Source organism: Pipra filicauda, unplaced genomic scaffold (genome assembly GCF_003945595.2).
Source record: "Pipra filicauda isolate LSUMZ 115617 unplaced genomic scaffold, ASM394559v2 scaffold143_size2779998_pilon, whole genome shotgun sequence".
In the NCBI taxonomy this organism is placed as follows: Eukaryota; Metazoa; Chordata; class Aves; order Passeriformes; family Pipridae; genus Pipra; species Pipra filicauda.
The window spans coordinates 1,135,940-1,207,430 of NW_024103918.1; the positions used below are offsets into that span (position 1 = coordinate 1,135,940).

General features: G+C 44.2%; 1 protein-coding gene across 1 annotated transcript; it reads left to right on the forward strand.

The window, feature by feature from the left end:
* The first annotated feature begins 3,383 nt into the window (after positions 1–3,383).
* Positions 3,384–56,491, forward strand: CAPN13 (calpain 13). Its single transcript, XM_027712948.2, has 22 exons — positions 3,384–3,555; positions 10,339–10,587; positions 21,027–21,096; positions 21,961–22,079; positions 26,547–26,680; positions 28,508–28,682; positions 29,568–29,639; positions 31,376–31,461; positions 32,823–32,897; positions 34,308–34,474; positions 35,985–36,130; positions 39,165–39,325; positions 40,926–40,962; positions 42,531–42,593; positions 43,629–43,686; positions 44,239–44,306; positions 45,889–45,957; positions 47,051–47,129; positions 49,920–50,036; positions 52,982–53,037; positions 54,058–54,103; positions 55,991–56,491. Exons 1-21 carry the CDS (start codon positions 3,472–3,474, stop codon positions 54,082–54,084), a joined length of 2,112 nt encoding a protein of 703 aa, XP_027568749.1. The 5' UTR covers positions 3,384–3,471; the 3' UTR covers positions 54,085–54,103; positions 55,991–56,491.
* The last annotated feature ends 15,000 nt before the right edge of the window (positions 56,492–71,491 follow it).

Sequence of the window (71,491 nt, forward strand, 5' to 3'; positions counted from 1 at the left end):
GGCCTGATTTGGATAGTAACTCCATTTTCAGGTTTTGAGTATATGCTGAAGAACATGGAGTACCAGAGCAGCTATCTGGCTTGCCTCAGGTTGCAGCCCTTCGTCTCTCTAGGTGTTGGATGTCTTGTGGGAGCAAGGACGAAAGGTGGACAGCAAGTTGCCTGTCTGACTGGAATACCAGCAGTGTACCCTTGTTGGCACCTTACAAATGGCAAGATGTCAAGGAAGAAGAAGCTGTACTGTGCAGTATGTGCCACTAGTCAGCAAAGGCTGAGGTGAGGACTGTGGACTGCAAATGTTTTTACTACTGAATGATCTGCAGGCCAAGGATTCTTCATCAGAGGATGGCGGGAATGTTTCTGGAAAACAAACAAATGTGAGACTGTTGCAATCTGTTCACACCAAGACAAAAACAAAACAAAAAAGCGTGAAATAAATTTTCTCATACCCACAGGGCATTGACAAGGCTGGACTCAGAAATGCCAAACAGGGACTAATGTGCTGGTGAAAACAAGAATTTCATTTCGATGTGCCCTCCACAAAGGTCTGTCTCTGGCATTTCATGGTGCCCAGTAACTGTTCATGAAGAGGTAGATAGGGGACACCGAGAGAGGGGTAAAAGTGCTCCTTCCTTACTTACCTTTCTGAGCAGTTGCTAGCAAAGTTTGGTAAAGCAAAACAGCAGTGCTATGACCAGATGAAACGGTGTCCGTGTCACTTGCCAGGACAATGTCATGACAACTCTGTTTAAAATATGCTTTGATGATACTCTTGATAATGGGATGGACTCATTCTCAAAGAGTTTCAGTGCTATCTGCTGTGGGGCCAAACTTTTGTAGAGGTTGAGTACATTCAAAATGCTTTCATATTCTGTCCCTCATTCAAATGAAAAACAAAGTCCAGAATTTCCTGGGAAACCACATTAGAAAAAATAATGTCAGACCAAATGCAGTGAGCTATTGCAATAACACTTGAAATCTTTTTTACATTGAAATGTTAAATCTTTTGGATAATACAGAGAGGATCCTGAAGTGACAGGTTTTTCATAAGCAAAAAATGCAACTGTTGCAAAATCGGAACGGAGCCCAATGGCATTATTGAAATGTATTGTGTCTTTCTCATGGTGAAAATTCATTGTTAGTGGCTTTCATGTTTGACAGAATTGCATTTTTCTGAAGGAAAAATATTCCACTGGGAAATGCTAGTGCTAATATGGGTGTCAGTAACAGGCTGCCTGTTTTTTTATTTTTATTTTTATTCTTGAAGAATTCCCACTATAGTTCTGAAGTCGGTGGATATTTCTTCTGAAAATAGGGCTCTGGAGAGATTTATTTTTCACACCAAATCCCCCCTCCCTCAAGTGGCAGTAGGACCTAGCTATGTGGATTCATTATGTACTGTTAAGCAGCTGCCACATTTCACTCAGGCAACAGTTGTACTTCACTTATGAGCAAAATGATTCATATGTGAATACAGCGAAAGTGCTGCAGCTCGTGGTGAATTTGCACTGAGGGGCAGCTCGTGGGTGAGGATTGGGTAAAAACAGATGCTGAAGAAGGACTTTGTTATTTGCCTGATAGTTTATACAATCATAAAAGTTGTGCTTTAGAAGAGCAGGTCCTGCCAGAAATAGGAGTGCATAAGCACAGAGAAAAGAAGATTGTTTATGAGTAATATATTTATAGCTTCCCTGCATCTTGTGTAAGAGAAGCAAATAAATGGTAATACTTGACCTATATACAAAATTCTGAATGAGGAAATGAAATGGATTGATAGTATTCTTCCATTAGTCAGATAGTAAGAAAACAGTGGGACACCCAATTATTGCAGCAAATGTGACAATGACTGACAGAAGATTCCTCTTTTACACAAAATGTAGTTGTGTTCACTACCCTGGACATTTTCCCAGCCTGTTACTTTTGTTTACCATGGTCTAAATTAGGAGTATTTCTACTAAAAAGACTGTGATCTTCACAGGGGTAAAGGCAGCGGAAGTAAGAAATGAAGGCATATGTCTGAAACATTGTAAAAAATAACAGTCTTAATACTTCAGCACAGAAGCTCTGTGGGTGTAGTGAGGAGAGTCCCCTTTCTTAAGGCCAAGGCTTCCACTGGTATTTGGGCATAATTATGCAGTTCCTCCCCACACACCCTTGAAAGGTGATACAAAATTCCCTGCTTCAGAGATGCTGCTGGCTACTGTGCTGGTTTTAGCTGGGGTAGAGTTCATTTTCTTTACAGTAGCTGGTATGGAGCTATGCTGGATTTGTGCTGAAGACAGGGTTGATAATATAGAGATGTTTTAGTCATTGCTGAGCAGTGCTTGCACAGAGTCAAGGCCTTTTCTGCTCCTCACCCCACCCCACCAGAGTGGGCTGGGGGTGCACAAGGAGTTGGGAGGGAACACGGCCAGGCCAGCTGGCCCCCACTGACCAAAGGGACATTCGATACCATACAGCATCATGCTCAACATGGAAGAAGGAGGAAGGAAAGGACATTTGGAGTTACTGTTTTTCCCAGTAATTATGTTGTGTGATAGAGCCCTATTTCCCTGAAAATGGTGGAACACCTACCTGGCCATGGGAAGCAGAGGATTAATTCCTTGTTTTGCCTGGCTTGTGTACGCAGCTTTTGCTTTACCTATTAAAGTGTCTTTATCTCAACCTAGGAGTTTTCTCACTTTTACTCTTCCTGATCCCAGTGGTGGGGGAGTGAGTGAGTGGCTGTGTGCTGCCAGTTGGGGTTAAACCATGACAGTTATGCAGACCTAGAGTCTACCCTCAGGAAAGCCAGGAAAAGAGAAGATATGTATGTTTAGCTTAAAATCTCTTTTAAAAGAACCCCTGTGTTGTGCATTTTTTGGTGTATTTTTATTCCAGGGCAGAGAGGAATAAAGGTTCTTTAAATTCCAAAAATATATGATGCCAATAATCTGTGGTGCCAGCTGAGACCCCACAAGCCATTCTAACTTCACAGAAAACCTGGAATTAACAGCACTTCATGATATTTGCCCTTTGGTGCCAGTACCCTCTAGACCAGAGGGAGGAACGCATTGCAGCTGTTGGTCCTAAGCATAGGAGCCCTCCTTTATTTGTGCTTTTAACAGCCCTGAGGTGGTAACTTACAGTGTAGAAGTAGTTTTGAGTTTCCAGTGATCCATCAGCATCTTTTGCTCACGAGTGGATCAAACTGCACAGTTGCTCTAAGGTGGATTAATGTCCCCACTCTGCAGAAGCAAACCTCAAGCCAGGGCAATGTTGCACCTGCCAAAATGTCACAGGGTACCACTGGCAGAAAACTCCCCTGCTCTCCCCATTCACAGCCCTGTGCTTCTTACTGAAATGACTCTTTTTTTTTTTTTTTTTCTTGCAGGATTCCACAGATACTTAGGATAGCAAATAATCCAAAGGCTCATTACTGCACATAAATCCCTCAGCCTTCTGGGTTTCCTTCTCTGGAGCCACTGTGAAAATGGACACATCAATACAGCCTTCTGCAGAAAAGCTGACAATCTCAAAATGGGTTCATGCTGCAATAACTGAAATCTCCTGCCAGGTTGGTGATGGTGCTTTCTAATCAACTTTGCAATGAATATTTCTTAAATCATGTTAATCCCCCATTTAAGCAGAGATATCAGTTCCAGACAATGAATCACCATACCTGGAGGGGAATATACCTGCCGTTTCCCCAGAGAGGAGGCGATTAACAGCACGCGTGCTGTCAGATGAGCCAGCAGCACTGGCATTTATCACCTCAGAGCTCCTTTCCTGCAATGAAGGAAATCTTTGCTCCCTGCTTCTGGTGCAATCAGCTTTTATTTATGTAGTGGTTATGGAAAACAGCTCTTAAAGAAAAACTGCACCTGTTTTGCTCTCTGGGGCAGGTTTTGCTCTAATTTACATGGATGTATTTCCTATTAGAGTTTGCTAAATGTTGGGATCTCATGAGGAAATGAAAGCCCTAAAATGTGAGCAGGCAGGGTGCAGTACACTGCTTTTAGACCCACAGAGCTATACTAAACATTGATGAAGAAGCTGAACTGTCTTTTTCATGAGCTCTTTTATGTTCTCATCTCCCATAGCTCCTAGGGAGCAGCTGCTATGCGAGCTGCTAGCATCTCAACTCAAAGAGACTGCAGCCCAAGTAGAAAGCCTTGTTCTGAGGAAATTCCTGAGCCTAGGTGATTGTATGATTACTTTGGGTAAGTAAAGAACTATGCTTTGGTAAGTTTTGTTGTGAATCCCCAAGATAAACTTCACAAACCTTCCCTGCAGAGTGACTTTTCTTTTGATGAACAAGCTGTGATAGCTTGAAAAAGAGAGGGTAGTTTCTTGGGTCTTTGAGTCACGCTCCAGCTCAAAGCAGGTTGACTTCTGAGTTAGGTGATGTTGCTTATATCCTTGTCCAAGTGAGTGTCTCCAAGGGCGGAGGTGCTCCAGGCTCTCTGGGCATTTGTGCCTGGCCACTCTAAAGAATTTTTTTCTCTCCAACTTTTCGTTGTTGCTCCTCATGCCTGTTGGCTCTGCCCATCTTGCTGTGCACCTTCAAGAAGAGTCTGGCCTCACCCTCTCTGTAACTGTCTTTTGGATAGTGGGAGACTGCAATTAGGTCTCCCTCCCGACTGAGTGGACAAACTCTCTTAGTCTCCTCTCTCACACTATATCCTCCAGCCCCCTGACCATCCTGGTGGGTTTCTACTGAACTTGCTGCACTTTCAGTGCCCCTCTTACACTGGGCAGCCCAAAACTGGATACAGGACTGCAGGTACCATCTCAGAAGTACTGTGCAAAGAAGATGGATTCCCTGCCTTGACCTGCTGCCAGTGCAGCCCAGGATGCTGTTGATTTGCTTTATTGCAAGGGTGCACGGTTGTCTCTTGTTCAGGTTGCTGCCCACCAGAACACCAAGGGTCTTTTCCTCAAACACACATTTACAGACTATAGGAATACACTTAGGATTGCTACCAGGAAATGTGTCCCTGAGAATGTGCTGCACACATTCCCTTGAATTTTGGCCTCTTTAGGCTATCTCAGTTCGGTTTCCCGAAAATGAATATTCCCATATTTTTGCTAGATACTTTTTTTATTCTTTGGCTTTGGGCTTTAGGATAATGGAGACCAGTCCCCTTCTAAATACGTGGATAACCCCTGCTTCCGCAGGCAGTCCTGGAGGAAATGAACTGCCCAAGTAAGTGAACTGATGTGGAATTTAAGTAAGAGCCCAGTGTAAATGCTAACAGGCATTGGCCTGAAAAGTACCTGCTGCTTTTACTGCTGCAGAAAGAATGACACGCACCACTGATAACTTACGTAGTGAGTCCTGCCATGCTGTGCCTGGATCCAGGATGATTGCTGCATTTCCTGGTGATAGGAGGAGGAAAAGATTATATGAAAGGGTGGGAGGTACAAAGAAACCTATTTCTTTTATAAGAATTACTGCAACTGAAGCCCCAATTAGCCACAGGAAACTGTCAACAAACATAGGTCGACAGACAATTCATTGTGCATGACTAATAGAAGTCTGTGTGTGTATATATCTATCTATATATATACTGTGTGATATCTGTATAAAACTGTTACGCCCAAGCCAGAGTGGTTGCTTTTGGCCTTGAACTTGACTTCAACTTGGCTATGTTTACTTAAGGCGTGGCAAAAGCTGCCCTATAAAGGAGAACAGGGATAGTACCAGCCTGCCTGTTTCTCTGTTGGTGTTGGCTGGAGAGTTACACCGGAGGCACTGCAGGTAAAACATCCCTTTGCTGTTTTATTTAGTACAAAATGAAGCAGGTAAAATATAAGTAATATAAGTAATAGGGCTGGAAAAGCACCACAGACACATTGAGAGGGGTTTGCCTTGGAGAGACAGAATAAATGAGAGTCCCTGTCCTTAATGTTACCTGGAGGGAAAGAAAAGACGAATTTGCCATCCTAGAAAGAGCCTCATAGTAAAATGGTAAGTTGTCAAAAGTAATTGGATCAAGTGGGAGTAGAGATTCTAAGATGAGGAGGACTCTATAGTTACTGTAGGCTGCTGTTAAATGAGGTAGAAAAAAGGTATCTGGAACTGTCCAATGCTATGTATGCAAAACGAGGAGAAAATTGACTTAATAAATAGCCAAGAGGGAGTACTTCACAGACTGTTTGGAGCAGAAGGTCGTGTAAGATGCCACTGGGAAAGTAATCTCCTGGAGGGTTGCCAGAGTGCCTGGCTTTGGTTTTGATTTTTTGTGGTACTCAAGGCTTTCACACATTGTATGTACAAGGAGCTGTTGTCCATCTGGGGTTTGGGATGCCCGTGTTCTGGTCCCTGCTCTGCCTCTTGTGCTTTCCAGCACTGCAGGAAGCTACTGAAAAGCAGCACTCTTGTTTGTTTTTAATTTGAATGCAAGGAGAGCTAATAAACTCACACTTTCCTTCATTATAAAATAATTCTGGAACTGAGTTTCTGAAGTTTTTACAATACTTCAAATATGTGAATGAGGGGATCTTAGAGGAAAGAATACTTGTGTAACTGTAGCGTATATTGAGTATTATAGGGAGATGAAACATAGCTTAGGAGTTGAGTGTTTGAGAGGAAACAGGGGTAGAAAGGCTGCTGGCTTATTGACTTTTCTGGTATTTTTTGTAGGGTTTGAGAAAATTCAGTTGCTCTTTCTGAAGTACAGACACTCAGCTAAGCCAACATATAATGGAAATGTTTTGATAAAATCAGTGGAGAGAAGGTTTGGCTATGAAGTAGACACATTTTCTAATTGCTTATTTCTACTTTCTCCACGGTGAAAAATATCAGAAGCTATTGAAGGAAATTATGTCTGTACCCTGACATAAATCTTTATGCAAAGTGTAATTAGCTGTCAGTAGCATTTGCCACCATTGAGTACCTGATTATAGTAGTGGCTTGACATCTTTTGTGAATGAGTGCTGGAGGGAGACACAACCCTTCACTGCTGCCTTTTAAGCTGTTCGATGCAGAAAATGGTCTGTTTGGTGTTCCCCCAATAATTGCTGCAGGAGTCACCAATCTTTTTTGCTCTGCTATCCTCAGAGACTCGTCTTTCTTTCTCATCCTTTGCAACTGTCACACCTGATCTCTTTTGATCCTTCTCTCTGTAGCTTTTCCACTGCTTACCTTCTCTCCCTCCTTCTTTGTCCTTTTCTCTGGGAAAGAATTTCTCCCTCTGCCCAGAAGGAAGAGGAACCAAAAAAGAGCAGCAGATACAAAGTTGGGTGTGATTCCCTTCTCTATTTCAGATAAGTAAATATGTTGAAGGAGATTCCAGGACTAAGTAAATGTTTGTTTAACCCCTTCTGAATAATAATTTCCTTGCTTAGTTGAGAGGCAGACTCTTTTTTTTCTTTAGAGTTTGACAGTATGTATGAACAAACTTTTGTGAGTGTTTGAAATCCCTCCCTCTCATTGCATCTTGTGGCAGGGAACAGTCCAAGGGCAATGCCTCCAATACCCATTCCATTATAACTCTGTCCCTTGAAAGTCTTTCTGACGTGGGTTCAGCAACAGTAAGAAGCTCCCCAACCAAGCAGGCAATATTCTGCTTTAACAGCTGTTGAGATCTTTTCTGTTGCTGATGGACCCATGACAGCTGAGCAGCAGAGCTGGGGCCAGGGTTCAGGATGCTGCTCCAAAAGAAGTGGCCCTCAGAGTTTGTTGGTGCTGGCAGAACAGTGCTAGCCAAGTATGCCTGACCCCATGGCCTACCTGCACAGGGGCATGAATGGTTATAGTACTTGTGTGCCCCCAGACACAATGCTGATGAAGTTATTCCTGCAAGGGAAGAGTAGTTAAGTGTATTATTTTCTTCAGTCTGGTTGCTAATTTAATCCTGATATGTTAAACAACGTAATTAAACACACACACACACATGCTAAAAACTCTTGTTCTCTGTCAGAAGAGAGGGAATGCGTGTCAGACCCAGCCTTCAAGCTCTGTTAATTTTAATTTGAGTTTTGGAATTAGTAATCAGTTTTGCTGGAACACCGTTGCAAGAAATAGATCTTAGCATGCATGGGGCCTGGGCACAGTTTCAAATGAGTATTTCTTAAGAAGAAGCCATTCCCTTGTCGTGTTATGGTACATTACATGAGATTTATTTCCATTGTATCAAAAACTGCAAGCCCAAGGGGAGTGTTCTCTCTTCTTGTTGGCCGAGGGTGGTTTGTGAATTCCACCCGATGTTTTTGTAGGGCTTTTAATTAAAACAATGAGATGCAAAACTACTTATTTGTTTAGGCTGTTGTTACAATGCCAGGAGATTAAGTGACTTGAAGCAGCAAGAAAGGTGATGAGACTAAGTAAAAAGCGTGTAGGGCTGGGAGTGGGGGGGCTGTATCACACCTTCATTGTGGCTGAGCTGTGTTTTTCACATGCATGAAGAATTAACAATACAAATCTGAGGCTCTGCTCTTACAGGAGCAGTCTGCTGTCTTTGTGCCGCAGCAGGAACATCTCAGATCTACAGGTAAGTTTGTTTGGTAGAAAAGAGCCCTTTCATCTACTGAAGATTTGGAGGAGAAAAAAAAAAATAAAAAGAGTTGTGGCATCCGGTGCTTGAAAGTGAAACTAAGTGACTTCAAGCTACAAGTTAGCACAGTGAAGTTAATTAACTGTGGGAGTGGCTTGCCCAGGGTTGTGGTGGATTTTCCAATGCTAATTTGTGAGAAGGTGCATCCTATGCGGATGCCAGGACCTAGGGGCAGGAGTCACTGGATTAAGTGCAGTGGCATCCATCATGCGAGATGCCAGAGGAAGTGATCATGGTGATCCTTCTTGCCTTGAAAGTCTATTGATAAAGGGCTTCACCAGAGCCTTCCCTTTTCATAAAGAAAGAGGCGAAAGGGAAATTATAGCTCAGGCCAGTTAATATTTTGGTTTTGTGAGGGCAAGTGTGAATGAAGGGTGAAAACTGGTGTGTATCCTAAGTCATATTTTGATCCAGCAACAGGTAATTTTGTGTGACAAAAGGAGATGAAGGAACCAGGAAGCAAGGCAGGCTGCACAACCTTTTTGCTACTTCTCTGTACCCTGAAACTCACAACAGAACTTTTCAGCTGAAGAAAGATCCCCAGGAGGTGGTGCACATGTGTACACCCCTCTTTACATCCACGTTGCTCTGGGGAGCACACCTGAAAGCCTGTACTCTGCTTGGACAGAACAAATTGCTCTTTTTAAGCTCCGGTATCACTGGCCCCTACAAATGTGCAAGTTTTCTGCTTTCTTGAGCCCTTCTCCTTCCCGTGTCCTAAAAGCCCTCCCATGCCGCAGTCCAGTGTCTCCATGGAAGATGCACTACCTCCCTTGGGAACGAAAGTAGATTTTTGATGACAGTTGTCCTGCTTTTTGATGACTGTAAAGGGGACAAAGTCCTCAACAGAAGATTTTGGCTCCCACATCCATATGTAGCTGTGCCAGGAGGTGTATTAGCAGCTCTGTTCAGCCTAGGGTTTCACTGCATGTGTTAAATGTTCTTTTTTCCTAAGTGAAGTGCCCCTTTTCTTTAGACACATTAACAAAGAGGGGATCTACCATGCTCCAGACTGGAATTCCTATAGATGCCATGCAATGACTGCCCAGTTTAAATACGAATTTGAAATTCAGGACTGTTTCAACACTGGCTTCTGAATGAACTACTGAGTCCAAGAACCTCGGACCCTGGTGCACACTCACATGAATGTGTAGTGTAGGTGGGATCCGGGTCTGGATCTCAGCACCGTAGTTGTAGAGAATCTGATAGAATACCTGTGTAGGCTGGTAGGACGTCACCCCCTAATATGCCCAAGCTTCTTTGGAGCAGATCCAGGTAAGGAAAGTCTCTGTCATCTTTACGTCTCACAGAGAGTGACCATCAAATGCTCACATGTGGAAATGAAAAAAAATAAATAACCGGAAAATTCCCTGGGCACTGGCACGATACATGATACATGACCAGAAGAGTCCTGGGTACCTCTGAGCAGTCTTTCTGCTCGCACTCACTGTCCCCTGCATCTGCAGCAACTGTTCCATCCCCTGTGCTGCAGATGTACCTCAGTGCTCACACAGCGGCTCACTAACAGCTTTGCTCTCTGTCCTCAGGGAAGACTCAAAATTGAATTTGTAGCAGTGACAGCACTGGTTTAAGATAAACTAGTTGGGATTTGATGACTACTCTTTCCCCATGCATTTCCAGCTAATAAGGATTTTTTCACTGCGGCTGCCCTCAGCTTTGAAAGCTGCTGCTCCACAATCCTCTTGGCAGGAGGAGGGGGGCTGTTTGATTTCCCACACACTTCTAATACACTGCTTTGGATCAGGAAACTAATGGCACCCCATGTCTCTCCTTCACAGGAAAGGGGCACAATGCTCGCCCCCAGCTCCACTCTGATGCCGGAGCAGGGCCGGCAAACCACAGGAGCAACAGGAAGCCTCCAGAACCTGAAGAGGTTTAATAACCAGGACTTCAAAAACCTACGAGCCTTGTGTCTGAGCCAAGGGCTGCTCTTTGAGGATGACACCTTCCCTGCTCACATCAGCTCCATTGGTCCCAACCTGCTCCCAGAGGATGAGCTGCGACGAGTACAATGGAAGAGGCCAACTGTGAGTTCCACCAGCTGGGGTGTTTCATAACCCTGCTGCTGAATGGGAGCACTGATGGCCAGTGGTTAAAGGCCTTCATCTTGGGGAAGGGAATCTGTGTTAGCAGGAAAGTAGACTTTAAGGGGAACACTGGAAGCACAACACTGCAAGGAGGGATCCTTGCTGTGGGATGTTTGGAGGGAAGATAACCTCTGTAACGTTAACGATTTCACCAGGTACATTTTTGTAGGAAGTTTGTTTCCGCCTGTGAACCTGATTAAAACTAGTGTTCCCACTTTGATATGCTTCTAGAGAACTTTGTGCAAACCTGAAAAGCTGTCAAATTCTATTAAAGATCTCTGATTTCTGTAATCCAAGCAACTGACTCAGCAATACCTATTTTAAAGTAACTGGGACAAGGCACGAGATGAAGTACATTTGTGTGCTGATTCCCAGTTGCAGTTTAATAGGCAGTTATCATCTGGCATATGGATGTTTAAAATAGGAGGTGGAATCACATGCTCAGCTCTTTTATCCTAGGACCTAATTTAAGAAATCTTTCCATGGTCAGACTGCTCAGTATAGCACTGCTCTGTACCATTTGCTACTGGCACTGCTACTGGATTAGCCACGTGCTGCCCTTTTTCTGGGTTTTGCTGAGCACACCACCAGTGCCTGGAGACTTTGACTTCCCTGGACTGGGAAAAACCAGCTCATCTCCCTGAAGGCAGTGCCTCAGGATGTAGAGACAGTAACTGTGAGATTGTAAAGATGGGACAAGACAACTGGAAAAGATTTGTTTGGATGGCAGATGCATTAGGGCAGTGAGGGTGTGCTGGAGCTTGGCAGTGTGGTGGCCTTGGCGCTGCAGCGGCAGAGGCTGCAGCCAGCATGTTGAAAACCATGGGTCCCAGAAGGGAAGCAGTCTAGCCAAGAGAGCCTGCAGAGCTGCTCAATGTGGATGCCCGAATGGAAAGGTGGGAAGTGCCAGCCCTGATGTCAAAGGAGTGTGATGTGGTGAAATATCAGAGGAGTAGAAGCTGCAGCCTGGACACCAGCAGGGCTGTGGCTGCAGTGTTGTGGTAATAGGGATGGGGCCTGAGGCTTGGACATCTCCCTACCCGCTGCTGCAGCAGGGTCTGGAAGTGTCAGAGAAATTGTGTGTGCAGGGGTACAAGTGCTTCCAGTCTGGATGGATGCTTTATGATGTGGTAGTTGTGGAGGTGCTGAGTGCAGATGTTTAGGTGTCCTCTGTGGAGGTGCTATGAAGGGATCATTCTCTTCTGCAGAAGCAGCTCCTACCACAGGCTGAATGTCTGGGCTTCTCCTTCGGCAACCTTCCTTCAAATTTGGGTCCAGTGAGAGTACAGCTGGTGCTGTGTTCTTTACACCAACACTCTGCTTACAGAGTAGGTGGGGATAAGCTCTCTTGAAACAGGGGTTGTAGTAGGAAAGTGACTAAAAAATGCAAAGGAGAGGAGTTAGTTGCCAGTATTTCCAGTCTGAGAAAGACAAAGGTATGATAACTAAGCCTTAGACTCACAGAAGACAAACATGGATATTAGAAAGGACTCTCAGGGGCATTTTAAAGATGAATAAACTGGAATAAGATGTTATGATACAGTTCTGTTAAGTACTGACACCCTGGTGCTTTTGCATTTTGAGAGCGGTAGAGAAGCATAGAATTTCAAAAACATACAAAGTGACTTAGAAACCCAAATACCATTGATTTTGAGGCCCCGCACCATGGGATGAACATCTCTCCTATTCTAATATCCTGATAGTTATTTCATGTGCAAAGGGACTGTTGTACCTTGTCAAAAACAGAATCTGCTGCTGGTAGTGCTTGAAGTTTGTCAGGGGAGGCAGGTATTGGAGAATTCCCTTCTATTTTGCAGAATCCATGAATACTAAGCTTATGAATAAAAACTTTTGTGGAATTGGTTTAAAAATTTTGCATATGTCTTCTCCATCCCATCACTTCCATTTTGAAGATTTTTTTTTTTCAGCAATCACTATGCACTTTCCAGCATCATCACACCAAACTGTCTGAGACCAATTGCTTCCATCAGTTTTCCAGAGGTTTGTGGTTTTTTTAAAAAAGAGTCAGGATCAGAAGTCATTGGCTTTGCCAGAGCTCTCCTTCAGAAAATTAAACCATATACTCATGGCCCAGGGTTCATGATGTGAACACTGAAAAGCCTTTTGTTCTTTTACAAAGGCTAAAGCAGCATCACCTGCTACTCTTCTACAATATGCTCGAAGGACAAAAACTGAGACCTCCAACTCAGCTGGCTCTTGTGGAACAGAAACACTGAATGTCAGTGCTGAAGAAGGCTCCATTTTAATTTTTTTGTTTTCTCAGTTTGACCAAAATTTTCACCTGTAGCCATTTTGCACCAAGCCAGGCTTCGCCCTGCTAGACAAGATGCAAGATAAAGGGCAATGGCATCAGCTGCCAGGGGAGACCAACCAGAAGTTCTCAAACATCACCACAACACCCCTGCTGTGTCACTGCGACATCAAACTGTGGCCTCAATTTCCTGACAGAATGAATGAGGGGCAGAAGAAGTTGCTAAACAGCAGTGGTTTCTTTTCATTTACAGAGCTGCAAATCTTTTGAGTGAAGAGTCAGGAAGTAAATAAAACTGTGTTTGCATTTCTTAAGTCCTGAAAGGCCAGTGCTGTGTCCAATTGCCTATGGGAGTTGGTTCCCCCCGGGAGGAAGGGGGAAAGCTTCAGTGTCAGGAGCAGCAATGCTCCAAATCTGAAGTTGTTCAGTTGGGCATTTCATCCAGGTGGAAATGTTCATAAACTCTGTTCTTAGGTTACTGCAATGCTAAATGTAAGGATACAGGATCCCAGGTATTAAAGCCACCTAAAATACTTGGCACAGAGATACCTATAATTTTCCCAAGACTGTTTCCTACCTGAATACATCTCCCAGAGGATGAGTGTAGTTGTATCCTGCTGACAGAGCATGGCCAATTTAACCTATGTCTATATTTTTCTCAGCCTCCACCATTAGCTACCTCTGACATTAAAAAAAATTGTCTGGAAATGTACCTGTGACTGGCATCTTGGTCCTAATAATCTCTTAGCCTCCATTTACTGAGTCATGCAATGTCTGGTTATTTAAGTGGTAGATAGCAATTATAACTGCTGTCTTTGTTCCAGATCCAATTGAGCAGTCGAGCAACATACCTGCTTCTATTTTACCTTGTACATTGTCAAGAGAATTGCCAATTACACTCAGAGTTTGGAGTCTTCATATCTGGGAGTAATGTATAAAAGGGAGGGAAAACAACTTGGTTTCAGACAGTGATAGTCAGAAGTGACAGTCAGAAACAACATATTTTGACTTGTAAACTGATCTGATTTAGTAGGCATGTCCCTGAAGAGGGGGAGAGGGTGGATCAGGAGCACCAAGACAACATTCAAAATGTTGCTTTTCCTAATTCTGAGGTAGATGCACTTTTCCATCAGATGGGGACTGCTCCAGGCTGCGTTTTCATCCCCAGGCCTTCAGTCTATGTCCACTGAAACATGAGAAATTTTTAAAAGAGATTTTGTGTGTGGTACTTCAAGTATTAATAGAGGTGGAGTTGAAGGTACCAAATACAGCCGGACTTCTGCAATTAACTGGTCTTTTGGCTAACCTACAATTCTGAGAGAAAGAGAAATTCTATTTTAGACTGATAAAGTATTTCTATTGGTGGGCTTTTCTAAAGATCAAAGGGAAACTCTCCACGAAGAATTATGTCAGATTTAAAAAATTGAAATGCTCATTTTACAATGTTCAGAACAATTCTTTTTCATTGTTTGCTGCTTTTCCTTCACAGAAGAAATTGAGTGGAACAGAGGAAGTCATGAAATGATTTGCTGTTGCGGAATATGCATTTTTAACCAATTACTGTTTAGGCTAAAGATTTCACTCTGTTCTGATCATACTATACAGATGCAAAAAGAAACTGAATTAGGATGGTCCAGACAATGTGAATTGTGGTGATGGTAAATGCTTTATTTTTACTGACATTGGTTATATTTTCAAGCATGGTATGTGTGAGGGGAGAGAGCTTGACATCTATGCAGCAGTGCCTTGGCCCTGCACCAGGGATAGCCCACTGCTGTGCTCAATATGATGCTCATTATAAATTTTAAAGACAGTCTCTGATCTGCAGTGCTTATGCCTTAAAAAAAGGTTAAAAAGCACAGGGTGAAGTTGCTGGAGATTATTCTGAAGGGTCTTCAAGGTCACAGACTACTACTCCTGCACTGCTTACCCTGGGTCTCTTGGGGACCCTGTAGCTCCCTTAGGAGAGAGGGGATGCTGAGCAAGAGCTGACCTAAGATGGTCCATCCTCTGATTAACACAGACTGTGGTTGTGTGGGCAACCAGAAGAGAGGGAAAAGCTGCAATGTGGCCAATGGAGGTTTGAGGATCAGCATGAGAGAAATCCCTGAGAGCCTCTAATGTGACTTGTAGGAGGGATGCATGGTGAAAGGACTGTCTGAAACAGCCAACACGGGTTTTGTCTGCACCTTCAGTCTGTTTGTAGTACCAGGGCATGGACTACTTGAGTATTTGTCTTGTGTGTCTGGTGTCAGATGAGGAGAAGGGAAAGAAAGAATTCCTTGGGCAGAAGTCACAGGAAGAGGCAGCTTTAGTGTGAACTCCAGCAAGTGATGTACCTTGTTCCTAAGGCAGAGTCTGGTGCTATGGCACTTAGCATACAAAAAGCATTGGGGAAAATGGTGCCCTTTGAGTCAATGCTTGTTTGCTGGGAAAAGTGATCCATCGTTTGATTCAATAATTTTGCAAAAGATCTTGCTCACATTTTCTCTTCCCTTTCTCTGTCCCTTCCCAAAGAAAATGTAACCTTCTTTCAGGAACAGAGTGCCTATTGTGATTCTACATAGCCTTTGGTGATTATTTACTTATTGGCATTTTATTTATTTCCCAGAAATTTCCAGGAATTAGCATCAACATTAAGGATTTTCAATCCCAGCAAATGAATAAATCAAACCAGACCCGCTAAAAAAAGTAATTTTGAAGTTAGTATCTTTCTAGACAGATAAGCTGAGCTGGATTTCCTACTGCATCAGCCTTGGTCTGTGAGTAGCTGGAGGGGAGAAAAAACCAGATTTTATTCAGGCAAAAATTTAGACAACAGTTTGAAGTTAACCTAAAAACTTATCTCTAATAGAACAGGGAGAAAATGAAGAAAAACCTTCCAAAAAGAAAAAAAAAATAAAAAAAAGAAGAGGAAAAAGAAATGAGGAGTGTCACATGAGCTGCTTTAATGAGGAAAGTTAAGGAAATGTGGAAATGTGTGGCAGTGAGGGATAATGCTGTCCTTCACTGCCTGCAGGTCTGTCACCTTGGGGCCATTTCCTGGCATGAGCCAAAGCTGCTTACCAGCTGTTTGTGGTGGAGTTTATGGCTTCAGACTTTCCCAGGGGCCACAAGGCCCTTGGATCCTGTTCAGTATTTCTCCGTGATGAAAATCAAAATCAATTCCTCTTATTTTGGAGTGTGCGTGTGCAATCAGTGTAATTGAACAGGAGCAGCATCTCCAGGCTGCCATTGTCTCAGCCCTTGCCTACTCAGCTGATTACATCTGACCTCAACTTGGAAGTTCATATTTTTGGGCCAAGGAAGCTGCAGTGCATCACCATTTATTACATCTGTCTTTCTGCACAGGCTTTAGATGAAGAGGGTTTATTTGCATCGTATTCTCTGGCTCCATTCATCTTTGGGAGGGGCCGACTGTGAGGGGGTATTTGCACATCCTGGGTTGATGGGAAAGCTGTGCTCCTATGATGGTCTGCTGACTCCCCTGCTTCCCTGTTTCTCAGGCTAGGGAGTCATCTGGCACACATATGGCTGTGATGGCCAGAGGGTAGTTGGTAACACTGTGGCACTTTGAAAACTTCAGCTTGTATGGTTCAAGTGGGAGGTTTCAAGACCTCTAAGGAAACCACCTCTCGAAAGCTCCAGGTACACAGGCTACCTCCCTTGTTTACATCCTTTGTGTTTGCTTCCTCTGTTTGCAATTATTGTTTTTTTAACACTGAGCCACACAAAGCAAACAGGTTTCAGTTAAAATCTGAGCTGGTTTCTGGTCATCAGTCCATCCTCCAACAAGACTTTGTTTCTTCATTTGTGGGCTCCCCACCCATACAGAGTCTGAGGACCTCATTCTTCCCTTGCAAGAGGGAGGTGGAGCAGAGCAGGGTTTTTAAGCAACCAAGGCATTTGTATTGAAATCAGGCAATTAAGGATTGAGCCATTCTTCTGTAAAGCAGGGAATTGAGTTCTGTCAGTGTGAGCAAACCCCTTGAGAGTAGTCTGATTTTTCCTATTAGTTTTGGCTTACTCAGTTATCCTCTCTCTCTCCAAGCTGTCTTTGCAAGCCAGATCTTTGGTGTGACCAGCATAGCTTATAGAATCACAGAATTGTGTAGGTTGGAAAAGACTTTTAAGATCATCAATTCCAACTGTTAACCCAGTGCTGGTAAGCCACACTAAACCATGTCCCCAAGTGCCACATCTGCATGTCTGTTAAACTTCTCCAGGGATGGTGACTCCACCACATCACGGGCAGCCTGTTCTAGTGCTTTGCAACCTTTCAGTGAAGAAAGTTTTCCCAATGTCCAACATAAGCCTGTTCTGGCACAACTTGAGGGCATTTCCTCCTGTTCTGTCACTTGTTACCTGGGAGAAGAGACCAACTGACAGAACTCAATTCCCTGCTTTACAGAAGAATGGCTCAATCCTTAATTGCCCACCTGGCTACAACCTCCTTTCCGGTAGTTGTAGAGAGTGAAAGAACCCCCCTGAGCCTCCTTTTCTCCTGGCTAAGCAATGCCAGCTCCCTCAGCCTCTTCTCATAAGACTTATGCTCCAGATCCTTCACCAGCTTTGTCCTTTGTTCTGCCCTCCCTTGTTACTTCAACGGTCTTATTTCTGTGGAGGTTTCCTGTGGTCTTGGGATATATGCCAGTGGTGTCACATATACCTGACCCCTCCTCAGTGCACTGCTAAGTCAGTGCCTTCAGCCCAGGGAACTGTAGTAACATATTTGCTTCTTAATCCAGAGCAACACTATTACAGACACAGCAGTGATGCTGAATTAACATTTGTCCAGCTGAGAACAATTTGGCTTTCAATCAATAGCAGCCTTTTTATTTGTCGTAATTGGTGTGTGTTGAACAGGGAGCACCATGACTCATGATGGCAGCGCATGTCAGGATGGCAGAGCTGGAGCCAGGGGGAGCAAAACAAGTGGAGCTGAAGGGAAAGATGTGGGCAGAACAGAAGCAGGGCTGGGATTTTACTTTAGGGTTAAGGTAAACTGACCAGAAGGTGGTTCTGCAAAGAGTCCGCTTCTGCCCCTTAACCCTCAGTGGCCTTATGCCTCCTGGATCATGCTGGGCCAGTGGGGAAATCTGTGGGAAAGTGGCCAGGGCCCAACCACCATATTGAGCATCATCCTGCACCCTGACTGGCTTATGCTGCCTATGAAATCCCACCTCAGGCTTCCAATTTTTCACAAAAATGTTTGACTGTGTGAATGTGGCCTACATCTATGCAACTCACCTCCACCTCCTTCTGGGGAGTTGTTCTTCCTTAAATATTTCAAGCCATTATAAAAGGAAATTTGGCGATGAATACATGTACAGGACACTTTCCTTCCACCTCTCAAATTAATTCTCCATTTTGTCCTTTAGATGAACAGTAGTTCTGTGGCAAGATCATTCTCTAGAGGATGAACTGGTTTGAACTTGAACTTCTCTTTTCCTTTGAATACATAATGAAATCTTCAGTGGGTCAGGGAAAGCGAGTGATGATAGCTTTGTCCTAGGGGGATGAGTTCAGGCAGAGTGCTTGACTTGCAGCCCGTATGGTTGCCTTCACTGCTGGACTCATAGATACTCTGGGAAGAGACTACGTGCGTCCCTGAGCTGCCTCTTCCTTCCCCCTCCAGCTAAAACTGAAAAGTCTTCGTGAAAATGCCACAAAGCCTCATCGTAATTACTCAGTGAAAGAGGGCACTGCTTCTGGACAGACTTATGGTTGAATCTGTGGTTTCTTTCTTTGTCATGCAGTTGGAGCACTAGCTGATAATGAGGCTTGCACATTACGTGTAGCTGTAACTATCTGTTTAGCTGTGATTTGCAATAATAAATGATACAGTGTTTTATGACTGCTGTATTCTTGCCTTTGAAGGAATAGGAGCTAATTGGAGACTTCCTTTCCTCCGGGTTGAGAAGGTCTAGATTTCCAAAGTGTTGCACCCATCATAATGATGCCCTCTCTAGGCTCTTTCAGAAACCCTCTGCTCTTAGTTCATGGCTGCCGAGCAGCCCCTTTCCATGGCTAGTGGAAACAACATGATATGTGTTGTTTTCTAGTTATTTCCCCTAAGTCCCTGGGGAGTATGTCCTACTGGAAGCAGAGCTTAGTGTGTTGTGGGTGTTGGGATTACAGTGAGAGTGTTTGAGTGTTGTCTCTGATAGCCACAGAGATGTCTGTGTGCACAGTCAAGGCTGGACCTGACTTCAAATCGCGTCTTTTCTGGTTTTAGACAAAATTACTGGTTTCCCTCAGCAAGGAACCTGCTTAATGTATTAACTTATCCCTGTTACTTACTGGGGAGTTGAGCACCTTGATGGGCAGTAGGGTATCCGGGGAGGCATCTAATGGGCTGACTTTTCAGCCAGTCTCCATAGGAGGCTACCAGGATCCACAGTGCAATTAAGAGCTTTATCATCCCAGCACAGAGCAGATCATCAGCCCTTTTCTCAGGAATCCCATGAAGACACAGCTACCTTCCCATTAGTTTCAGGTTCATGCTTCTAGGTGATGGTTATCCCTGTGGCGGCTCTGCATGTGGTCCAGCCAGTCTGCCTCTGGTGACTAAGACTTCAACAGCCTCAGAAATGATGGAGGAAACAAAAATATCCATTTCTTTGTTCTGTTTGTTGGTTTTCTGGGATGACTGTTGGCACATCACACACACACAGAGGCACAGGCCAAATTCAGAGCCTTGTCATGCAGATTAGTCTTTCCTGGTGTGGGAAGTTTTGAGGGAAGCAAAAGCTGTCAGGGAAATAGAGGTAGGGAGACCGTAAAACTGGGACAGATGTAGAGTGGAAGGGAGAAGGGCTGAGTGCGCTGTACAGTGAGCAACCACTGCTGCTGGTGACCACCATATCTTAGGCCTGCTCCCATGCCATGGGTAAATCTCTTATCACAAATCCCTGAAGTCCTGGGATAGGTGTGGATGGCTGCATGAAAGCATCTGTCAAGGAACATGCCTGCCTAGGCTGCTTTTCCCCACGTCAGCAGTGCTTATGGGAGCACGATGTGTCCGCCAGCCTGGAGCAGTGATGTTGTGTTGCATCCTCTCCTGACAGTGAAACTTCTTAGAGGGGTTTGATCACTGTGAAGCCATTTCAGAAAACTGACAGCATTTGCTAATGCTGAGCTCACACAACCATGCAAGTCATGAGTCACGTTGTGAGCTGGTCTCATTTTTGTGCAGCATGGCAAATCAACTGGGGAGAAAAAATGCCAGGACCTGTTTAAGGAAGAGCTGCTGTATTATTTTCCTACTTAGATTTTTTTTCCTTTTATCTCTTTGTTTTCTTAGGTGTGCGGTCACTTGCCTATTTCAGGCTGATTGCTCTTTCAAAACAGAGCCTTACCCAGCTGGAGTGTACCAAGGGTTACTCATGGGGGATGCTCAGGGCATTCCTTTCTGATATCCCAGATATCAGAAAGGCCAATAGCAGATGCAACTGAGAGAATGGTTCACATTTCTGTGTGCAAAGCCAAGCTCTGAAATGTTTCCCCCTTCACTGCCCAAGCAAGACTCTCAAGGAATGCAAAGAAAATTTTCCTTGAATCAAAAATGTCAGCCAGGCCTGTGGGATTTTCCAGACAGAGATTAAGCTCTCTTTCTATATCTTCCTCACCAGAGTGATGAAAAGCAGCCAGGCTTACCTGCATTAGACCTGAATCGAAACACAAAAGGCTTACAGTATGAAACACTCCCAGACCCAGTGCTGAGCTGAAGTATAGACCCTACTCCACTTTTCTTGGAGACCTGTGTGTCTCTGCCCTACTGTCCTCCAGGAAACTGTGTGATTTTGCAGCCAGGCTCAGAGCCTCAACTCTGAAAGGTGTTGGTAGCATTAGAGAAACCCAAATGAAAACTCAGTGAGCACCCACCCACCAGTGCCCATCTCTAGGAATAGCCGAGCAGACTAAAGAAGAGATGCCTGAGTATTTCCTCGAGCTTTGTTGATGACAGGCAACAAAATATCAGTGCTCAATAGAAATAGTTTTCAGCTATGGAAAAGGTAGGCAAGCAAGGGTCTTCAAGGGGCAGGAATACACTGCTGGCAATGGCTGGGTACTCACACTGCTATTTGCATTTTATTTCCTCCAGGAACTTCAGAGAAATCCTCATTTGATCATGGATGGAGTTAGCAGATTTGATATCATGCAAGGAGAAATAGGTAAGGTTATATTCTTGTTTTGGAAAAGATAGGCACAAAGCAGTAAGCCATGATTGCTTTGCTCTATTCCGAGTGCTTGGCGGGAAGACATGGACAATGGTAGCCACAGTAAACAATTAGTGTAGGTCAATCCAGACTCACAAGTCCACACACAATTTATTGCAGCTACTTAAAAGGATTCCCAAATGCAGCAGCTCAAATCCTCGTTCCTTATATACAGCACCTGCCTTCTATTTATACAAGGACAAGCGTAAAAAGGGAGGACCGAGATCAGGCAGATGCTTCAAGTACAAGGGTCAAACACAGTTAAGTAGTTAAATAGGCACAGCTCCAACATATGTAGGATGAATTTTCTTTCCATCCTAACATCTTCATTTGACTGTCAGTGTTTTCTTTCCCATCAATATTTCTGATCATCTTCTCTGATACTTACCCAGTATCAGAGTACGTGTCTGTAGCCTGTATCAGTTCCATTTTTAACTCCTGGTCCATAACCATGTTTATCTTTGGCAGCATCTCTGTTCCCTTGTAGAAGGGTGTTTCTCACCCCACTGAGAAGTTTGAAGGTTTCCTAAACAAGATGTTCTAGACTATGAGTCTCAACCTGACTGCAAAAGATAGGAGGACATGAGAGCAGAAAAGTATGGCTGAGTGGCATCAGAGTTCCCAGTGGACAATGTTGGTGAATACTGGGTAGTGGTTCTGCACTTTGAAGGAGGAAAAGGAGACAGAAGAAATTGGTTTCTTTTAAAAAACTGATTCTTAGATGTCTCAGATGTTGCAGCCCATTCTTTCTAAAGAGTTAGCTGTGATCCACAACAGTGAGTAACTGACTAAGTGCACTGGATTCTTCCCTCCCCTGAGGTGACTGCTGGATGCTGGCTGCCCTGGGCTCCCTGACACTACGAAAACAATTTTTGGAAAATGTTTTACCAAAGGACCAAGGATTCCAGGACGATTATGCTGGGATTTTTCATTTCCGGGTATGTATTCTCTACACTATTGGTACCACTTGAGCTTGGATGGTTGGATTATATAGGGGTCCAAACTGCAGTCCCACATCTCGACATCCTTGAATGCTTTGGTTCTTCAGTGCTGACTCCTAGTTCAGAATTTTACAGAAAATCCCAAGTTTCCTAACAATTCCTGTGCTCCAGGTGGTGAAATTACACTTCAGGGAAATTTGATGCCCTTTTCTGAAAGTTATGACTCCAGAGGTACAGGTGCCAGCTGTTCAGATAGATTTGTGTACATATATGTTTTAGATGGAATTCTGGTGTCTGCTTTGATTTGGACAGTCTGTTATGGCTGTCAGCTCACCTGCACTATCTATTTGGACTCATTTTCTGTTTCCCCACTCACCTTGCCCTTTTAGCTTGTTGAAATGGCTTGAAATTACAGATCCTTAGAGACAGATCAGAGGAACAGGCTTTTGATATTTTGAAAAGAGAATTGTTTCAGAGAGAGGAACAAGGCTTTTTAGTAAATCGCACTTTCAACCAACTCCCAGAATTCTCTGAATCTCCCAGGAGGTTGACTGGGATAGCAAATGGCAGGCCCTGCCTGCTTGCATCTGAGTCAAACAAGTGTCTTGTGGGATTAGAGGAGCTTGCAGTACCATTAAGCTCCAGAAGCTAAACTGGATGTAGAGAGTCAATATATACTCAGGCATTCATCATCCCACTTTTTTCACAAGTCTGTTTTGTTATATGCCATTCAGTACCAAGCAAAGAGCTCCGGCAGTGAGACTTCTTTGACCTCCTGGAACTCTTGAGGAGCAGCACCAGGAGGATTACTTTGTGGACAGTCTAAATTTTGCTCTGTTCCTTTGCTCCTCGGAATACCAGATGTTTCTATCTTGGCCCACTTCCAGCATACAGAGCTACACTGTATGAGATAAACCAGTTGAAGGGACACCAGTCTGCTTAAAACAAATTAAAAGGATGCAAGCTAGATTGTCTTTCATGGGAGCTTTGAAAAGATTAGTTAGGCACAATCCTTAAATCTTAAGCAGTATAAATACCTCACAGTATTTGAAAATGTTTTCCCTGTCATCTCATCTGCAAATCAATGCAACTGTTTTTGGCTTTCCTTGAGCAATAAACCCCTGAGAAAGCTACTCTGAATGGAAATGCTTCTCTGCAATGCCTTTCAATTATTCCATCAAAGATATTTTACTGCCATCCACAGGCTAAGCCACCAGTCCTCAGTTCAGTGAAGAATCCCAAACAAGGCATATCATATGCTAATATAAAAATTCTAGCTTATAACTTTTTGTCACCTTTTTGGATCTGGACCATGTTGTCTTTCAGGAATACAAAGGGCTGCTCCAGTATTCCTACCCAGCACTGGCTGTTAGGCTGCAAGAGTCAAGGGTGTTAAGCACTTCATCACCTCTAGTTAAGATGGATGATGTTGTTATCTAGGGAATAATTACAGTGATGCTATTTCCTCAGGAATTAAGTTAGTCCCGTGTTTGTATAGGAATCACTTTCTCTGTCACAGAAGTTCTGATGCCTGTGAGGCAGAGTGTGCCACTCTTTGTGACAGTGAGCAGCAGCAGCAGCTCAGCCTGGGAAAAAACCAGAAATATCCTCCAAGGACTACAGGGGATTATGGCACAGTGCATCAACTCACAACCGAAGGGATCTGCCCTGAGTGTTAATGTCTCTGCTCTCAGGAAGAAACTGATGAAACCCCTAAAGACCATAAGTGGTCAAGACTTCAGTTTCAGGAATCATCCAAAAGGCGCCTTTTAACACCACACAAAAGAGAGTGGTTGACAAGCATGAGATTTTCTCCTTTCTCAATTCCAGAACTGGATTTCTCTAAGATCCCTGTCAAGTAAGAGGAAAAAAGGAGGCAAAATGACCACACAGCATCCCCCCTTTGACCAGCAGAACCCTAAATGTGTTGCTGTCATCTTACAACTGTTCGCTTCTTTTTCTTCCTATTAAGCACAGGAAAATAAAGTCCTGATTTAAAAGGCTCACCACAAATGTGGAAGCGAAGAATTTCCCTCTTTGCATCCTGCCTAAATAGCGATTCTTGCTTTTGTTTACTACCATAGTCACAGCTGCAGTACTTAAATCCCGAAGGTATAAAGAAATTTCATGAAGCTGGAATCAAGCCAAAAATTGAAGGCATTTACCCTCTTTGAAGGCATATGGAGAAGAATGGCTTCTTCTGTACCTCTCTTGCACTCCCAGAGTATCTTAGAGCTTTCCATGAGGTTTCTCATTCCTGCTGTAACTTTTCCTGTCCTCATGAGCTCAGATGAGACCACGATCTGAAAATCTGTGACAATCAGAACAAAGCAACTCTCTTCATCCAGCTGAAGAAAAATAGTGTTGTGTTCAGAGGGCCTCCAAGCTTGAGCTCCCTGCCAAAGATGGCCAAAGAACTTGGCTTTTGGAAAAATGTCACTCAGTGGGTTTGGACTGCAGTAATCCCCACAGCCAGCTCTGTATGTTCTCCTTGTTTACCTGTTGTGTTTGCACATGAAGCACCATGGGGAGGTGTGGCTGGATGTCACACCTTTTCTCCATACGGACCTGCTTCCACATGTTGACTGGTGACAGAAGAGCATGCTAGGTGACTGAAAAGACACCTCCTTTTGGACAGTCCTTTCACCTCTCTCTATTTTGGGCAGAGGACAGCCAGTCAAAGGCTTTTCCTTAAACCCCATCCTGCCAAAATCAAGCAGAAGCCTCAAATCACTCATGGAGCTCAAGTTCCAAAAGCCCAACCCTGCCACCTCCTGCTGCCACTAATGTAGGAAGTGAGAGGCCTGGGTGAGGCAGAACGTAAGTAGGATCAAACCTGCTTTCAGCTTAGCAGACTGTAAGCTGCTTTGCTGCTGGGCAGATCTGGTCTTGTGCTTTTCTAACAGAACAGCTCATTTCTGGGTTTTTCATTGACCGAAGCTGTTGAAATAAAATCATGCTAGACTAAATCTATTGCTGGCATACTTCCACTGGAGTCCTTAGCATTACCGCAAATAAGAGCTTGGCCTCTTATGATTGCGAATCGTGCTAAGCTACATTAATCTGCTAATGACTCTGGAAATGGCTCCTTTAGTTCATCCCCACAGATCTCTTTTCCTGTCTTCTCCCTTGAAAGGTTTCATCAGCTGGATCAGCTGGAGAAACACCTGCTCTGTCCACATGTTGGAGAGACCGCCTGTGTCCTTCTCATCCATCAAGGAGACGGATAACACCTCAAAACAGTCGTTAGTCACTACACTGTCTCTGTCCATGACAGCACGTCAGAGTCTTAATTGAAACACAGAGCAAAGAAAATCTAGAGGCTGGATCTTGACAGAGGCTCTCTGGCCAAAAGCTGTGCTGCGGGGGAAAATCCAAGTGCAGCTGAGGAGTGAGGCTTATGGAACCATCTGCATGATCATTCTTTATCATCTTGAATGCTTCTGGAGACGTGCCCTGCCCATTGCAGCTGCGTTCTCAGTAACATGGCCTCAATACTTGTGACAGATACTTGCTCTAAAACAGATGTGTTGGTCACATAGTCTGACCAGTGGATGTTTAGGATTGTGTGGAGGCAGCGTTGATGGAAGCGTTCTAAGAGACGCAGGTGGTGGCGGTAGATGACCCATGATTCGGAGCCATATAAGAGAGTCGACAACACTATGGCTTTGTAAACACTGATCTTGGTGCTTTTCTTCAAGTGTTTATTATTACGCCTCCAGGATGAAGGACCACCGCCTCCCTAAGATCCTGCTCTATGGTGAACTTGCCACTGGCTGCCACAAGAGAGGAGCCCCGAAGAAAAGATACAAGAACTCCCTGAAACAACATCTCGGCCTTGGCCATATTGATCACCATAACTGGTCTACTCTGGCCTCAAATCGGGAGGCCTGGAGACACACCATCTATAACGCAGCTGTCTCCTTCGAGAACACTCGCAGGATCACTCTTGAGGAAAAAAGGCAACGCAGAAAGAACCGTGTCTTGCAGAATACACCATCTAAGGAGTCTTTCTGCTGTGCCTTTTGCAATCGGATATGTCTGTCACGTATTGGCCTCATAAGCCACCAACGTGCCTGCAGCAAATGTGGATAGAGCCTTCCCAAATCTTCGTTCGCGAAGCCCAGCCATGATGAATGCTTCTATCTCCCAAGAATAATAGCATATTCCCCATGTTGAATCTTTTCTCCCACTGATTGCAGGACTATTTATATTCCCAAATGACTTGCCCTGCCACTGGGAAATCCAGCCAATTGGTAGCTTGTTTAACAATGTGGACTCTTAGCCTGAAGTAGTTCAGGAGAGAACTTGCACATATTCACACTTTAGGTTAATTCCTGTATTAGTTCAGGAGGCTGTTGCTTGGCATGAACATTAGCTCCTAAAAGAGGCTCATTCTTTTCTCTCTCCCCTTTTTTTTTTTAAACTTTATTTATTTTATTTTATTATTTTATTTATTTCCAGTTCTGGCAATATGGAGACTGGGTGGATGTAGTGATAGATGACCGACTGCCAGTCATAAATGGAAGATACCTGTTTGTGCACCCTCGAACTTCAAATGAATTCTGGCCATCCTTGCTGGAAAAAGCATATGCAAAGTAAATATATCCGGTCTATTCTTCCACCCAGTGCTGAATGCTTTCTGTGGGTGGTTTCACCCTCTGCCTTATGCAAATCACACAGGGAGGAGTTCAGGCTGACAGCTGTGTATGTTGTGTTGTGTTCATGCAAAGATCCATGGCTGCCTGCAAATATAGAGCCAACAAAACCTGGAGGTGTTGATCTTGGGTTAGACATAAATGTACCAAGTTCAACTCTGGGACATTCATGCCTGAGAAGTAGAACAAACAGGGCAATGGCTAGTGACACAAAAGGGGCTGGGATCTCCTACTTACTTTAAAAAAACTTTTTTGCCTCTGTTTTTCTTCCATATTGTTCTCTGTTTAAAACTGCAGACTCTAAGCAGGGATTATCTCTGTTTATAGTCACTAATCAGAGATCATGTGGATATTTGGGGCAGGCAGTGAGAAGAAGCATGAGTGAAGAACATGCCCAGGCACAACACATGCACTCTTGTGAGTCTCTGGTCAGCTCTCACTCCACACCTCTTAGCTGAGGTCCCCAGAGTACTTCAGGGTAAATAATGCTCAATGAAGAGACAATAATTTTAAAAAGTCCTCTGGGGAGTGAAAGAATCAGAGTGCAGTCCCTTAGTATTTGCCCATTGCCCATTATTAAATATGCTGAAGAAAAATTCCTGTGCTAGGGGTAATATGATGGGATGGAACTTGGTACCTGAAGCTGGTGTAACATTTGCAATGAAATAAAGAGGATCTGAAGAAAACAGATAATAATTTTGGCAGATTTGGTCAGGAATAAGCAAATGTTAAAGAAGCATCAGACTGCCTCAGGAATAGGATGCATTTTGCCCTGAGATATCTTGGAAAAGTTGACTCAGGATTTAGTATCAATTTGCCGCATAAGATTTTAATTACAATGCATACCAAACCTCTATTAAATTAAAGTTGCAAGCAATGCTGTTTATGAGATTCCCATTTGAGAAGTTATTCCCCAGTGCCCAAGACAAATTCTTTTCATCAGTGTAGGACAAGGACAACTCTTCAAAATACAATTAGCTGCAGACTTCATTTGATTACATTCATTAAATACAGTGTGTATGGTGGGGTTTAACAGCGTGCTCTACCTGCTCTAAGTACGGCATGTTCCAGCTTATTTGCTGTCTCAATAAAAACCATGCGATAAAATCAACAAGGACTGTGTTGGCAGTATTAAATTATTATCCTATTATTGCTCTCTAGCAGAGTGAACTGGGAGCAGTGCTGAAAACTTGTTTCTGTCTTGCCTTGGGAGCATGGGTAAATACGTTCACCTCTCTCTTTTTCCTTTTTCTCTTTAGCAAAAGGGATACTGGACAATTTTGTGAAGAGTCATGACAAAAATACAGTGTAGAAACTAACAGTTCAGCTCCATTTGATCTGAAACATCCATTTGAACTAGTCGCCCTTGGCCTTCTGTTCAGAAACTGAATGCTTCAAGATGAGATGCAGCTCATCTCCCTAAAACGGCTGTGTTGGCATGAGATGCACCTTATTATTTTCCACTGTCTGTAAATGACTCTAGACAGCTGCCTCAGATGTGGATGAACACCTAGGAAAAGCTCCCCCTTTGTCTCATTCACTCCACAGGGTGTGTGTTGTGTCTGGTCACGTGTTTCGATCACATTTCCTTTCATTACCTGGCCACAATGTCTACAAACCCAGGATCCCCACCTGCTGACCACCTCGATGCACATATCTATTTTGGAAGCGAGCACTGTACATTGTTTATAAAACACAGTGTAAGGACTAATTACCTTTCATTTTCCTTCTTATTTTTTTTTGTTCTTTTTTTTTCTTTTTCTCCAGGCTGCGGGGCTCCTACCAAAACTTGAATGGAGGCTACCTTTCTGATGCTTTAGTAGACTTCACAGGTGGAATTCAAGTGCAGTTTTCATTGAAGGATCCACCTCCTGATCTGGAGGAGATACTGAAAGCAGCTGACAAATCTCGGTGTCTCATGGGATGTAGCACCCCAGGCCAGGTGAGTCACAGGGCCAGTAACATCCCTCTCTTGGTTTACAGTGTTTGCTCTTTTAAGTTGTAGAGGAAGTCTATAATCACTCCATGCAATAGTTACAGTTTATGGATGCCTGAAGGGATCTTGGCAGCAGAAAGTAGATAAGGTTATTCGGTTAGGAATGTAAAGGCATTTTGGCAGATGTAGATGGATTGGTCTGTCAGAGAGGGAGCTGTAGCTTCTCTCCTGGCTAATTCCACTGCAATAGTGGGGTGTCCTCTTGCAGCAGGACTGATTTTGGCCTCACAGGTTTGTGATCAATTCTAGCAAGGCCAAAATGCACCTTTCTTCTGTGAGAGGATGCTGTTATCACATCATGATTTGCAGGTTACTGGTATTAATTCTGGGAAGGTACAAAAGGCTTTGTGATGCTCAGTGAGTATCTTGATAAAATGTCTCCAAGGCTTCCCTCGCAGCGTGTAAGGAAAGACTGCAACGTGAGCGGCATTGCTTCTGTAGTGCCTGCTTCACCAGGACATGAAGCTTGGCTGTTGCAAACAAGCCAAGGACTAGCACCTGAGCTCAGGTGGCTTATGATGGGCTCTGAGTGGCAGAGAAGTTCTGCAGACCCCCAGTCCTGACTGCTAGTCACCCAGTGCAGCTCATTCTGCAGTTGCCACAGCTCTGGACCATTGAAGGACTTGCAAATAAGTGAAGACCCATAGTTCTGTTAAATTTACTGGCTTGCTTATGTCTGAGAACAACAGTCACGTTCCTCTGGAGTGAGTATCTCAGTGTCTGAGATACTGCTGTAGTCAAGACCAGGTTTTTTTAGTGCTGTTCTGGAGCTATGGCTGTACCTTCACAGTGTGGCAGAAAGCTAAAAGCTCTGCTTTCTCCCTTCTGCAGGCAAACAGGAACATAGAGCTGAGGAATGGGATTGTACAGGGTCATGCCTACACTGTCACAGGAGCTGTGAAGGTAAGATCAGGGACTTGTTCCTACCTGGAGGTCTTGTACTGATGATCCACTACAGGGCAGTTGCACTGCTGTTCCATTCAGAGAATTTTAATTAGCATCACACTTAGGAGGGATTGTTGAAAGCACATAGTTCAAATTCCAGGAGGTGGAAGGATTCTGGCACAACAAGAAGAGGGAGGGTATTCAAATCTATAATTTTTTGTAATGGAAAAATGCAACTTATATTCAGTTTTGTTTTGGGACACTTCAGCAGCAAATAAAGCATTTCTGGAGATTTTCATTCCATGCTGACTCTTAAAAAATTTGCTTTTCTGTTTCAAATTGAAATAGAAGCACTGAATTAAATTTTGGGATTTGTCACATGTTGCAAATCTACATTTGTTCAGCTCAGTCACAAGCTGCCAAAAATCACGGTGTGAAAAGTAAATCGCTGGTTCAAGAACAGCATTTCTGCATCTTTTAAAACTGTTCTATTCATGCAGAACTCCTCCTGGCTGGATATTAATACTGATGATCTGAAAACAGAACAAATTTATCGCATGGATCAAAAGAAATGAAGGATTTTTTTGCAACCAGAAGTTAAAACTTGGCTTACCCCAGTAAGCTGTAGTGCACACAGGGAGAGTTAACAGTGAGCAAGGCCAAGAGGGAAACGAAACAATAGCTGTGCTGTCAAGCAAGGTAGCTACAAAACATTTGAGTCTCAGCACCTAAAGTACTTTGGAAAGGGATATTGTTTTCCCTTAGCTGCTTTCTCCCCTCTCTCTCTCTGATGGTTTCCTGTATGAGCTTGGCTTTGGTTCATATCCACTCATGCCATGGCATGCTTGGTGCCATCATCATAACATGCTGCTTCTTGGAGGACACTTACTTGTAGTAAAGAGGCTACAAAACGGCTCCAGAGAAGGCCCCAGCTGGGGCATGGGCCTCTCTCCAGGTCAGGGGCAGAAAGATCCCCAAATCTATTGGAGAAGAAGCAGACTGTTCCAGCCTCCTGCTGCTCATGGTATGCGCAGAGAGGAGAAACACTCTTTGCCCCACATTATAGAAGTGCCAAGGCATCCAGGGGGCTGTCCTGTGGGGAAATGATTAGAGGCTGGGCCTTTGCCTGGGAGGAGTCTGCCATGGCATTTGTTTCCAACACTGCCTGTGTGCATAAGGAGAGACAGAAACAAAAGGTTTGTTTCTCTTTTCCACTTCCACCATTTTGGCTTTATTGGAAAAAGTGAGTTGCTTCTGACTTAAATCAGTGGCAGCAAGAGGAGAAAAGCGCCAGAAACCTCAGCTGTTGGAAACCACAGTACTGTAGATATAGAGCCACAGATTCTGTTTATCATCTCTCAGTGCTGACTGTTGGCTTTCACTCCAGGCAGTCTGGTGACCTCGTTCCTCAAAGTCTCTGCCTCTGCTGACTCACAGGATCAGATGTGCAGAATTAGGAACTGGAATTTCCCAAGGCTGTTGAATTCATGTGGTGTGGCAGGAATGCTGCTGATTCTCTCTGTGTCAGCTATTCATTATCTTCAGGAAAGCAAAATGGGTGCAGTTTTCTCTCACACATCATTCCTTTGCAATGTAGCGAAAGGCCCTGCTTTTTAGCTTCAGTCAAATGAGATCAGAGGTTAAACCAGGTCTCTAAGGTATAGAGGAAGATCCATTTTATTACCCATCTCTTCACTGAATATCATGATTGTGAAAAGCTGTGATTGAATTTGTTTTTTTTTTCCTCTTTACAGATCCGCTACAAGAACGGTTGGAAACATATCATCAGGATTTGGAATCCGTGGGGCCACGGGGAGTGGAAGGGGCCCTGGAGTGATGAGTATGGTCTTAAAGCTTTAATGTCATAGAGAATCAATCTTTTATAGGCTTATTGTAAAGAACCTCTGCCTTGTACACATTTTAACAAAACAGATATTTCCAAATCAATAAATTATAAGTGTTATTTCCATCTGCAAAGCAACTGCCCATGGAAATCTAATCCAGAGGAAACTAATGTAGCCTCACTAGGCTCAGGTATCCCTTCTTGTCTGGGTGTACATTTTACCCAGTGCATGATTCTAGATAAGTCTTGGATGAAAGGGTTGTTAATTCCTGGGGTTAGCTCTGACCATGTCCCTAGGTACTGACTGGCTGCTTCTATTGAATTCCCCTGCAGCAATCATGCATCCATCTTCCTCCTTTTTCTTCCCCTGCCCTGAGTCTAAATCTAGGAAGAGGATGGTTAGACAAATCCATGGAGTATGGCAGTATTGAACACAGAGGGATAAAAAGGGTTCTTGGTTATTGCAAAGGCAAAGATCCAGAGAATGCCTTGAACTGACCTTTAGGATCCCGGATGCAGCTTTGGGGATGCAAAGACCACTTTGCAACTGTGTGTATAATCTACCATCTCTTTTGTAAAGAAAGGAATTATATAGAGGAAGACTGCAACAGTGTTTTGTAAATAAATAGATGTTAGTTTTCCTGTTGGAATAGCATCAGTGTTTTCATGACTAGAGAGATGTTCTTGCGTCACTCTTAGGTTATCCCACCTCTCCTTGTTGCTAGGATCACTCACAGCTTCCCTGCTGAGAAAAGTCAGGCTAGCGTGATGCATCTGGATGGGGTGGTGGGTTGTGCAGACATGTTTAAGGCTGGGATAATATCTATCTGCTCAGGCAGCATCCTCCCATTTTTTGGAAGAGTGAATACAATCCTAGCTGTAATTGACACGTCAGTAGCGCATTCACAGGTAAGCAGCATAAATCAATATATTATTGATTCATGCTCTGTTTAGTTATCTTAAACTCTGCAGAAAGTACAATTATCACTTAATTATAAACATGCAGCTTGGAAACAACACATTTGACTGGCTAATGTGCTCTCAACATGTGAATGAAATATCAGCGCTTCAGAATGCTATGCCTTGGTACCTCACTAACCTCTCCACCATGGGGCTTAGAGGGCAGAGGCAGGATTCCCCATCCCAGGGTGGGCAACTCAGACAGGCACAGTAAAGGTGCAGAGCTCTGTTTGCTGGCCTTGGCTATGAAGGTATCAAGCACAGTCCTGTTCCCAGTGTGCTGTTTGTTCACCCTCTCTGATCCCTCATGACTGGACAGGCTGATTAGAGACATAGGTTGGCCAGAGAGATGAAAAATTGTGCCTCACATCTTCTCGTTGATTTGTTCCTTTTTGCAGGTCTCCTCAGTGGGATTATGTTGAGCCTAAATACAGAGAAGCCCTCCTCAGAGATAAGGATGATGGAGAATTCTGGTATTTTCCTACTGATCCTTTGTCTACCAGGTTTTCTGTTTGTCTTCACTATGAAAAAAAGAGTCATTTTGGCAGTACTCTGCTCTTAGTGATGGCTCAAGACACCCTGTGTTAGCTATGTGCAAACAGCAAATTGGAGGTTGTCCTGAACCCGGAGTTTCAGAAGAAACAAGACCTGAAAAAGTGGAGCTGGCAAATCTTAAGTAACAAGCTGGTGAAAAAAATGAAAAGTGACAGAAGTAAAAACCCATCCCCCTGAGACCTGTCACACTGCCATTTCCCATAAAGTACCTGGCTTGAACCATGGACTGACAGATGCTTGAAGGGGACAGGTGGCTAAGCAGGTCATAGAGCTTGTGTGCTTGGCTGCTCTGCAGGTGTTTGTGGTTTTTCACTGCCTCTGATTACTCTCAGATACAGTTTAGCCATGTAGGAGCCATCCTTTAGAAAAACTATTATTATTCAGAAAGTGCACACTTGCCCTGTGAGGCTCTGAGGAAATCAGGGCAACAGCAAGTTGGTCTGAAATAGACACTTGAGGCTTAAGCAAAAGATGAATGTGGGACAGGACACTGTGGAGGGAAAAAGCAAGGGGCAGAGATGTGCTGGAGATGTCAGGGCTCCAGCTAGGGACTCCTGAACATGCCCTGTGATTTACCTGAGGCATTAGGGGCAGCTAGGGCAGCCCAAAGGCATTGAGAGCTGAGCTCTTCTGCAAGGTATCAACCAGTGCAGCTACAGTCACCTGCAATGTTCTCAGTAATCCCTCTCTAGAGACATGGATGGTGAATGTGAACACCTAACTAGTGTCATCACAGAACGGGTCAGGTTGGAAGGGACCACAGTGAGTCATCTGGTCCAACCTCCCTGCCCCAGCAGGGTCATCCCAGAGCACATGGCACAGAATTGTGTCCAGACAGTTCTTGAACATCTTCAGTGAGGGAGATGCTACACCCTCTCTGGTTGATCTGTTCCAGTGCTCGGCCACCCGCATAGTAAAGAAGTTCTCCCTCATATTCAGGGGGAACTTTCTGTGCATCAGTTTCTGCCTGTTGCCTCTTGTCCTACTGCTTGGTGCCACTGAGCAGAGCCTGGCTCCATCCTCTTGGCACCTTTGCTACTTGTAGGCATTGATGAGGTCCCCTTTCAGTTCTCTCTTTTCAAGGCTGAACAGGCCCAGCTCCCTCAACCTTTCCCCATAAAGGAGTTGCTCCAGTCCCTTAATCATCTTTGTTGCCCTCCACTGGACCCGTTCCAGGAGTTCCATGTCTCTCTCGTACTGAGGAGCCCAGAACTGGACACAGCACTCCAGATGTGCCTCACCAGGGCTGAGTAGAGGGGCAGGATCACCTCCCTTGACCTGCTGGCAATGCTTTTCCATCTTAAACTGCTTTTCCTCCTTCTCTGCAGGATGTCCTGTGAACACTTCCAAGAGCAGTTTTCATGGCTATATATATGTAACAACACCCCATCGTTTCTGGACTTCGGAGATCAGCACTGCACAACATGGTCTCTGGAAAGGCACATCAACCTGTGGAGTCCAGACCCTGCCACAAGAAGGAACTACTATTCCTCAGGTAACGAACACTCACCGCAGTCACCCAGCCCTCTCCACTGATGCCTATGGTGAAACATTCACTCTGAGCACCAAACTGCAGAAATATTGATTGCCAGTTGTTAATGCCTGCCATTTCCCATTACAGCACTTACCAGCTAAACAGGCAGAAACAAAGCAACAGCACTGGCTGCTGAGTTAAAACGGAAGACTTGTGATTTAGGAACCCTGGACTCTTTAAATCAAAATGAGCTTGTATATCTTCTTGCAGCCAGGTGCAGTAGGTGTTACTGGGGACCTCATCAGAAAGTCTGGTTTGGCAAATATGTGGTTGATTTTACAGAGCAATTTTAATGGATATTAAATGAAATTAAATTAAATGGATACGAAATGAAAAAATTATGCTACAAAGCTCTATTTTTTAAGGTAAACAGGTCTTTGAGCAGATAATATCCATTGGTTTTACTGCCTGTGCAAGGACTCTTCTGGCATTGCAAGCTCCAATCATAAGAAGAAATTTTTTTTTTTACATTTTTTTTCTTAATTTATCTCATTTATTTTACAGCTGCATCACTATTTGGGCTCTGTCTTTTTAATCTAAGATGGTAGCATGTGATCAGTGAAGGGGCTTCTTTTTTTCTGCAATGCTGATCCCTGACTTAGCAGCAAATGGGTTTTGGCTTACAGGCTTCAGGCTCTTCCTCATAGCCAGCTCACCATGTCTCAAGGTGGGATAACAAAGCAATGCCTGTGCTGCTGCACACCATGGGCATGGCGACTGAGTGAAGAGATGCAGGGCCTGAACTGAGTGTGTGGGCAGAGGCAGTTTCCTTGGAGCTATGTTTTCTACCAGCACTCTAGTAAAGTTCCTGTCCAAGCATAATCATGCTAATTTGCAGCTTTCAAGGCCACCCAAAGCAGGTATCTTAGAAGTTCGGACTGGCTTAAGGTCTAGACTGCTTTAAACAGATGCTGCCATCTCAGTCTTTTTCCTCCAGTTTTGGCATTTCACTGCTTTTTTATGAGATATGCTTCCTGTTAACCAAAACCTTGGCCAAAAAGAAGCCTTTTCCCTCTGTTGCTCAACATTCTGTCTGTCCACCACAAACACTAACATAAAGGAAGGAGAGGATAGCCTTGCACCATTTTGTTCTTTTCTATGTGCTTATGATCTCCAAGCCGCATTCCTTTAACTCAACCACTGGGTCAAGGCATCTGATTAAGAGTCACTGCTTTTCTGCCACAGGACAGTGTGCCATGTAGGTGAAGCTGATGTTAGGAGTGTTGAGAAACCTGCATGACTTTCTTGACTTTGCCAGAGATTTCTAGAATGATTAATGTGCAATTAGTTCAACTCCAGCTGCCTCAGCTTCTAGAGCTAATGTGTAGACTACAGTGCTCTGTTGTATTGAAAGGATCTGGGAGCAGTAACTACCTATTGCTCTGTTTCCATATAAGTAAGATCTTACACAATAGGCTACTGCTGGGACATCTCTGTGCCTACTATTAATCTATTAACACTTTCTCAGCAGGTGCAGTTTCAACAAACCCTCAATATTTTTTCAAAGTGCCAGATTATGACCCCAAAACCTATAATGTAGTAATTTCACTCATGCAAAAGCACGCTGAGCATATGCAGGATGCAAAAAACCTGAAGATTGGCTTTTTCATCACCATGGTAAGCACCGTCAGATATCATGTAGGCACTGTTGTTCTCTGTGTGGTTTATTATACCTGTATGTGGAAGTGAAAGACTGAATTGCCTTTTGGTCTGTAAAAAGAGCGCAGTCAGTATGTTGTGTGAATTTCTGAATGCCTTCTATTGTAAAACTTCACAGGAAAAGTAGAGTTAGGCAGGCTTCGCTTCCTTTATTCATGTCTTAGGGAACAAAGGTTAAACTTTTACTTTTGTAGCATCCCAAAATAGCCCTAGGAAACTCAGAGAGTCCCCAGGCTACAGGATGTGCCAGACAGTATCCTCTGTACCCACCAACAATACTGGTGACATGCCTTGCTGGCCTGGCACAGTGCATGCCAGCCAGCACTAACTACAACCCTCGAGCAATATTCCAGGTATAGTAGAGAAGCAAATGGTCTTTGTTCTCCCAAGTGGGTTTCTGTTACTCATCTCCCTCTTTTCTATCACTGAAATGACATGTAAAAAAAAATAATTTACAAAATACATGGAAGCCTTTGCTTGAGTCCAGTGCGGAGATAACCCACTCAGATATCTGGGACCTCCCCTACAGTTTCTCTGGTTTTCTTTCTTGGTTACTGTCCAAGGAGGTGCCTTTTCAAGGGCAGTTGTTGTCAGAGCATTACCAGGCCTACTGAAAGCACAATTGCTAATGTAGATGAATGCTAGCCTTTTCCAAGGTGTTTTTGTTCTCTGAAGAGGGTGGGAGGGGATTGGTCTTAACCCAGAGAATAAAAAGAAACAGAGATTGCTGTGACCCCAGCTTCACATTCTCCTCATCATTGGAGAGGTTTGCCCTAGTCCCAGACTTTGAATAACTGATTCTGTAAGTCTAACTGCTCCTCATAAAGAAAAGGCATGGCTTTGTAGCTCATAAAAAACAGGGTCTGAGAAATAAAAGATGTCATAAAAAGAGCACCCCTCCAGCAAGTGGAATTCACTGTCCCTCTGCGAGGACATTCTCTGCCCTGTGCAGATATCAAGCCTGCAGGACTCCGTGGGGCTAGCTGTGCCACTCAGCAAGAGCTGTAGCTCCTGGTAAGTGAGGAATTCACTCCTTACACTCACCAGGCGCATATGCTCTTGCATGATGCATGTCCATGTTGATTAGTTACCCAGCTTAACAGAAATGACCTTCACTCGAAGGTGATGCCATAGGTCTTGGGTCCCTCAAAAAGAGGTTGTTTAATCAGGAAGCAGATTAAGGGGCATATATTCCCTATTCTTGCTTTATATTTAAATTTATTCCCCTCCAGTTGATGCTCAGGTATGTTTTCTGTCTCTCGGTATGTTCCCATGGATGGATGAAACTCAATGAGTTTGTCAAGTCTGGATGACGTGGCCTCTCTGGGTTGTCAGCTCATAGCTCACCTCAGGCTCAGTTTGGGCTTCTGAGCCTAAGTGACTTCCTACATAGAGCTGAAGGGCAAGGCCAGAACAGACTGTTACTAGAGGCACCACCATTACTGTGGAGCACCTGGTCAGTGAGGGAAAGGGAATAGTTATGCTGCTGTCACACCATAGCTTTTAGTAATATAATGGTATTGGTACAAATTTGCACAGAGATTATACAGAAAATATTCCCTCGTGGACTCAGACTAAATATTTTGACATGAGAGCTGGTCTACATCTCCTCACAGCCAGCCCAGTGTCCTGCCCTGGTAGCAGCAAAAGCCAAGTCCAGGAGCTAAAACTGGGTGGGTGTAAGTGCCACTCCCGTGTTTTTTTTCCTCAGTGACTGAGGGCAATCAGAGGTGGCATCTTTGAGTAAAAGTTTACAAGGGGTTTTCTTTGCACAAAGAGAGTGCAATTGGCAAGATTCATGTGGCTTCATTCTTCCTCCCTGACCCGCTTTCACTGCCATTATTCATTAGCAGCACTGTTCATTGTTCGGTACCTTTTGAGATGCATTAAATGGTTGCCGTGAAGTAAAAAGAGTATTATCGCTTAGCAGGATGAGAGGGGAATGCAGTGCAGGCAAGGATGCAAACCAGCATGGACATATCTGATAGCTCTAGGAAGCCTTTGATTAAATATAGACGTGGGACACTAATACATGTCTGTGAGGGAAGTTTAATGTTGTGTGATGGAGCTGAGAAATGTATAGAGACTGATTCTTATCTCACACCAGTTTTGATTCCATTGAGATATTAATCTGCTTCTGCTTTTTACCAGAAGGAATGTGGAATGAGACTCAAAAGTGAAAAAAAAAAAGGATTACACCATTTATTTCTTTGCAGCTCTGCCCATTTCTATCTGCTCAAGATCTGACCCATAATACTTGGCAGTCTGTGTACCTCCCAGCCGTCTGTAACAGTAGTCATCCTTTTTTTTTTTCCCTTTCAAAATAGCAGTTTTATGTTATTGTCTCCCAAAGGCATGGCTCATAAATAACTCTGCCACGCTGTATAACCATTCTAAATGGAATTTATACACGCTGATATATTTTGGGGAATATGTTTAGGAAGGGTTTTTTATTATGCTATCTTTACATGTCATCATAGTAATAGCTGTTGCATTACATTTGTTTCATCTCAGCAAAAATAGTGGAATAACAGATGAAAGATCAGAATGCTCAGGATGCTCAGTTTTCTTGTGACACTTACTGGTTTGGATTGTAATTCTTGAAGCATTGTCATCTGGGTGACATGCTTAGAGGGCTCTCTGACCCCTCTGAGTCACAAAAGATCTCGGGAAGTTATAGTAAGAGTATTCATCCTTGATTCCTTCATGAACTCCAGTCTCCTTAATGTTAATTGAAGTTCTCTTCAAATCCACTTACATTCCTTTTGCCTTCTGTTTCTTTCAGTTCCTTCATGCTTGTGCAATTTTGATGCGTCCTTGAAAACAGTCCATCCAGGTGATGGGCTTTTCAGGCCGTTGGGGAGGTTAAGGCATGTTAGATGCAGTGAGTATTTAGAGAGCTGTGGGAACACAAGGCTGCTGTGAGTGTGCTTGCTGATTTACTTTGGTTCCTGATATGGAGGGAAAATAGCCAGCTATATTTTTCTTTCAGGAGAACTCCAAAGTTCTGAAACAAGTTTTTTCTCCGATTCGAGATGTGACCAACTACTTTATCTTGAGCCCAGGAACCTATGCCGTTTATCCTGCTACAGCAGAGAATCAAGAATTTGAATTTCTCTTGCGAATTTTCATAAAGAATCAAGACTACAAAGAGTAAGATAATCTACACTCCTTAAAGGCCCCAGACTTGCAGTGTGCCAGGAATTAACTATTTAATGTCAAGATAATTAATGTGGCAATTTGCTTTTAATGTATCCTTGAAGCGTGTTGGGAAGGCACAGAAGAGTGTTAAGCACACAGCGCTGAGGGGGATCCAACGTACAGTCAGATGCACAAGGATGGCCACTGCAGAGCAGGGCAGTAGCTCATCTGCAGCCACAGGGGTCTCAGCTTTGGTACACAAGGGAGCAATAATTGTGAGATATGTCCTCCACCCCGATTGTGGAGAAAATTCTCTTTACTGAAAGGAGGACTGGCATCTTGTTTTTCTTAATTCTTGGCAGCTGTTATGCAGTTTCTTATGTTCTGCCGGCTGGATGCCAGATGGATCATGTCCCATTCTGCTCAGAGTGGGACCTAGAGAAGCAAAGAGCAGTGAAAGGCCTTGATTCTTTCATTCAGCCACTTCATAGACAGGCTGGCAGGGCTCCCTGTAGGTATGAGACGGGCCTTGAAGATAAATTTGTTGGAAAAATGCTATCTTAGTTCATGCAAAGGCAGCTATTACCACATACACATATTCACATTATCACATGAATATCTGGGTGTGATTTACTTTACATAAGCAAACCCCAGTATTCAGCCTTTACCAAATGACCTCCAAGCATCAGATGTGCAGTGGCTTCCCTTCAGCAAGTTTTATAGTGGAAATGATTTCAGCTCTTGCCTCATTGGCCTGTATTTTAATAATGAGATTGCTTTCTAGGCTTTGGCCCCTGACAAAAATAGCCCAGAACCAACTAAGGCAACTCCTTAGTTATGGAAAACAAACATAAGAAGTCTGTGCTGTGGGCTGGACTGCCTTCAGCACGATGAGTCATGCACGAGATGGCTCAGCCCTGAAAGAAGCACTTTTCAGGAGAGTCTCTGACTATCATAGAACTTTCTGAGCTAGGCCAAGCATGGAGATGCCCTTCCCATGGGTATCTGCAGCACTCACCTATATAATAGCACTGATGTTATAAAAATAGTATCTGGCTTGTCTAATTTCTCTACCAAAGCAAAATTCATGTATTGAATGTTGCTACTAAGTGTGTCTCAGAAGGAAGGGTGACCCTGGCTCAATTTCAGGCAGTCTGCAGACATTTAGAAGGTGTTGCCTTTTAATAGCCCAGATGCTATTTTTATTCCTGACTGTTAAGCTAGGCAAAGAGAAAGCAGGTGAAAAATTTACGTGGCTCAAGGCAGAGCAGCCCTGTCTTCTGTGTAGTGAATTTAGTCCTGGCATGCTTGGAGTAAAACAAGTTACCCTTTGTCTGCTGCTCATGCCAACAGAGCTAGCTTGGGGACGACAGTAGCCACAGAGCAGCTGGAGACTTGGATCTGTTTGTGACTGTTTGCACAGAGAGACCCAGGACTGGTGCAACAGGCTTGACTGAACTGGGACAGGCTGGGCGGTGTGGGTGCTGAGCATCTTGTGGGGCCGTGGGCTGGGCAAGGCCTACTCTTGATGCCTGCCTTCTGCCAGGTCTGCAAATCAGTGCTCTGAAAAGGCCTGTTTTCTCCCAGTTTGACTCTTGTAACTCTTTTCTAGGAACTCAAACTCCCTGACCAGCCCAGTGTTGCCGATGGTAAGAGCCTGTGAAGATGTAGATACTGGTGGTGGTTCCCAGAGACCTGACTGTTCAGTAGTCACCTCTACTGCCTCCTCTTCATCTGCTCTTTTCTACCTTTACCAGCCATTACCTGTTCCAAAGTTCGACTCTGGCATCCTGCGACCTTGCTGGGAGAGCAGGGTACCTCTCTGGAGAGATGGAAGTGACAACAAAGCCCTTCCTCTTCATGTCTTATTCAGAGCCTGATTTTTAATGAAACAAATCTTATACTGTCCCTTTGTCTGTCCTTTTCACCTCACCATCTTTAACACTTTGACCAACTAAATATAGCAGAGAGAGCAGTTGAAAGATACTAAATTTTCACAATGTCTGTAAAATGTATATCTACAGAGTAGAGAGGGGGAAACTTTGACTAATTCCTGAGAGTGGCATTATACATGCCTTCCTCATGGGAATGGCTTAATTTAGGTGCTTGTACCCTATAAAGCACAGAAATCCATAGAGGTAAAGTCCAAAGCAGATTTCTTCTGATTTTCTTCAGGATATCTTCACAGACGTAGGGCAAGTTACACTTCAAAACTGGCTGCATCTCTAGTTCAACCCACATTTCAGCCTGTCTAGCCCAGCTATGATCTGTTGCTTGACTTCCTTGCTCTGAACTGTGCACACGTTGCCAGAGCTGGTCCAGTCCATGCTACTCTGTCACCAGCAAAACCCTGCTGCAAACCAGTGCAAACACAGTGCAGGTCTTTGAAGCCACAGGTGTGAAGCTGCTTCAGGAGAACAGAAAACAGTCTTTTGCTTGTGACTCATTTTCCAACATGAAATTAAAACCCATTAGAGGAACAGTGTAAATGGTGGCTTGTTATCTCTTTCCACTGACAAGCTGTCAGTTTACTTGGCTGTTGTCCTTAACCAATGTTTAGACTTTGATGAATTATGGTACCCACACTTTCTACTCTTGTTCAGGTGTTTGGGCTTCACTGGTGTGAATTATCTTGCACAGAGCTGAAGGCATTAGGCCTTGGGCTTAGATTTTTTTGGAAAACTTTATATAATGTCAAGTTCCCCTTAGTGCTTGGTGGATCTTCTCAATGGAAAGTTGAAAAAAATCACTTAACCATTGAATTGCAATTGTTCAGGTAAAGTCAAGCCTGCCTTGGGACTGAGAAGGTACAAGAGAAAGGAAAAGTCAACTCCTGTTCTGTTTTCTTTGTTCACATGAATCTTCACATGCCCTGAGCCAGTGATACCAACTAGGGGCCATCAGTAAGGATCAGGCTTTTTATCTCTTTATTCATGTATTGGCTTGTTAAATTCCACCCTGGATGTGATCTATCATCTTCCTTAGGCCTTGAGCTGCTCCTTTCTAGTTGTACTAAATGCTAACACCCAAACTATGCCTTCTTCCTTCATTGCAGTAGCTGTTCCTCACTCCTAGCCCACTTCACTTTTGGGATGTTAAAACTCAGCCTGTACTGTACATTCCCTGTTCCTCTTAAGTGCTGTTTGGATTGGCAGACTTTTGCCTCCAGTTGTTTTGTAACTGAATTATTTATGTCTGTACTTTGTCTTTGATGCAGGATGTACCGACACAGAACCAGGACAGCTCATATAAGGCTCTTTTCCTAAGATACGCTAAGCAGGTATCCTATCTAAAACTTCTTGCTGAATAAATAAATAAATAAATAAAGACATGTGGACTTTCAAAAAGAAAAACTGAACTATGATGTTGATACAAATCCATCTAAATTTGTTTTTTTAAATGTAGCTTGATCCTCAAGTGGACACCCTGAAAACAGTATTGATTGACTTGCCAAAACCCACAGAAAAATGGGACATTCAGCTGGGATAGATTGGCTAGTGCCATATATCAGTCGAATATCAGAGATTTGTAGTTGCTCTGGTGATGGGCTTGCATGTGTACTTTTTTTTTGGCTCTGGTTTGTTTATTTGCTGAAAGCAATTAGAAAGTCTTGGGTATTCCCCCCCTCTCATCAGCATCATTTTCCATTTGCCTTCTCAGCACTTGGAAACCAGACATCAGTCAGCGTTTGAGTAATTGATTCCTGCTTCAGAGCCAAGCTCTGTGTTCACAGGAGAAGCTTTTAATGGTTTAATAAACTGCTATAAAGAACTCCTTGACTTACTCAAGAGGAAAAAAATCACTGTTAAAAGTCTCTGCACAATGGACCTCTTGCTGTTAATAGTTATATCAGTGCATGAAGGTGAAAATGAACATGACCTGCCGCACTGGGTGCCCCAGGGGTGTCTCAGGAGGGAGGCAGCCAGGTTTACTGATGGGCAGCTCTGAGGGAAGCAGGCAGCAGTGCCTGTGCTCCCAGTCCACTCACCCAGCTGCCTGCTGTGCCTACCCATTGACAAGTCCCTAGCTAGGGGCTGGTGAAGTCAGTAGGTGGTCCCATCACTGCTGAAAATACCCCATGGTGAAGGCAGTGCCTGTAACTGCCCTGCAGACTCCTGTAGGGGAGGATGAAGATTTGCCCAGCACTGTGGAGGGCTTTATTATGCTCCTGAGGGGGGTGCTGATGCTCCTCTGATATATAAGCAGAGGTTCTTCTTGGTTGCCACAGAGCATGAGAAAAGGAGTTTTGGGCAAAAGTGACACAGGAGACAGCTTTATGCTCACAGACCTCTCTTTGCATTTTATTCTGCATTAGGGCTCAGCTGTTGATGCCTCGCAGCTGCAACAACTGCTTAATGAAGTGATCCTGCAAGGTAAAGCTTTTACAACCCTGCTGATGTCTTTGGTGCTTCCTTATCCTGAGACTAGTGTAAATTAGACAGAGGATTTAGTGGTGTCCTGATAGTCCTCAAAAAATCCTCATTGTGGCTTATTGCACTGTTGGATCAAATACGAGATGGGCACAGCCCGAGGGCTTGAACCAGCTCAGCCATGCACAAGGCTCAAAGCGCTCTTAGGACTTGTTAGCGCAGCATAAGTGGCCTTTCACAGACATTTCCCTTTCCCTTATTTCAAGAGGGAAGAGTTTCCATCAGGGCAGGTAGGTGGGCAGAGACTGTGAACCTGAGCAGAGCAACTGTCCTTGGGGAAGGGAGCAGTAGAGATGTCTGAGACATGTCAGAGTCCCTCAGTAGAGCTCAGCTTGGCACAGAGCCCTTGCTACTGTTTGAGAATCTGAGCCAGATGTGGGGCTTTTTAGCTATGTGAGCCTTCAGACTGGTGTCCTCCTTCCCACTGAACGGTGTCCTGATGCCAGTCACACCCCTTGTTCTCTCTAATTCCTTCTGTTTTGTCAATCCTTGCAGATGAAATGACCAGCCTGGGAGGAAAATTCAGCTTCGATTCATGCAGAGGCATTTTAGCTCTGATGGATGTATCCTTTCAGCAGAAGCAATAAAATTCCCCAGTGCTGCCTATCCTTGCCTTGAGTTATGGGTGAGCTGAGCATCCCCATGTGAGAACCTGCAAGTGTGCAATTAGCCACAATCCTCAATAAATAACTGTCCCAGAGTCTATGCAGGACTTTGCTGTGCATGCCCTGGCTCTGGTGTGTCTGGTGAAAGGTGAGGGTCTTCTAAAGCCAACTCTTGGCTCTCATTTTCCCTTCTGCAGGGCCTGGGGCTTGGCTAAGCTTTGCCCTCAGGCAGAGCCTGAGACAAGAGTCAGCACAGATCTTAGGCACAGCTTAGCTCTCCCATCCCAGCTGCACCACGCTGGCCTGTGGTGGCACTTGAGCAGGCTGCCAGCACTGCCAGCAAAGCTGGTGTCAGGGGCAGAAGCACTGTCACCACTGAATCACAGGCACTTGCCTGGCAGGCCATTCAGCCTTTCCAGTGTATCTTTCCTATTTAGATGGATCACAGAGTCTTTCTGCTGTTAACAAGACAACACAAGAAATACATTTCTGGCTGCTGTAGAACAAGAGGGCTCCGTGATGAAAACATACATTCTTCCCTGTGTGTTTTCTCCCCCTTGCTTGCTCACTGTCTCTTTTCCTCCATGCCTTGAAATAACTTTGAAACATTTTCAGACCTTTACAACTGCCACAAAATGAATAAAAATGACCAGAAGTCCCTCTCTCTTTCATGCTTTCTGTGCCTAGCCAGCAAAAGAGACTTTTCTCCCTTTCCAAAGCCCATCCTGGGATAAGTGGGCTCTGTGAATGCATGGCACATGCAAGGAGCTGACAAAGCCACTGCTCTGCTTTAATTCAGGATGGACTTTTCATAGTCTGGGCTGCATACAACCCATCTACAGTGTGACTTATCCTGGCCTGCTAAGTCAGGATCAGCTTTTTTCTCTCAGGTTTCATGGCAGTGGCACTTGCCTCCTTATATTTCACTGGTGATGAGTTTTGCTTTCAGGGAGTTTTCACCATTCCAGCTGCATTAGGTGGGGTGCTTCATGTCTGCCAAGGACTCCTGGATGGAGTATGGAGGGGCGCAGTTCCACTGACACGGTCCTTCGTGCATGCCTGCAGGATGTCTGCTGACATTCCTGGGCTCCTATGGCTCAAAGGCTGTTTCTGCCTTCTGACAGAAGGCATCAGGATTGTCTCCTCACCTCTTACTCCATCAGTGCCTGTTCCTCCAGGAGGATCCAGCCAGAGCTGATAATGTGAAGCCTCATGCACAGAGGCAAGACCACAGGACCATGTTCATTCACAGGGGCATCCGTGCTCCTTGACTAAATGTCACTGCAGGTTGCTTTGTGGTTAAAGGCACTATATAAATAGAAACCTTTTGTTGTTTGTGAGCACAGATATGAGCAGCTGTACGATGTGTCAAAGACAGTGAATTTAACTTTAAGCGTAATTGAGAGCAGAAAAGCTTTTGGCTTTCTCAACAGACCGAGGAGGCTGCATCTTATGTCTTTATGTGAAGGCAGCATCCTCGGGAACAAAGACAGCCAGGTTTAGCTCTCATTAACTGCTCGATTCTTAACTAAATGCACAGCTCAACTCGAACGGACGACTCACACTGCAGGAGTTCGGGAGCCTCTGGCGAAGTCTCACTAAGTACATGGTATGCGGGGGCTGCTCTCTCTTCTCCGTGGATACTGTACCCTAGGGCTTTTCATCAGCAGGGAGCAGATGCTCTGTGATATCAAAGCACTGCAGGGGGGAGCATTACAAAGGTTGCTTGCTTAGTGGGTCAGAGTTCCATCCTCTCACGCAAAGGTTGAGAGCTCAGGAAGCAGTGGTGTGTGTAAAGTGCTCCAAATGAGCAGTCGAGGCTTTTCTAGCACAGAGAATATTGAGGGAAATCTGGATAAAGATAGGAAGCCCAATTAGGCTCAGAATTTGATGGAAATCTCTGTGTCTGTGCCACCACTGGTATTTTTTTAAAAAAAGCTTTCTAAGCTGAAACGAGTTCTTGAACAGAGTCACCTGAAAAATGTCACTTCCTCAGTGCTGCAGTTCATAGTAAAAATGTGTAGGATCCAATGAAAGCCTGTCTGGGAAAAATGTCTCTGCTCCGGGATAAGCATTAGGTCTGGAAGCAGTGAAAACAGTAGCATGGTATTTAGGGTCCCACCTAAATTCCCAGTCGGGACATGCATGGCAGCTTCTCTGTGTCAGGTCCTTCTCTTTCAGTCTTGGTGCAGGACAGGAAGGTTTCCTGAAGCCTGAGTTGGGCTCTAATTTGTTTCATCCCTCTTGAGATAATCTGAGCCTCTTTGGACATGGGGTGCCAGTTCCCCATCTAGCAACAGCGCTCTTCCCACTGGCAGCACATCAAGCGTGGCTTGTCGTGCGTTAGAAAAGATGACCCCACACCGTTCCGGGACTCAAGGACTCCTGGCTTATTTCACATGTTATGGACAATGCCTTTTTGTCAGTGAAGTTGAGTATCCCCATTGCTTGCTTGCACACATAAGACAGGGAGAGTGAGGAAAAAGGCTTCCACCCGCACAAAACTGTGGGGTTTCTTACAAAGTAACATTCTGTCAGAGACTTCTGGAAAGGGGTCTCCCTTGTCATAGCCACTCCATCTCATCTGTTAAACTTCCTTGCAGCCTATTTATGAGGGAAGAAAAGCATACATAATTAGGTGTGGTAGTAAATTTGGGTAATGGTGTTAAGGGCTTGAATTCTGCCTTTACACTGTTTTTTAGGGTATCTTCAGGAAGGAAGACAGAAACCATTCTGGATTTCTTGATGCTGCTGAACTGAAGGGTGCGATACATACAGCAGGTACACCCATAGGTGTTGAACAGCTCCCTTTCTCGTCCCTGTGCCAGTGAAGGAAAGGATGAAAAAGAAAGAGGAAAGAAAAAAGAGATTCAGGGAGAAAGTGGTTTGGATTTCACAGAGGTGCCAATTAGATCACAACTCTGCCCAGAGCTCTGTGTTGGGGAGCCAGCAGAGATGCAGAGAAGTGCAGCATTGGCCAGACTAGGTTATCTATAGTCTCTCTAGGTCATGGGTGAAATATCCAGTAGAGGAAAGGAGCAAGGAACAGTGGATGCTTGCACTTGCCCCAATTCCTGCAGTTTCTCTCCATGGCAGTGACTAAGTCTAGAAGGAAAATCACAGTGACAGGCATTTATTTAGTTTGCACTGACCTCTGTTGGCTACTGAGTGCTGAAACTTGCAGTGAGTGCAGGGGATGCTGTTACATGAGTGAAGCAGTTTAGCTGGGTCGTCCCTCTGGTGACTTTGTGTATGAAATGCATCTCTGACACAGCAATCCTCTTATTAGAGAAGTTCCCATTTGGCCACTTTGAGCTCGGAGGGATGTTGTCCCCAGGAGGAAGCTGGTGCAGAATTGCTATCCGTGGAACACATCAGCTCGGGGAATATTATATGTAAATTATTTGTGGCTGAGAGGTGGGCAGAGTATTAGCATGTGCCTGAGGAGTGCAACACTGACTTGCCAAATGTCAAAGGAGAAGCTGCCAGGTCCATTCTGTAAGAAAGATGCTAAAGTGTAAAACTGGGAGGAAAACTGTACATTGAGAAGTCCTGTCAGCCAAAGCAGTGCAGCTATTTGAAGAGATAAAAAGACACTATTAAATGGCAAATTCAATACGTTTGGCAGTTTTGAGTGGGGAAGAAGAAGAAAATTATAAGCTCATTATTGCTGTCTTCTGAGCCAGACAGCTACATTTGAATCTGGCTTGGCAAAAGGATGATCCCAGTCCTGGCTTTTAAGCAGGAAGGAGCAGCTGACCCCAGAAGGTGTTTGGGAGCTTGGTGCTGCCTCTGGGAATAGTGCTAATGTATCTAAATACAGTTCTTTGCCAGCTGTTCCCTGAAGTGTTTGGTGCTTTTCCCAGCAAAACACTGAAGTGTGTGTGTAATTTTCACTGTTTTGCTAATGCTTCCAAGCATGATAAGGATGGGGCAGAGTAAAGCAGGCCAGCTGTAATAACAGCATTGCTGCCCTGAAATGCAGGGGCACTGGCCTGGTGTATTTACACACTCCTCACTGACAACAGTAAATGCATCAAAATAACTTTTAAAAATAGGGAAACTAAATCTGTATTTTAAAGTTTGGCTAAAAGCAGAGCGGGGAGCAGCCTTTTAAATAAGGAACTGCACATATCTGTCTTGGGAACAGAGAGGACTTGTTGATGAGGTTAATTGAGAGACGTTGCCAGGTGTCCAGATTTCAGAGCAATTATATCCCAGACTGACCAGGACAAATTGTTGGTGTTTTACTAGTGTAAGACGTGATTATAGCATCTCATAAGCAGCACTACAATGTTTGCTGGAATCTTCTCTCCAGAGAGAGCTTGATTGAATTCCCACTCTCTTCAAAAGGTTAAAAATAGATAGAATTCATTGCTTACTGCCTCAGTGGTTCTTGGCAATGGTTAAAAACCAGAATAAAAAAAGACATTTCATTAAATAGTTTTATTTTTAATTACTAACTTTTTCTCCTGAGAAAATAATCTAAAATCAGGTTTACCTTAATTTGAAATGTATCTTAATCCCAAATGTATTTAGATTCTTTAAATATTCAGCTTTGTGTATCTGCTTCCTGCTGGAGACCTCCACCTAGGCAACTAGAGTTTGCTGGTGGTGGTACTAAACCACCTCCATCAGCTCTATCTCTCCCTACACAGGTGTAGAGAAGCTACTTCTTTTATTTCTGCTTGTTCAACTAATTTAGCTCCATGATGAGTTCATTTAAAACTGAAAAGTTTAGAGCTGGTTGAAAAGCCAGGAAAGTTACTTCTCATCCAGCTGAGCCACTAAAACTGGGAGTGAGCAAATGAGACTTTTCTGAAGTCTCAGAGAAGGCATTAAACCAAAGCTATCAGTCCAGCTCTCTGCAGAAAATTTCCCTTTTGTTTCGCAAATCAGCTTTTAGTGCAAAATATATTTAAATCATTCCTCTTATATAGCCAGCACATTTAGGGTAGCTTTATTTAACTAATAAAAGAATCATTCTAAAAGGCAATTTTTGTTCATTCAATTGAATACCAATTTCCATCCAAACAGACTGTGACACAAATACTGAATAATCAGCTAATAAAAAAGAAATGCACTCTTTGCCATTTTCTAATAGAAGAGAAAATGTAAAAATTAAGAATCCCAGGCATGCTGTACTGCATAATAGCACGAGCATGCGGCATCTCCCTGTTTAGCAGAAAGTACCAGTGCTATTGTAAATGCTTCACTCAGACTTTAACAGCTATGAGCCAAAGAAAACCACCCTTTCTTACAGAAAATAAAAGATAAAAAGGCAAAGCAAGATAATACTAGATTAGTTAGCTCAGTGTTTCCTGCTTGCTGACTTAAGCCACGATCTGAGTAAGTGAGTAAGACAACTTTGATTTTCCATTACCCTACTGTGACTCTTAGGCACAAAACTGTGGAAAGACAGGCTGCTGTCCAGGGGTGCAGAGAGCTGGCATGACAGGGTGGGGGGCTGAGGGAGAGCCCCAGCTTCTTTGCAGGGTGCACAAGGCCATCAGAGCCCATCCATCATCTTGCAGTGTCTTTCCAGTGCTGTCATTCCTCTTCCCTCCACAGGCCTGGCCACTAACGACCAGCTCCTGCGTCTGCTGGTCTTGCGCTACGGCGATGCCGCGGGGAGAATTGGCTTCTCTGACTTTGTGTGCTGCATGCTGCGCCTCGAAACCATGACCTGTGAGTCTCAGCACCGGGGCCTGGGCACGGGCAGGGGACGTGGCAGCAGGGGAGTTTGCAAAGCCAGATGGAGGGCAGCAGCAGGAGGGAAGGGACACGACACTCCACATGATAATACATGTCTAACAGCATAGTTTGGAAGTAACAGACTTGCCCAAAGTCCAGGCATGGTCCAGGAATCCCTTGGGGCAGCCAGTTTGTCAAAAGCCAGATTTGTCTCCTGCCCACAGGAGCAACCAGCGGGTAGAGAGCAGTTTAGCGTTGAGAGAAAGCAGCAGCTGGGAATCCAGTGATATGCCCTCACTGACAGAGGCCAGAAGGAAGGTGGGCCCCCAGTCTCCCATCAGAGCTCATCGAGTGCCTGTGGGCTGCAGTGACACTCAGATGCCCTGTGCTTTTCCCTGCTGAGGAGCAATGACAATGTATATCCAAAGCTTCTTCAGCTGTCAGTCTTTTTCTGCTGCAAGAATTTAGCCTGGCCCCTGCAGGCTTGTCCTTAAAGCCCCTATGCACTAAGACTTGTTTTCCAAAAACAAGATGTGTCCTGTGCTGGTGCTCTTCCACAGAAGCTTGAGCATCATGGTCCACAGCAGAGCTTCCTCCAGGGTGGTGTGAAGCATTGCTGGTACCACTGAGAGGACATTGCCTTCAGTGATGCTCAGTGAACAGGAGTGAAGTGCCTCATCTCAAGTGGAAGGCAGTTTTCTCTTTCTGTTAAAACACAGAGAAGTCTGAATCACAGCTAGGGAGGGTTTTTTTTTTCTTTTTTAAACTAGAGAGATATATTTTTCCCACCAACTTCAGTGAAGTTCTCTCAGTTTTCTGGTAAGGAGAAGGTCTGAGATCTTTCTCGGTGGATAACGAACCCGTGCTCTGTGTTGCATCCAGCTATTGTCTGGCAGTTGCAAGGAGGAATAAATAAGCCTTTGCCTAAATGTGAATGCAATTCTGTTTTACGAAAGCATAATTTTTGCTACTCTAATAATAAGTGTTTTGACTGGAAATACTGGTAGTTAAACAAAGCGAGCAATTGTGACCCTGGTGCTAGAACATCATTACAGCAATTTATCTCATCTTTGAAATGAGCAGGGTTTCAACAGTGCATGGAAATGAGTGTTAATTTTGTCCCATGTGTTTTTGCCACTGATGTTTAATGGGCCAATAGTGGTCAGCAGATCCGCTCGGATGACACTGCCTAAAATCCCATTTCAAGGGAGTACAGCAGAAGCAGCTCAGAAAGTCAGAGCATGTCCTGATTTTAATGCTTTCATTAAAAAAAAAAAAGAAGAAGAAGAAGATAGCTTGTAAACACCCATTTTTTTGTTATTATACATGTCACTTGCAGTAGATGAAAGTTCTTATGCCTAAATTAGTACCATGGTATTTTTTTTCATCTAAAAAGGATCCTCTTACATTGTAAGTGCGAATATAAAGACAAAACATCTACATCCACGTGGAAAGGAGCCTCTAAAAGTTTCATTGCTATTTGTAATGAGAATCTTAAAATGCTCTCAACTCTTTCAGTTATCATTTTACAGAGGGTTTAACATGGAATACATTTCTCAGACTTTTCAAATCATTGTGAATAAGTCAGTTACAGGAGAGGATAAGGGTGCCAAGTGGGAATAAAAGGCAGTAAACCTTTATGATGATGTGAATGCAGCAGGGAAGACAAAATCTGTCCCATTAAATCATTACTCATCCTTTCAAGATAGCCAGAGATGAGACCCAAACCAAAAGCAGCAGCTCCTTTGCAAATTCTATTTAACTGGAGTTAATGAAGCAGTAAAGAGGCACTTACCTCTGCCCAGAGGAGGTAATTTCAGCGCTGCCATTTTTCCTAAAAAGATTGCTGGGTGCAAGCCTAGCCCTGCAAATACAACCTTGTCAAGGGATGGAGTGCAATATGGGGATTTCCTTGTTCTATGCCTTTCTTCAGAGCAGTGTAGGCTGGATGTGCTTCACCGTGTTAGCTTTCCTCTTCACTCTGGACCATATGAATAGCTCTGGTTGCTTCCTAAGGGGCAGAGAAGCAATGAGCCTTTGTACCCTGTTCCTACCCTCTCCCAGCAGCCTTGTACTTTGGGCAGGCTCCAAAACATGCATGATATTACAAGCCTTTTTCATTCAGGCTGGTAAACAGGCTCCTGGAGAAACATGTCATTCAAGGATAGACAGACTTAAATTTGTTTCAACTTTTTATTACTGTTTATAACAGCACACTTCTAGGAGAAAAGTAATTTCAAAATAAATAAAAAAACCTCAAAGTGGTGTGGTTTGAGTTTATCCAAACACTTGGGTTTGAAGGTTTCTCCTAGACAAATTGCAATATAAATGTGCACATAGAATATCAATATTCAAATGGATTTAAATTTTCTGATGGCAAAGTGTTCAGTCAAAAAACTTTCAGCAATGTTAATTTCAAACTCTAGCTGAATAACAGCAGCATCTGCATTTATATTCCCTGGAAAAAGCTTGCAAGGCATACTAATGACTTCAAGAGAATCACTTTCTTTAGGGCACACTGTGATCACTCACTGCCAGGGAGGATGGAAAAGGACCAACAGAAAGTTTCCCTGTGGGAAGATGTGTTTCATTAGTTCACCATTCTACTGTCAGTCTTCAGGCAGGAAAACAATCGAAACAAATTATGAGAGGAGATGAAAGCAGCCACATTGAGCACTCCCTGTCCCTACACTTCTTCCAAATTCCAGCCCTGAAATTGGGATACCTTCCCAGGCTGTGACCCCAGGGCCAAGGCAGAGGGGGTACCAAGCACAGAAATGAGATTTGGCCAGGCAGGACAGTGTGGGTAGGCACCTGAGCCAGGCAGAGCATCCCAGAACAGGGATTGCAGCTCTGCTCCTCAGCTGCCACTGCCTTATGTCTGCTTTGCATTCCTGCTTCCTCCTCATGAAATAAGATTTTCTTTGTACTGCCCTTAGATGCATTTCAAAACTTAGCAGAGGGCGGATCACAAATGTCGATGACGGCAATGGAGGTAAGAATGCTCCCTCTCCCTCTCCCCTCCTCCCCTCCTCCCCTCCTTTCCCCTCCCCTCCAGAGGGCTTTTGCCTCTGACACCAACAGTGGTGAATGTTTTGCCTGGCAGGAGGTGCATAAAATGTGGAGATATTTCCCTGGGGTTCCCTGGCCCCAGTCACAAAGCCTCGCGAGGGCAAGCACAGCTCAGGGGGGCCATCCATGGCCAAAGCCCAGAGGCTTCCTTTACTGATGCCAGCCTGTCATTGCTGGAAACATTGCTCAAAGTGACTTTGAGGAAGTGACAAAAAAAATAATAAAATCCATGCCCTCATTTCTTACTGCCCCATCTGTTAATCCTGAATTGCAAAACATCTTGGTTTTAAGAAAGAAATAGCAGACAAATGTTTGCTGCTGCTGTTTGTCTTAAAAGCACAGCCTGAAGGATAGCAAGCTGAATGGGGATACATCAAGCTTTTTATCAGTTAGTCTGAAGCAAAAATCCTGCTGTGCTCCATAGTGATATGCCTGAGTGCTGCATTTTATCAGTCTGGGGACTGTTATTTGACAACTTAGTGTTTAAAAAGATTTTTTAAAAAAACCTTTTACAATCTTGCCAGCTCCTGTTTACACTCTGTGGTTAGTGCAGTGGCTCACAGTTCATTAAATCTGTTTTGCACCAGGGGCAGAGCACAGTTTGCAAGCAGAAGACCTGAACCTGTTTTTTAGGGTAGTCTGTAGGATAAGCAAATTCCCAGAGGTTGCTATCCTTTCCACTTGCAATCAGGCAGGTGCCGTCCTTTCCAAGCAATTGCTCCTGCTGCAGCTGCTGCAATAATTTATCATGGAAAGCAACATATGGAAAGTGTTTCTGGGTCTGAATTGTAATAAGGGGAAAAGGCAATTCCAAAACTCCTTAACTGTCCTGTGCAGGACAAAAGGACCATAGTAGTTGGGTCAGAGCCTGAAGGCACCAAGACACCTCTGAAGACTCAGTGTAACCACTATCTAAATGTACCTTTTCTTGTCCTTTTTGCAGTGGCTGACTCTTGTCATGTACACCTAAAGGAATGTCAGAGCTCATGGTAAGAAATCTCAGTACTATACAAACTGAGAAGAGGGGGTGGGTGCCCTTACAGTGGACACAGGGAATGTGAGTGGGGGCCTTACAGAAAGCTCACCCTGGGATTATATTAGAGAAAGATGAGAGCTGTGGCATGAGCAGGGCTGGAGAGGGGCTGCCAAGGGATTTGGATTTAGAGCTATTTTTTCTGGGGAATTGGTGATCGCCTTATCAGTTACACAGACACCAATGGCTCAGCTAGCCACTTGCCCCTGGTTCCCACCTGAGGTAATAGATTTTCAACAGATCAGCAAGCAGAACTTCTTTTTTTTTGTCTTCTTCTGAGAGGTACAATTACCCCTGCATATCTTACATAGCTGCAGCAAATGTAAAGTCAAGTAGAGGGTGGGTATATGAAGTTACTTAGATTTCTTAGTCAGTGTGATTCCACACTTTTAACTGAATTATGTGATTTAGTTTACCTTTGAACAACAATCCCCATCTTGTGCTTCACTTCATGTTTGGTCCCTGCATGTCAGGCCTAGAGAGGGGCTTTTTTCCTCTGAAGTTTACCTGGACTTTCCAGTTTTGCTACTTAGTTTTCATGAAGGATTCTGCCTTTTCCTGCAAAACTTGCTCTGTTTATACATCCATAAACCATCTCGGCCATCATGCCTCTACTGACCCTCTGGGATGTAACTGTTCACAGTTGCACTGGTTAAAGTGTTAGTGCTGGTCCCAGACATTTGTCACTGAGGAGCAAACAGGGAAGAAATTAGAGAAAATGTGCAGTGCAGAGCCAGTAGCCTCCTGCCATTGTTGACCCCAGGAATTCATGGAGCATCCTTGGGCAGTCACACACATTCCTTATCAAGCCGGTTCAAAAATGGAGTGAAAAAACTCAAAACCCCCACAAAAAAACCCCAAACCAAACCCAGGACATCTATTGAAATCCAGGAAATGCATTCAGATGAGCCTTCCAATAGACAGGAATTACAATAATAAATAATACATGAACAGCATCTCTGGTGTTTCACACCCTATTTCTGAAGGCAGTTGACACTGGATGCCAGCTTTGGTGAGAAGTTGTAAGGGGAAATGTATAACTAGGGTGTAAATTACACTCCCCCAGGGAGAAAGCATGGCAGGTTCAGGCCCAAAGCAGGCATGCCTCCATGTCTTTCACCCTTGGCTCCAGGACAGCATTCTTGCCCAGCTGCTCTTCTATCTTGGCTCCTAGTTACATCCAGTGGGTCCATCTGCAGCAGGAGCTGGGCTTTATCACTCAGCACTGTGATGCTTGCACCCTTCTGATCTCTGTTTGCACACAGTTGTTTGTTCAAAAAGTTTGCCCTCTGCATTTGGAGAGCTTTGGACAGTGCAAACCTACATTTTGATGTGTTGATGTGTGGAAACAGAATATTCACAACACAGCACTTGCACTGCAAACTATCATTAGGTAAATATGAGGCTAGAAGGACTTCACTTTTGGAGATGAAGTTGCTTAAATTGTTACTTGCAAATTATATTCATAGTGCATTTAGTCTTCTTTTTTTTTTTCCCTTTCATGAATCATTCATAAACTGATCATAACTTCTGGGAATATATAATTAATCATAATTTTCACTTACCGGTTTGGAATGAAATCCTGCCTGTAGGGTGTTTGTAAGCAGTTCACTTGAGCAATTTAGCAGACACTTGCAGCCAGAGACTGGGCAGTCATGGCACACGACCCCTTGGAGGACTGAGACTGTTTAAACTAGAACCTAATGAACTATGAGTGATGTGGAAAAACACGCTTGACGTCCGCTGAAAAAATTCCCTTGGAAAAAATATTCTCATTAGTGATTCCTAAAGACTGACCTGAAGCTGTCTGTGTTTTGAGTGAGTGTTTTTACCTCTGTTTTAGGTGGCTTCTCTGCTCCTTCGTAGAACACTGCCCAAGGCCATCCCATACAAAAGCCATCCATGGGGTTCTTGAAAAACCACTGCGAAGGAGCGAAGCCATGGGCAATTTGGTTGGTTACACTGGACAGTACTCAGATGTTGGGATAAAGAGCCCTTTTCAGGCAAACTGGAGTTGCATTGGAGAGAGAAGAGGAGCTAATGAGAGTGATCTCTAGGCAAGCTGGTAGTATTTAGTGGTCTGGGCAACCAATCTCCTCTCCTCTTCCCGTAAATAGTACGGCTGGTTCTCCTGATCAGGAGAACCTGCACAGAAGTCAGGAACAGCTCCATTAACCCAATTGCAAATAAGAATAACAACATGCCTTTTGTGTGGAAGGACTGTGTATTGTGTAGGTTACAAAAACAATTCAGACAGAGTTTTATTTGAATTATTTCTTAATTTGCTTGTGTGCCATTTCTAAATGCCAGAAAAAGATTAAAGAAATTAGTCATAACTCATTAATAACACCAGAAGATTTTTGATTTTATTTATACTTTTTATGAATAAATTCTTTTTAAAAAAAGTCTTGAGCATATTTGAGTTCATCTATAGGGATTCCATTTTATTTGCTACAGCAATAAGGAGGCATATTAGAGATGTTGAACAGATTGTTCAGTGTTTTTTCCTGACTTCCAACATCTATATCAGGACTGTCTGGGAAGAGACAAGTTTATCTGAACCGCATTTTCTTCCTCTGTCCTGATGTTTTAAAAAATATAGAGCTTCTTCAGACATAATTCACGCTCACGAATTTAACTTAAATCTGCAAAATAACTGTAACCTTTCTGTACCCACAGTGAACTTCATTTTCATACCTTTTTATCATGGTGATAACAGCAAATTTAGTGATCTATTCTAATCAACTATTGAAAAAAATAATCTTTGAAGACTCTGTGAAAATGCCAAAAAAGAAGGATGCAAATGTCAATGGATGAAAGAAATTCAGGGTTGCCATGGCAATATAATTCACACTGTGCCTCACCCAGACCCTCGGTACAAGTTTCCATTGAGGCATCTGCACACTAACAACGTATTTACCCATTTGGCAGTGAGATGTTACACACTGGAGCAATAAGTACATCACAAGGTAAAGAAGAGACTTTGTTATCATTAGGTGAATCTGCATCACTGTCTCATTTAGTGGCTTGGAGAGCTTTACTCATGCATGTTAAACCCTGTGCAAGAGGGGCCACTGAACCCACTTTTCCACTGAAAATGAAGTGAAAGTGAGATCAGTAAAATGAGACTATTCTAATATTTTTCAGTAACTTTTAAACAAACTGATTCCTTTTTGAAAATGTGATTACACATCCCACCTGAAATCATTAATCAGTGATTAGGCTCTCTGAAATTGTTGGCAAAGAGAGAAGATGAATAAAAAATGTGGCCATGGAAAAAAAATATGCTTTGCTAAAAAAGGCATATCAGTAGATCCATTTCAGAGAAGTATGCATGTTTAGTTTAGCCTGGGAATCCAAAAAAGGTAAGTAGAAATCTTGAAGTACTTCTGGATGATGTCCACCACAGAGGTCAGGGATGCTCAAAACAGCTCAGACCTGCTGGGAATAAGCTGACACAGAAGTCACCTCTGTTAAAATTGAAAAATTCAGCTCAGGTCAACTGGTTCAAATACATTCTTGTTGTGTGAAAGTCCTATCTATAAAAATACCAAGCTATTAAGATCAATCTTAAAAATCTTAATTTGCAGACAATGTATTACTTCTTTTGTTACAATGCGTAATTGCTTTTCCGCAGAAGGCAATTCTGCTTGTCATGAGACAGAGATCCTTGTCTCATAACTTAGTCTGGCCAGAGACTGAAATGTCTCTTCTTCATTAAAAGGCTAGCACAGACACCAGACATCCCAGGTGAGAGACATCACCAATGCAGGAGTTGTCTCCCTGTGAGCAGGCGCTGGGGATGATGCCCTTCCCACGCAAAGGCGCACGTGTGTGCCCGCGCACAGAGCCTCTGCAGCCGGTGCCCTGCAGACACTGCCAGCCAGAGCCCACCTTCACCTGCATCCCACCAACCTTCTCTCAGGTGTGTGTGGCCTCTGTGGTCTGTGCACACCAGTGGTCTCAGGGACAAACATGCAGCCGCTTTTTGTTTGCGGGCTGGCGCCTGCGTGCTGATCCTGCACTGGGGCAGAGAGTAATAACTCACTGCTGTCAAGCTGAGCGTGGCTGCCTGTCTGTGGCATTGGAAGAATTGGTATTCCACTTGATTTATACCTCCAACCAAGCTAATTAAGCAACAATTCAGGAGGAATCCATCATTGTGACAGACTTGTTGATTAACCATCCCACAAGCAAAGTCAAGGGTGTTTGGTAGCCTGAAAAGAAAAAAAAAAAAGGAGGGTCAATAGGGAGAAAAACAATGATTTGGCCATAATACGGCAGTGACTGTTATTTCCAAAAGCAACAAGAAGCTTAATACATTTCAAAAACACAGGGGCCAACATTGAAAACAAAGGCAGCTCAGATCAGTGGGGTGTTAGATAAAGAGGGAAAACTTCTACATATCATCTTTGTGTGATTAAGCTGTGAAGGCCAACTTTATGGGGATGGTGCCCCAATTAAAATCTTCAGTGCCCCTTCATCTGTGTTTGCCAGCTCTGAAATGTCAGTGTGATCCCCATGAGGTTTCTGGCATTTGTGAAAGCTCTGAGATTCATCCAATTATGATAATATCATCTCTAATTTTTTTGATTAAAATCAGTTTCCAGTCCTCAGGGACACAAGTCTGAAAAGCCTTAAGAGAATCTGCTGTTAGAAATTGAAGAGCAGGACCTCAAACAAATGCTCTATTTTTAAATCTTCATGAGGCTAAAACCCTCAAGAGAGTAAGAAGCAGGCAATGTGAAGAAGGAGAAGCTGAAGCAGATGAGATTAGTGATGCTGAGCTCCCTAGCACTGAAGATGGGATATAGAGCTGATGAAATTAGGTAGGATCTAAGCCAACCATTAGCATTAGAAGGACTTTGGTGCAGAAGTGGTGACAGCTGACCCTGCAAGCATAATCTCTGGATGTAGATCTCAAAGCCCTGCTGTTAACTGCCCTTCTTCTGAGACTCAGAGGCCCATGTCTCACATCTGCCTGGCAGAGGCCGTGCCCAAGTCATCTCAGGATGGACAGAGGAGGAAGCTCTTGCATGTCTTGCCTGCTTCTGAAGGTGTTTCCAGAACATGCAGCCTGGATCGAGGCTTTCCCAGATGCCCTAGAGGCCATGCTTTTGATATCCCTGTCTCAGTGAACACATCCTGCTGTTGTGGTATAGGAGTCTCCATGGCCAGTTTTGAAGTAACTGAACCTCTCTCTCCATCGTTGGCTGTGCCTCAGTTTCTCACAGAGAAACTGCTGCAATTTATACAGAATAGCTTTCACACTTTTCAGGGGGAAAACAAAGGCACATTATTCCATAACCTTCAGCTTCAATGGCTGAAGCAGGGAAGGCTGGGTTTGACCCTGGCTGTGAGCAGCCCACTGGCCAATGCACTTTATGGCACACACTAGTCATTTTTATTTTTGTTTCTTAGTGCAATGCATTTCTCAAAGCGGGGACCAATCATGCCACACCACAGCAAATGCCCTGTCCATGAGCTGCAGAGTCACAGGCATCTCTTGGCCAAGGGTGTAGCAGTGAGGGACTGGTATTCCAGTGTGCAGCCTGGAGGGGTGCCTGGGAATGCTCAGCTCTTCCTGCCGCCTTCAGTGAGATGTGACCCTTTCTCAAAAGAGGTACCTGTCCTTCTCTGAGTAGGAGGCAGATGGAAATCCTGCCAAGAGTGACCTCCCTTCCATACTTAGGTAGCTCAGCAGGAGCACAGACAAAAGTTGGGATCATTTCTCTGATGGGGATTACCAGCACTTGTCTTTAGGATCTCTTTGCTGCAGGGTTGTAGCTGAAATATTTTACTATTACCTGTCAATTCCTTACATGAAATACCTTATCCTGCAATTTCTAGCTGCACTCCTTACACCTGGTCCCACTCTGTGATAGCTGCAGCCTTTCAGCCTTCGGGAGGGGGATGCCCAGGCAGTCTGAGAGTGCATCAGCCTTTCCAGGGCAGGTTTCCCAATGCCCCCCACCAAGCTGGCCATTGCCTGTGTGCCTGCTGCCAGCTGTGCTGCCAGCTGTGCCTGGGCCGGGTGTCCCCAGCCTGCTGTGGCACTGGGGTCCATTTCTGCTGCCTGGCAGTGACATCTAGAGGCTCTCTGGCCTGAGCACCAGTCTCTCACTGCTCACAGCACTTGCCAGGCAGAAACCTGTCACTCAGAAAGCCCCTGGGAAGTGTATTCACACCCTAAGGGCGAAGTACTGCAAGACTTAAATCCAAGTCCTTCCCTTGCCCTTCTTCCCTAAACCACCATGGGAAGGACCTTTGTTGTAGCACCTCATGGAAATTTGGTATTGCTTCTGGGACAGCAAAGGTTTGGGGGAACCAATCCATGTCCCTTCCCAGAGAGAAAAACTGGCCCATATGAGGCCGGTGCTGATTAAATAATACATACAGCTTTCCACTTGAGGAAATATTATTTCCTTGCTTTACATGCCATCCATTATATTTGCTGCCATCTAGCATCAAATGCAAAGCTGCCACAGAAACACCTCTGTATTGAGGCTAGCAGTGCAAGATGAAAGATTATTGTGCAAACAGTATCATGCATTTAAAAGCAATGCATTCAAGAAAGGGGGAGGAAATGTATCATCTCCATAAGCTGAATTATTCAGCCAGATGATGAATGTGTCTCCTGAAGCATTCCCGGGGTTTGAGCTGAAATGCCTACCATGGAGAGAAGGAGGGAGTACTATTGCCTGTATGAAGGGTACTTGGTATTCAATACAATGTGTATTCTCTAGGGTGATATCCCATAGGCATTTTGAGTCAGCAGAGCAGATTGCAAATGATCTTCTAGTCTGAAATCAGGAAAAGAGCAGCTTAGTGGAGTAGAGCTCTCTCACAATGAAAAATTTGTGGGAAGATTGAAAAGTGAAAATGTGAAAAGTGGGAGGAATGGCTCTTGCTCATCCTGTGTCTTATATCCACTGTCCTTGCCTCTTTATTTGTTTTGCTTGCCTGATGCCAAGGAGCTGGGCTGTAATGATAACGCCCAGCTCCATGCAGTGCAAATGCTGGGACAAGGTGGGAGGCACAGCCATGGGGCAAACTTTCTCCATCATCCTCGGATTTCATGGCCTAAAACCCTTTTTTCTTTATCTCTGAGGGACAGAGGTAACACCTGCATCCATGGGGCAGAAAGGTGCTTTGTTTACTAATGGTGTGTATGATTTGCAAAACCTAAACACAGTCATTAATATACAGGACTTCTAATGTGTCTAGTTGTTTAGGGGTTTTTTTCCAAACTAGCATTCCACATGATCCAGAGCTCAGAGGTGAAAGGAGATGTGGAATGAAATTGAGGTTGTGAGGTTGTCTTGATTTTACTGGATGGCAAGAAGAATGGTTAAAAGAAAACAGCAGCTGTAAGTGCCAGATTTTTCTTTTTCAGGTACTTTCTTTTTTCTCTTAGGCACTGGCATAAAAGCTTCACTTTTCATTATTTCATCAGAAGAAACCAAGGGATTTTTTTTCCTCCCATTGGAAAAAAATACAGTTTCAGGCTTTGAAGGTAATTGGTAATGGCCAGCACAATGTTTAATAAAACTTAGAAGATGAACTGGACACCTGACCTGTGGCCCCCAGATGTCATTCATTCCCACTGAGGTCCCTTGGCTGAAGCCCTCCAACCAGGTTGAAGATGTTAGGAAGCCAAAGGGAGCATCCAGGGAAAGGCCAGAGAAAATTTCATATTAAGCATTATACCTTATGTATCATCTATTATTTGAATTCTCATTAAAGGTAGCACAGGGGAATTCTGGTCTTTGTAGCACTCAGCATTTCAAACTGCTCCTTTGGATGTTGGCTCTGGCCTGGGGAGGGGTTGACATCACTCCTCCTTCCGAAAACAGAAGCATCAGAAACTCCCGGGACTTTGATGGGGCAGGAAGACACTCCGTGGTATTGGTGGAATAAAGAAGGAGGACCAGAGAGGATGAAGTTGGACATGTATTGGCCTGTGTACAGAGAAGCAAAGGCAGCACTTTCTGTGCCACTGCAGAGGTTGCCTGGTGCAAGCACCAACCCCTCCAGCAAGCGGCTGCTCCAAGAGTGGCTGCAGAGATGCTCTGGGGAGGTCTGTGTGTCTCACTGTCCTGAAACAAAACCACGGGGGCCTGGGAAAGTCACACCAGACAAGCTAAGAGATCTTGGCATACTCCTGCATGCCAACTGGGGTCACCTTATCCATGGAAAAGTATGTTTCCTGCAGGCTCTGATGCTGCTCCTGGTGCTGACAGAGCTAACCCTGTGGAGGACTTATAAACTGTCTCCCTCCAGGCATTAACAGACAACTTACCTGACAACTTCATGCTAACAGATGTTGGGAAACAGCATTTTTGGCTTAGCTATTGAAGCAGGTGACAGATCCAGTTCTCCTACTTAATGTTCATTTAATGTGAACAAGTCTTAGGAAAGGCAGACATCTGCAATCGCTCATCTCTGCCGCTGAGACATGAAGGCATGACACTGCGGGCACTTCTTCATAGACAGCAGGCTAGTTTTAAAGCCAAATTAAGAATATGGGATAGAAGCCTTTTCTTCTTACCTTCTGTTCTTACCTTACAAACCACATTTGTAAAAATAATTTCTGGGGTTTTATCCTGTAGCAATTTCACTTTAAGGTCTTATTACTCACCTCCTCCCTGAGGCTGGGAGAGCGTCATGCTGTTGGACATTAGCCACATCCAAGAAACAACAGGCTGAGCAACCAGCTTTGCTTTGCTGAGCTGGAAGCACCAACTTGAGGAAGGCAAGGGCCCAAAGCTGCTTGCAAAGCTGCTGAAATGTTCAGGAAACTATGTGATATCCATGCTGAGCCATCACAGCCGTGTCCCCAGGATATGCCCTCTGTGCTGCCAGGCTGGTGGTGGATTGACACACATTCCCACTGACCTACATTAGAGGGATTCATGAGTCACACATTATAAAAAATCATTTCTCTAATGAACAGACTGCTGTTACTGAGATGGCAATTTTGCATGAAATGCTGAGCAAAAGCCTTTGGATATTTTGATATAACTGGCATTAGATCTTTATAGAGATATTCATGGCTTTCAAGACACTTTATGGGTGAATTGATTCTGTTGAGTCAACTGAGGCCTGGAAGAGTTATTTCCTTCTTTAGTCCCACAGTTAGTCCATAAAAAAGGGGACAGGATTTCCAAAATTCCCTTTTACTTTTAACTGAAGAATTGGAAAGCCTCTAGAAAGGCCTGAGGCTCAAGTGTACCCAGTGGTAGAAAGTCAGAGGTAGAAATTTATAGGTCAGGAACAGATTGTTTCTCGGTTTTTTGAGAAGATATGCTCTGATTAAAAGAAGACACCATTAATCCAGGGACGTGCCATGTCATGTATAATAAAGGAGTTCAGATGGATAGAGCACAATGTTCTCCTCCAGCACATGGATCTGAAGTGGTGCGGTCTGGATGGGAATTATGATAGCTACTGGAGTTAAGGTGGGACCCAGCCAGAGGTGGTTCAGAGGAACACACCAGCAGAAGAATTGTTTTGGTGGCACTCAGGGTCAAAGTTATCATGATATCCTCTTACCAGTCTGTTCAAGCACTGCTTGATGGCTGGATTTTATGAGTCCAAACAAATGTTTACCAACTACTTCCAGTGATCCGCCTGCACTCATTCTTTGGAGAAACAGGCAAGCTCGAAACAGTCTGCCTGCAAAAATAAAGGTGCTGGAATACTTCCCTGATGAAGACAGGCTGAGAGAGTTGTGGTTGTTCAGCTTGGAGAAGTCTCCGGGGAGACCTTGTAGCAACTTCCAGTACCTAAAAGGAGCTACAAGAAACTAGAAGGACTTTTCACAAGGGCCTACAGTGACAGGACAAGGAGGAATGGCTTTAAACTAAAGGAGGGTAGATTTAAATTAGATACTAGGAGGAAATTCTTTACTGTGAGGGTGAGGAGACACTGGCACAAGTTGCCCAGAGAAATTGTGGATGCCCCATCCCTGAAAGTATTCAAGGCCAGGCTGGATGGGGCTTTGAGCAGCCTGGTCTAGTGAAAGGCGTTACTGCCCATGGTAAGGGGGTTTGAACCAATTGATCCTTAAGGTCCCTTCCAACTCAACCATTCCATGAGTCTATGAAAAAGCAATGAAGGCATGCAAAGCTTTGGCAAGTAGGAATTTCCTGGGCCAAAATATTTCAACAAACATTTTTTCCCCCTTAAAATCGACAGATTGGATAAGAACATCTGAGAAACATGTATATAGTACAGCTATAAGCCCCCTGTACTCCTGATAAGGAGACAATCCCCTGAGGCTAATCTCATCTTAATTTTTCACTTAAGGGGTGAGTTTTTTAGCTATTTAATCATTAGAGAAAAGACTTTATCTCATTTTCAGTATATTCATTCCTCTTGAATCCCTTTTTCTTCTGTTCTTACCTCTGGGAATTTTAAACAGAGAAACGTCTGCGGAGAAGGTAGTTTAAATAAGGCGTTGTTTGCCTATCCCCAGACGGGAGCTTGCCTGTGGGGCACGACAATCACCCGCAGTTCCAGCCGGGAGCTGCAGATGGCAGGATTGAACTGCAGACTCCTGTCTGACCAGCTCTCCCAACCAGCAAATGCCTTCAACCAAGAGACCAAAGTACAATGCATCACTTTGTAGGTAAGACTGGTGATGCCACACCAGCTCACCGCTTGCTTTGGAGGTTAAACCCCTCCTGCAGAGGAGATTCTTTTCCTCCGCAAACGCAGAGGCTCACAGCCAACCTTGGTACCGTCAGGGCTGCCCCGAGGGTGCCACACCCACCTTCTTCCACTCACAGAAGAGTAGAAAAATGTGCAGAGAAAGACACCAAAGACGATCAAAGTTTTCTGGGCAGTTTCTGGTTGAGGAATCATTAAACAGATTAGGATATCTTAGTCTGGAAAAGAGCTGCCTACAATGATAGTGGAGGGCAGGTGCATAAGACCATTCATTGTCTCTGTAATGCAAGTGCCATGAGCAGCAGATAAATCATTTGCTAGTGTGTTCAAACAAGCAGAATGAGGTACTGCTTTACATGTCCTGGAAATGGTGGGGCTCATCTTCTTGGGGTGCAGGGGCTGCCAAACCCTCACAACACTTTGAAAAGTAATGGTGTAGCTTCATAGGAGAGGAATCAGCTGGGGGTACCATGCTCAAAGGCATCTCCTCTGGTTCATGAGGAAACTGGTCCTGGTCATTAAACCCTTTCCAAGGTGTCTGCTGTTGGAGGCAGGAGACTGCTAATGGCCCTTTCAGCTGGCCTGATCCAGCACTTCTGTGGCCTTGGTTTGGGGACCCAGTTTAGGGGATGCTGTAAGGTGCTCAGCTTTCAATTTCTGAAGTCCTTTTCCAGGACAAAACTTAGCCAGTGACCCAGATACATTGCACGAACTCTGAGGCTAGAAGATCAAAAAATGTATTTATTAAAAAAATAAATATCTCTTGACCTTTAAGTGGGTTTTGAAGGGGAGAGGGTGCGATTCCTGGGTCAGAGTTTCCAAAGGCATGGGATGGCAGCATTGCACTGTGTCTGTACTGAACTGGAGCTAGTGGGGAAAGGCAGGGTGAACCCCTGGCTTCAGGATTGTTGTGCTGTAGATCATCAAAGAATCACAAATTAAAATCAGAACGGTTTAGGTTGAAAACAACCTTTAAGGTCATTGAGTCCCATTGAGTCCTACCCCCAGCACTGTGAAGCCACCACTAAACCATGTTACTAATTGCCTACATGTAGGCAATCTACATGTCTTTAAAATACTTCCAGGGATGGTGACTCAACTACTTCCCTGGGCAGCCTGTTCCAGTGCTTGGCAACCCTTTGGGTGGAGAAATTCTTCCTAATATCCTTGTTCCATTTCATGTTACTTGGGAGAAGAGATCAACCCCCAGCTCACTACAAACTCCTTTCACGTAGTTGCAGAGAGCAATAAGGTCCACTCTGAGCTTCCTTTTCTTCTCTTCAACATTTGGTAGGCAGAGCATGGGCCTGTTTCTCATCTACAGCTGGTGCACAGGCCAGCCCCTTGCTTTTTTGGGTGCTTCCTATTCCACCCTATGGCAGAGCAGGCTGCTCTGCTCTCTGTTATGAGCAGTGCATTTTTGGTGGAACAATGCTGCATGTTTCTGGGTCCCAGAGTGCAGCCCCAGCAGCTGAGGAGCCTGGGCTGCCGTGGGCTACCAAAGTGCAGAGCAAGGCTGGGGCAAGCAAACCCTAAATACAGCATGGCTTTCCTATCAAAAGCTTCAGTTAACGGATCTGGATCTCTGTGATGATGAGGAGGAGCAGAAGAAAAAGAGGAATCAGACCAATAACATCCAAGTTAGTGCCTTTCTCAAAACCTATTTTCCTTTTGAAGAAAGACAACTCTTTTCCCATTTTAATTAGGCTTAATTGGCAATATGGGAACAGACCTAATTTGTAGCCATTTCCTGGCAGTGTTAGATTTACTGCTGCTTAAGCAGCAGCCTGAGCTCTGCACTCTCTGGGGACAATAGCAGCAGCAGCCATTAAAGCCAATGGAGAAGGAGTAGCAGGATCTTTGTTCTACACTCTGGCTGGAAACGCTGATGTCCTGGTGTTAACAACTAGATAATATGAAATGATGATCAGCAATTGCTCAGGTCCATTGGCTTCTTGGCATCAGTCAGGCAACCTTTTATGTTGTTTCTGACTGGACTTGATATTTGGCCTTGTTAGCTTGCTGGCTGATCTGGTTTGACAAGCAGGGCTTGGTGACCCTGCCTTCAGACAAATTCCCACCATTATAAGGTTACCAGGTGTGATAGGACAAGAGGAGATAGCCTCAATTTGTGCCAGAGGAGGTTTAGGTTGAATATTAGGAACAATTTTTTCACAGACAAGGTTGCCAAGCGTTGGAACAGGCTGGCCAGGGAAGTGATGGAATCACCATCCTGGGAAGTATTTCAAAGATGTGTAGATGTGGTGCTTAGGGACATGGTTTAGTGGTGGTCTTGGCAGGGCTGGGTAAATGTTTGGACTGGATGATCTTAAAGGTCTTTTCCAACCTTAACAATTCCATGATTCCAGGATTGTGATATCCCTTCAAACTGGCAAGGCAGAAATAGAAGTGAAGAACAGTTTTGTTTCAGCTAAAATGCATGCAGAGATGAGACCTGGTCATCATGTGCCTATAAAACCCTTCTGCTCAGCACCTGATACACCTTGAGAAGGTACTTGCTCTGCAGTGATGGGGACTCCTCCGGCCAGAGCAAAGTGGGTATCCAATCACTGGAAATTAAATGTGTCAAATTGAGCTAGGGATGGATCTGAAGAGTTGAGAGAGGGGAAGGTGGGCCCAGCCCCTGCATCCTTTGTTGGTGTCTCCATATCACCCCAGGAGTTAATTGAGATGCAGTAAAAATTCTTTGATGTCCAGAGGTGAGAGTGACGTTACAAGGGAAATGGAGCATGTGCTGATGTGAGATCATTTGCTAGATTGTTTTGAGCATTTTTTTTCTTTTTTTTTTGACTGGTCAATGAACAGGACTGTTAAGGTGGAATAAACTACTTTCTGTTAGTTAATAACTGTGGGAAATCAATAGCTGTACGTGTTTCTGATCATTTGTGCTTGGGAAGTTATGCTGGCTCACCTTTTGTAGCTAAACTTCATTTAAAAGTCACTTGGTTACTGACAGGCCAGAAAGCAGAATAAGTCTGATCTTTGCTTATGCTGCACCCTGGCTTGCTGCTGTGGCAGGTGACAGGGGAGAAGGCATCTACCTGAATGCTGGCCTTGGCTTTCCAAGCTGGAAAAGAGTCAGCCCAGCCCAGTGCAGCATCCATGCAGGCAAGAATGCTTGGATTTTTCCTTCAGCAGCATGCACTGGCCTTTCTCCAGATTCTTGGTAATCTCCATGTCCGGGACCTGGTTTCCCCTTACCCTAAATTTGCTCAAAGCCTGGGTGTAATCCCTTGTTGGGGTAGGAGAGCATAATTCTATTTATTGAACTACTTTTCCATAATTGCATTTGCCAATGGTTAGCACTTTAATCTGCCTTTTCCCAAATCTCACACAATCATGCTGGAATCCATTTATGGCTGCATGTGCAGGGCGGGGCCCGAGGAGGCAGCTGGGCACACGTGTGTGTTTGTGTCCATGCACATGTTTCCATGGAGGAAAGCAGAGCACTTGGCATGGCTAGTCCTGGGCAGTGACTGCCTCCAGCAGTTACTGGGCTATGCCTTGCCTCCACCTGCCAGTGGCTCCCATCCCAAGCAATTATGTGGAGCTGCCGTGTGCCAGAGTCATCCATTCTGCTTCAAAAAAGGCTGGGCAAATACCTGTCTGCACTATTTGTTCATACCTACCTCCCGGGGTGAGGTAAACGAACAGGATAAAAGGTAAAGCAAGACCAGATGATGGCTGTTCTGTCCTGCTCCGTAACACCAGAATCTCCATTGCACTGGCAGGACACACTTGCAGAAGCTGGTTGCACCTTCAGTCAAGGGTGCAGCCATTTGGCTTCACCACTTCCAGTAGGGAAGGTCCAACTGTGGCTTGGGAATCTCTATCCCTTGCCCTGCCCACATGTCCCACCACCTTCTGCCTCTGCCCCACGTGCAGGGCGCGAGGATGCTCTGCTGTGCGAGCTGAGTGCGTGCTCCACGCTGGTGGGCATCCCATTCCCGGTTTAGCTGTGCTTCAGGCAGGGAAGTCAACCCAGGAAAGCTCCTCAGGGTTTATTTTTCCTGGGAGGTCTTTCATCTATTCCTGGAGTAACCCCAAAGATATTTTGCACAAGAGCACACAGCCCTTGACCGTGCAGTTTTCCTTGGATTGTGATGATGTTGAACAAAGATCACTGTAGTGCTCTGCTGGTCCCCCCCTCTGCGCCTCCCACAGTGACTGTTTCTTCCATCCTGAAGAGATCTGCTCCTGCTCTCCCTCTCTATCTGCAGCCCCATCAGTCCAAGAGCAAACACACCAGAAAGCTTGATATGAACTTGCTTGCAAGAACAATATCCTGCAGGGATGGGGCTTTGGCTGCTGGTATATAATGCTTGACTTCACAGATGGGTTTTTTTGTTTGTTTATTTGTTTTCTTCTCTTTTTTTTTTTTCCAAGAAAACCAGAGGGACAAGGGAAAAAGGGCTCTCAGCATAAAACTTGTTAGAAGCATTATAGTAAGCAGCCCTCCAACACTAGAGTTGAATCATAAACTGTGTTTAGAGGGAAAAGAAAAAGCACAGAAAAAAAAAAAATCAGTATTTTCAGAATGAAATGTTTCTGCTTATAAATTTGTGCTTCCTTAAATCACATTTTTAAATGTATTTAGAAAACAAAGTCAGAATCAAAGCAAAGTAAGACAGATGATGTAATAAAGTTTTCAGAATCTCTCTAGATGAGAAATTTGGACATTATCATATTCTAATTTGACAGACAAATTTTGTATGCCTGCAATTCTATGGGTATATAATGCTTGACTTCACAGATATCTTCTCATACTTTGCTTAACTCTTCTTGAAGGATGAGAGAGACACAGTGTGCAGAGTGAGCAGCTGCCATAAGGAACTGGTGGTTACATGCCCTGTTTTAAAGGGGTTGGGGGTGTTAGAGATTTTTCTAGCGCACAGGAATCCAAAATGTGAAATTATCACCATAATAGAGCAAAGCATGGCTGTGAGAGGCTGAAGGCTTTGAGGGCCAGATGGGTGCTGGGGAAAGATCCCATAGCCTTGCTTTGTGGGGACACTTTCTGTTTGTCAGAAGGGAGCAGCTCACCTGTGCAGCCTGGCTCTCCCACATCACCCGAGCCCTTTCAGCTTAAACTCCCTCCTGGCCTGCAAGCAGGAGAGCAAAAATGATGGAAAGGGTTCTCAGCAGTCCTGTTCTCAATCCACCATGGCTGTAGTGAGATGTATTCCGTGGCTTCATGCCTACACATGCTACAGCTAAGCGTTACTCCTTTTCTTGCAAAGGAAGATGAATGATCATGGAATCATAGAATTGCTAAGGTTGGAAAAGACCTGTAAGAGCATTGATTCCAACCCCTAAATACGCACCCATCCATTGCAAAAACTACTTCTCCTTCCCCTCTCATGATTTGCAATCTAAACAGTAAATAGCATTTTAAGCAGCTTTCACTCTGTGAGGAGGATCTAACAACCTTTGCCCTGAAACGTGCCAGAGTGTTTTTGAACAGCATAATGAAAATCCTCTGAAGAACAAGGCAGAGCCTTGTTACATATGGAAGAGCCGGTGTTACACATGCCCTGAGACCCAGCTAGCTTAACTTCTTTATTGATCTTCCCTGGGAGCAAAGCGCTACAGCAGAGAGGGTAAGGGAAATAGATAATAAACATGAGAGACTTTGAACACATGAAAACTGAGATGACAGTTTTAGGGAAGATATCTCAATGGAAACACAGTGCCCAACTCCCCAAGCCTTCCCAGTAGATTAGCTAACAAGCATTAGTCACCATACACTAAACCCACTCTTTTGGCATCAAATCAGGTGGTTGAAGTCCAGCTCCTGCTTGTCCCTGCAGAAAGGGGCACATCAGGCAGCAGTCAAAGTGGGAGGGAGGACGTGCATGTGGGTGCCAGACAGGACAATCAGGGCTGGACTGGGCAGCTCTTGAGAGTTTGGGTCCTTTGGCAAGGCAGACCAGTTAGCATCAGACTTTCACATTAACTCTGGTCTACGCTAGACTGGGACTAGTTTTGTGTGTGGCATTTGTTTCCAAAACCAGACTTTAAAATTCTAAAAAAAATTGACCACTGTGCTCTGCTGAGATACCAAACCGTGCCAGTCCCAGGTCAGAGGTGTGTGCCACTGCCCAGGGGAAGCAGGCAAGGACAGACCCAAGCCCCAGTGCTTTCCTTCTGCTGCTTGTCCTCTGTCTCTGGATCCTCAAGGCTTTTCCGAGGCAAGTGGTGGCATGTCTTTGCTCCAGAAATCTAGAAGTAACGCTGAGCTAACAGTGCCAGGAAAATACACTGCACCCCTCCTTTTGAATTCCACAGCTGCAGCTCTGCATTTTTGAAGGTTTAGTACCTAGAGAATGAGAAATGTCAGTTTTACCGTATAGCTTTCCTGGGGTGATACGAAATCCTCCAGCTGTCAGGTTAATTTAAAGCCAAAAAAGAAATCAAGTTTAATCACAATTTTGTGATAATTTTTGCCTCTCACAGGAAAAGATCCCCTGGCTATACTAAAAAGATGTTAGATATTTCAAGGACATTGATTTGTTAGGGAATAACTTGCATTCCTTGATCTGAACATCTCCCTGAGCAAGGGAGAAGGGGATGTCCCAGGATCAGGTGCCAGGTTCTGCTTGAAATACGTGCATTTTAAATTTCTATTTTAGACCAAGAAACTGCTCTT

Excerpts from the sequence above, each read along its gene's own strand:
- CAPN13 (XM_027712948.2), top strand. The coding sequence starts at position 3,472 with ATGGACACATCAATACAGCCTTCTGCAGAAAAGCTGACAATCTCAAAA. Across the intron at positions 31,462-32,822 it reads AAGGGGCCCTGGAGTGATGA|GTCTCCTCAGTGGGATTATG; the intron begins GTATGGTCTTAA and ends TCCTTTTTGCAG. Across the intron at positions 32,898-34,307 it reads AAGGATGATGGAGAATTCTG|GATGTCCTGTGAACACTTCC; the intron begins GTATTTTCCTAC and ends CCTTCTCTGCAG.